We start from the raw sequence: 54,089 nt of genomic DNA, 5'->3' as shown, positions 1-54,089 counted from the left end.
TTAGAGGGGATAATAATCTCTATGGGGATTGGACCACCCACAATAAAAGTATCGGGGCTAGTATCATGCATTACCTGCATGCAAAAAAGCTGATGTGTTACATCAATTGCAGAACTAGAAAATTAATGTCAAATAAACCTTGCACACATTTTGTATTGAATTGAGATTCTACGAATCACTAAATATAGTTAACATATGATACTACTACGCATCATGAAGATAGTATCATAATGCTTGATACTATCATATAATACTACCTACTTCTTGTTGTGACTAGTCTAAGCAGAAACCACAACACTCATCCAATCACCTTAAGTCCCATAAAAGCCCAATCCACTAAGCAGGGGTAGTGCATTAAGGATTATGAGAAATACACTAAAGAAGTAGAAAAAGTGAAGATTAAACAAACCAATACACTAGAACCAAACACACTTTTACTAATAAGTGAAAATTTGGGGTTTGGTGGGAATATCCTCCAAAAATTATAGCATCAAACAAGGCCTAATAAAGATAGTGCTCCGATAAATTTACTCATGCATTGCTTTGGTCAATAAACCTTTTGATGCTACTTTGTCAATTGGTCTATGCACCTAGAAGCCGAATTAAATTTCTGATACCGCTATAAAAAGCTTTCTTCAAAAAGAACATAAACACTGTACAACAAGCAAAAAAAGTGGGTTGTGCAAAGCCATTGACGCGGCAATAAAAATATATTTGGCAAAACTAGAAGCGAGTCAATGCAACATAAAAATTACTTTTTTAACAAGAAAAGGGGTCTAGAAGGAGCCCGATATATTCAGATCAACACACAGGCGGCAAGAACATTTCGCAGAAAGGCCTAGGCATCACTAGCCCTACAGAACCAACTATTTGAAGATAGGGCCTTTCAAATTGTAACAAAACACCTAAAAAGGAAAAATAAAAAGCAATTCAGTCCACTGGTGTCTCAGCCACCGGTCACCGGGGTCCTCAAGGTGTCGCCGCCGAGGATCCAAAGCAGTATGCTCGAAAGCCCCATTTTCGACGAAGAATCGAAGCCGTTGGTCACCTTCAGTCCACCGGGGATGCACCACTTGATGAAGAGAAGGCGCCGAGCTCCAGCATCCGATTCGAAGAAGGCCTCCACAACGGAGGTTGAGGATTCACCGCCCTGCTGGCAGAAGCCCTGCCACGACTCTTGCGTGGTTGATCTCGTTGACATAGCGCCACTTAGGCAACGACCAACACCGTCTGAAGGTCACCGCATTATCGTCTCCTCTCCCAACACCTCCACGACCAGACAGAGAGGAAGAGAACCTGCAAATCAACCCCAACCGACATTACTCGCCGATGAACCTGGATCTCGTCGGAGCAGAGAGCAGCCAGCTACTTCCATACCCCCCCTCGCCACCAAGGCCGACCGGGAGAAGGAAAGCAGCCATGCTCACCAAGACTTCTCTGTTCTCCTCCTCGCCGCCACGGCCGACCGGAGAACGTCCTCTTCTTGGCCTCCAGGCCACCCGAAGAGATCCGTCGCCACCAAGTTATTGAAGAAGGTGGCGCTGCTCCTCCTCCCACTCAGCTCCAACCAGAGGAGCCCGAGCAGAAACAACAACAGCCGTACAAAGCCATGGATCTGGCGGCGATCGAGGGCACCACCTCCACTATAGGGCATACGCCCAAAACTCGGCATGGAGACGAAAACCAACAAAGAAACTACTAGATCTAAACCTAAACTACTCCAGCGTCCATCCAAGACCAACCCTAGCCAGCTATTCCAGCGGAGTGGCACTCGGAGGCCAGGTCAACGGCTGGAAACCCTCAAGGGTATTGTACACGAGGGAGAGCTGAGGAGGGGGAAAGTAGCTTGTGTTTGTGCAAAAAATTAATTACTACAATGCCGAGAGAAGCTAAACTATATGGCATCTAAATAGGGCGTAACACAAAATCGTTTGGACCAATGTGTTACTTTCAAGAAAATCCTGAAAACAAGACCCCACTACTACTATAGAGTGTGATAACGAAACAAAAGGCCCAACCCTGCGCTCACACACGACAGGACGGGACTCCACTCTATAGTGGAACAGGAATCATGTGCAGAAATCAGATAGCACACCTTTTTTATTGTCAAAAGCGCGGTCGCGGCAAGGTAAAAGTGAAATCACAGAGGATGCATGAATACATTGATTCAAATGAACGAAATGCATTTCTAGCAGAACCTCTATCTACCTGTAAAACGAAATAGTACTACCGTTCAAGTTCCCTTGTGATTCATGCTTGGCCTCTCGGGGTCCGCTCGTTTGATTTATCGGGCCTCTCGTCATGTATGGCTTGTTTCACATCCACATAGCAAGCCGTTGATATTCATAGGAAACCATAATAAAAAATTTGTAACTTTTTTACCATCCGAGTTTAACTGTAGCTTGATTGAAAAACATTGAAATTATCCAAATATCTATGGCATCTATGAAGAATGTTTCTAAAATAAAGATTTCATAAATCAAATAGAATTCAAAGATATGTCATATCAATATGAAATAAACAAAATATGAGGAGGGACGTAACCATGATTTATTTTAAGAAACACAGTACAAATGTAAACGCTCACATACACGCGCATACACTCATCCCTATGAAATACACACAAGCACACATTACTCCTATGAGTACCTCTAAAAAACTGAGCCGACAGATGAGATCTTGAAATTGACGAAGTCATCACAGACGCCTCACTGTCGATGAAAACGCCACCTCTCACTGAATGAATATTGCGTCTTTATGAGAATTCACCTTATACAAATGTATGGCTCATAGGACTAGTTTCTGAGCTGATCTCACATGGGCACACTCACGGCGTCCATGAACTCCTCATCGGCGATAAGCCTCTCAAGCGCTTCCGGCGCGATGCAAACCTCCATGGACATGCTCCCTCCCCGCTCGGGTCCCTCAAACACCGTCAGCTTCCCGTCCACCTTGTTGCCGGGGCCGCTTCTCACGGCAACCGGCGCCCCCCAACCGAAGTTGTTCCCAAACACGTCGAAACGTGGTGAACTCCCAGTCACAACTGATGCCCCTCTCGACGATAGGTTCCCCACGTAGAGGAAATCCGGCTCCCGGGTCCAGCGATCCAGCCACTCCACCATGGCAGCCTCGTCGAATGACGCCACCACGTGGTTCAGCTGCAACGCCGTCCAGCCTAGCCCCTTGTCTAGGATCCCGCCGACGGTGGAGCTCGCCTTGGCGAGCACAACGGCGTTGCCCATGTAACCTCGTGTTATGCCCTTCACACGTCCCCGGCATCCGATCATCAGAGAATAAGACGTCTCCTGCTCCGGCGGGAGGCGCCGAGCGCGGGACACCGCCCGCCAAACGTGCGCCAGCAGGGCCTGGAGCGAGGAGATTGTGACGGTGGCGGCCGTTTCGCTGTTCGCCCTGGCCTTGAGCTTCTGGATGCTCGCTGCGGAGAAGGTGAAGAAGCATTCCTCCACCGGCCGGCGCTCGAACCGCCGGACGACGTCCCGCAGTTTGCTGAACGGCAGGCGGACCGGTACGGGGCAGGTATCGAGGAAAAACCTCTGGGGCACCGGTGCCGCCGTCGATAGCTCGCGCAGGTCAACGCCGGTAGCTCCACCTCGGTTGATCTCTGACCAGGTGTTGAAGAACTCCCAGAAGGCGGTGCCGTCGCCTGCGGAGTGGTTCATCGACATGCCGATGAAGACGCCGTCGGCGAGCTCGGTCACCTGCGCCGACAGCACAGGAAGCGACTCCGTGGCGGCGTCCGCACCGAGAACATAGTTGAGCGGGAAGAACGCCCAGACAACCGAGGGGATGTGTAATGACCCAACGATGTCCGCGACGGCGACACCGGGCGCCACCGCGTGGATGAACTCGGCGCCTTCTCCCGTGCACCGCAACAGTACGGCGACGGTCCCGCCGTCGTGAGGCTCCACGACGAGCCGGCCGGCGAAGGGGTAGAACTTGCACAGGGCGCGCTCAAAAGAGGACGCGAGGGTGTCGACGAGCCGCTCTCCAACTCCGCCGGCGGGAGGCTTGGGCAGGAGTATGCCCTTCTGGATGTAGTCAATGGTGATGAGGCGGAGGTCCCAGGGCGTGAGGTGGATGTTCACAGCCTCCCCCGAGTCCGACGGCGACGGCGGCGGCTTGATCATGCGCCGAGAGATGATCCGAACAGGGTCTGCGCCGCCTGCTCCCGTCTGCTCGCTGCCCATCTCGATCTGCTTTCTTGGGAGTTGTATGAGCAGAGCTGCTGCTCAAATGAACGCACTCGCTCATGTAGATCTTGCCATTTTTAATACTACCGTATACCCGCGTTATATGGGACAAAGTTTAGACTAAATGCATAGTATCATATACAAGAATCATGGGTATGATACTACTGCATGGTACTATCTTCATAATACATTATATTAATTAATTTGTATAATCTCAATGCAAATATATGTATAAGATTTACTTGATACTAATTTTTTTTAGTAGTATGTGCTATGATTTGGTATCTACCTATGATACTAGTATCATCTCTCTCGTCCTTAATTGCACAGCACATCAGCATTTTGCATGCATGATACTACCTCCATCTCAAAGCCTAAGATTTTTTTTAAAAGTCAAACCAAGTAAAGTTTGACCAAACTTTTAGAACAATCTATTAACAAATATAATATTTTGTAGATACCTCATACGAAAATGTATTTCATTATTTATTTAATGATATTAATTTTGTATTTTAGATGTCAATGATTTTGGTAAACTTAGTCAAATTTAACATAGTTTGACTTTCTAAAAATATTATAAGCCTTAAGCCATAGGATGAAGGTAGTACTACCTATGATACTCTTATTATGGGTAATCTTAGAATTGTCATTTTTTTGTACTAGCTAACTCGTGAATCGTGATTCATGCCCTTGTATATTTCTTTACATTATTCACCGTCCTGTATTTTTTTTATATACGCAAGTTGGGACAGATGGAGATGAAAAAAGGTGCTTACATCTTGCTCTACACCGTTTAGAAACTGACGCGCGATTTGTTTATTGGATTTGCTAACTTTCAATTGACTGGGAGTTGTTAAGTCTCGGTCAAACGTATAGCCATTAGACTTTATGCAGAGATTCACGCTGATCTCGTTGTTTTTGTCTATTTTTTGTTGGAAAAATCTATTTACCAGTTGGCGGTAGCAACAATCGGTTCTGGGTCGAGGATTTCTCTTTTCGTGGAAAGGATCGAGGAGAATACAGTGCGCCATTATGGTATTTAAAGTGCCTTGTGCCTTCGCTCCAACGGAGAGTAACTCTCGCAGAGGATTTGAACATTGAGATACATCGTCGTCTCCGCGTGTCTCGGTTATTTTTTAACCCCAGTTTCTTTACTTATGCACTTCACTTTGCTATATTTTTCGTTCTTGAAGTTCTATATCTTGCTATGGCCTTGTTGCTTGTCTTGTTTAGAATAAGTTATTGATGCACATAGGTGAACCTTCGTTTGTAGGTTTTGTGCTTATCAAGTTAAACATTAATTTTTCACCCATTTCAGCAATTGGTGCCAATGGGGGAGAAGTTTGAAGGGTTTAAGGGAATTTGGTCATGTCTTTGCTTTGTGCTTAAGCTTGTCTGCCTTTCGTGCATTGCATCTTGTTGCTTTACATAGTTGAATATTTAGAGAAAACTCTACTGGGCTTTGAATGCAAATGTATGCAATGAAATTCCAGTTCATTCACACGTGGATATATTATGGGGGAGTTTGCTCTATGTATTCAACTTGTTTGTTACTTAAATTCCTTATATAAACCCTCTTAAAGAGATTGTCATCAATTACCAAAATGGAGGAGATTGAAAGTGCATGGAGCCCCCATGTGTGGTTTTGGTAATTAATGACAATACCTATGGACTAATGTTTGCATTGAGTTATATTTGTAGGAGTTTTACATAGGCAATGCTTGAACCATATGTTGGCTTCAAGGTTACAATAAGAAGAAATTGATGAAGGATATCAAGTGTCAAGTATGTCTTGAAGATGAAGATGAAGTGATCCCTCAAGTTATTTCAAGACATCAACATGATGAAGAATGAAAAAATGAAGTGCAAGTTCAAGATGAGCCAAACTCTAAGAGATCATATGCTTGAAGCTTGCCATCTATATGGTGATCATGGATATGTGAAGATGCGCCGAAGAAGAAGCTTTCTCATAGTGGAGTATGGGGGAGCATTTCGCATGACTTCATCAAGCAAGCACAATCAAGAAAGGCGTTCCATCTTGTTGCGGTTAAGACCGTCATCATCAAGCTCAAGTGGAATGCGCAAGGTTAAGGTTTGATCTTGATAGGGTTTCTTTCTCACCGGTATCATGGTGTAGTTGGAGACCGATTTATAGTTTAGTTGCCATACTATCAAGAGGGCTCTCGAGTGAGTAACTCGATCGTATCCTTCGGAGAGCTCAAACCTTTGCATCCTTGCATCATCTTTCTTGGTTGTTATTTGGGTATTATCCATGTGATGTTTTAGAGCTTGTGCTTATTCTCATGACAAGCTCTAGTTCATCGAGAATGGTTTTTGCACGGGCAACTTGTTGCATTTTCAAGGTTGAAGGTTTTACCGGTATGTCTTTTTTAGATAGGTCAAACCTTTAATCATTTGTTTCTATCCTACATTGCTGGACTATGATGGTTCCCTGCATGATCTTGTAGAGCTTGTTACTAGCTTCGAAACAAGCCCAAGATCATCAAAATCGGAATCCGGATGCTCAAGTTATGATCATTCTCGTTTTGGTGTTTCTGCAGTTTTGGGGGGCGGATTATCCGGCCGAAACAAAATATCCGGCCAAATATCCGGCCCCCATCCAGGGGCACGTTTTTTCTGGTCCTTAGCCGTTTTTTGGGGGCCGAATTTTTGCAAATATCTGGCCCCGGATAATCCGGCCTGAGCCTACCCAAACGGTCATATTTCGATGGGAGGGGGTATTTAAGCCCCCTTCTTCCTCCTTGGGCTGCTACCTCTTTCCCCATCTGCTCTCCACCATTGTTGACCTTGAGAGCTTGCCATATCCCTCTACTCCTCCTATGCTTCTTGAATCTTTTTGAGGGAAAAGGAAGAGGAGATCTAGATCTACATTTCTACCAATCAAATCCCTCTCTTTGTGAGGAAAATCCACTAGATCTAGATCTTGGAGAAATTTGGTGTTCCTCCTCTTATTTGTTCTTCCTCTCTTATTCCCCCAATAGCTTTTGTAGCTTTGTTGGAATTTGAGAGAGGACTTGAGCATCTTTGTGGTGTTCTTGCCATTGCATTTGGTTCATCGGTTTGACTTCTCCGTGGTGATACGTGGAGGTGAAAGTTCGTGAGATATTCTCTTCGGGAGCTTGTTTCCGGAGCTTGTTACTCTTGGGTCTTTGGACCCTAGTCGGCTTAGTGGTCTTTGTGGTGTTCTTGGGGACTCCAATTAAGTTGTGGAGATTCTTCAAGGGTAAGGCCTTTGTGGCATCTTTGTGGTGTTCTTGGGGACTCCAATTAAGTTGTGGAGATTCTTCAAGGGCAAGGCCTTAGTGGCAATTTATTGGGAGCCTCCAATTAAGTTGTGGAGATAGCCCCAAGCTTTGTGCGGGTTCGGTGACCTCCCTAAGGTTCCATAGTGGATTGAGGACATCCCTTTTGGTGGAAATTCTCGAGGAGAATACGGTGGCCCTCGTGCATTTGGAGTGACTTGTCCTCCACACCGCTCCAACGGAGAGTAGCACTCGCAAGAGTGTGAGCTTCGGGATACATCGTTGTCTCTGCGTCACTTCGGTTATTCCTATACCCGAGCTCTTTACTTATGCACTTTACTATGTGATAGACATCGTGCTTGAAGTTATATATCTTTCTATAACCTAGTTGCTTATATTGCTTAGCATAAGTTGTTGGTGCACATAGGTGAACCATAGTATATAGGCTTTGGTCTTGACAAAGTAAACGCTAGTTTTATTCCGCATTTGTTAAGCCCATCTCGTAAAAGTTTTAAACCGCCTATTCACCCCCTCTAGGCGACACCCATTTCCTTTCAGTGCTCCACTGGACTCTTCATGGAGGATTGTGAAGAGGCCACAACTTTCCTCTTCATGGGATTTGTTAAGTGATTGTGGAGCCTGCCATCTCCGGAGTGAAAAAAAAGCTACCATAAGGAAAGGGACCTTATCTTCGTGAGGGGGCTTGGACAAAAAGGTGAGCCGTCGTGACATTCGGGGCTCCTTCGTGGTAACCTGTACTTATCTAAAGATGATTCGCTTACTTCATGTAAGTGAACATCAGGATACATCTTCGTCCCCATGTGCGTCGGTTATCTATATACCCAATTTTAATTTCTTACGATAGACTTTGTGTTTGAAGTACTTATATCTTATTTGTCATTTGTGATGTATATCTTGTGCTATCTTGCTTAGCTTAAGTTGTTGTTGGTGAACTTAGTTGATCCCAACTTATTTAGGTTTTGTGTCTATATAATAAACATTAGTTTAATTCTGCATTTTTACAAGGCTAATCCATAATTGTTTTCAAAATGCCTATTCCCCCTTCCAGGTGATATCTCGTTCTTTCACACTTGTATTCTCTGCATGTAACAGACTATATAGTTCAGATGATGGATCTAGAACTTCACAAGTCACTCTCTCTCTCACTCACTCACTCACTCACTCACTCACTCACTCCCTCTCTCTCTCTCCATTTGCCATATTCCTTTTCATGTGATTCTTCCACACTTCCCCATCCTGGCGACCCTTGCACGACTGATACGTCTCCAACGTATCGATAATTTCTTATGTTCCATGCCACATTATTGATGTTATCTACATGTTTTATGCACACTTTATGTCATATTCGTGCATTTTCTGGAACTAACCTATTAACAAGATGCCGAAGTGCCAGTTCCTGTTTTCTGCTGTTTTTGGTTTCAGAAATCCTAGTAAAGAAATATTCTCGGAATCGGACGAAATCAACGCCCAGGTTCCTATTTTCACCGGAAGCATCCAGAACACCCGAGAGCCGCCAGAGGGAAGCCCTGGGGGCCCCACACCACACCCTGGCGCGGCCAGAGGGGGGGCCGCACCGCCCTATGGTGTGGTGGCCCCAGGCCCCCTCCGAGGCTGCCCTTCCGCCTATTTAAAGCCTCCGTCGCGAAAACCCTATGACGTTCGACGAAACCCACAGAAACCTTCCAGAGCCGCCGCCATCGCGAAGCCAAGATCTGGGGGACAGGAGTCTCTGTTCCGGCACGCCGCCGGAACGGGGAAGTGCCCCCGGAAGGCTTCTCCATCGACACCGCTGCCATCTCCACCGCCATCTTCATCACCGCTGCTGCTCCCATGAGGAGGGAGTAGTTCTCCATCGAGGCTCGGGGCTGTACCGGTAGCTATGTGGTTCATCTCTCTTCCTATATACTTCAATACAATAATCTCATGAGCTGCCTTACATGATTGAGATTCATATGATGATGCTTGTAATCTAGATGTCGTTATGCTAGTCAAGTGAGTTTTACTTATGCGATCTCCGGAGACTCCTTGTCCCACGTGTGTAAAGGTGACAGTGTGTGCACCGTGTGGGTCTCTTAGGCTATATTTCACAGAATACTTATTCACTGTTATGAATGGCATAGTGAAGTGCTTATTTATATCTCTTTATGATTGCAATGTGTTTTGTATCACAATTTATCTATGTGCTACTCTAGTGATGTTATTAAAGTAGTTTTATTCCTCCTGCACGGTGTAATGGTGACAGTGTGTGCATCCGTGTTAGTACTTGGCGTATGCTATGATTATGATCTCTTGTAGATTATGAAGTTAATTATTGCTATGATGGTATTGATGTGATCTATTCCTCCTACATAGTGTGAAGGTGACAGTGTGCATACTATGTTAGTACTTGGTTTAGTCGAATTGATCTTTCATGCACTCTAAGGTTATTTAAATATGAACATTGAATTGTGGAGCTTGTTAACTCCGGCATTGAGGATTCGTGTAATCCTACGCAATGTGTTCATCATCCAACAAGAGTGTAGAGTATGCATTTATCTATTCTGTTATGTGATCAAAGTTGAGAGTGTCCACTAGTGAAAGTCTAATCCCTAGGCCTTGTTCCTAAATACTGCTATCGCTGCTTGTTTACTGTTTTACTGCGTTACTACTGCTGCAATACTACCACCATCAACTACACGCCAGCAAGCTATTTTCTGGCACCGTTGCTACTGCTCATACTTATTCATACCACCTGTATTTCACTATCTCTTCACCGAACTAGTGCACCTATTAGGTGTGTTGGGGACACAAGAGACTTCTTGCTTTGTGGTTGCAGGGTTGCATGAGAGGGATATCTTTGACCTCTTCCTCCCTGAGTTCGATAAACCTTGGGTGATCCACTTAAGGGAAAACTTGCTGCTGTTCTACAAACCTCTGCTCTTGGAGGCCCAACACTGTCTACAGGAAAAGAAGGGGGTGTAGACATCAAGCTATTTTCTGGCGCCGTTGCCGGGGAGGAAAGGTAAAAGGTACTCACACTCCGGATCTCGGCTACTAAGCTATTTTCGCCGTTGTAAGTACTCGAAGCTATTTCCTTTAGATCCTGCAATTGCATCTTTTTGTCTCTTGTTTACACTAGTTTGGCATAATGGACAAGAATGATCTTCTTATTCTATTTCCTGATTTAAAACATGGATTGTTTGATGCGAAAATTAAAAAACCTATGGAATCTTATTTGCATGCTGGTAGTAATATTAGTATGAATGCTTTGAACACCATTGTTGATAATGATATAGAAAGTTCTAAGCTTGGGGAAGCTGGTTTTCATGATCTTTTTAGTCCCCCAAGCATTGAGGAGAAAATTTACTTTGATGATACTTTGCCTCCTATTTATGATAATGATAGTAGTCTTTTGTTACCACCTGTTATGGAGGAGAAATTTGATTATGATTACAATATGCCTCCTATATATGATAGCTACTTTGTTGAATTTGCTCCCACTACAACTAATAAAATTGATTATGCTTATGTGGAGAGTAATAATTTTATGCATGAGACTCATGATAAGAATGCTTTATGTGATAGTTATATTGTTGAGTTTGCTCATGATGCTACTGAAAGCTATTATGAGAGAGGAAAATATGGTTGTAGAAATTTTCATGTTACTAAAATGCCTCTCTATGTGCTGAAATTTTTGAAGCTACACTTGTTTTATCTTCCTGATCTTGTCATTTTGCTATTCATGAATTTATTTGTGTATAAGGTTCCTTTTCATAGGAAGCATGTTAGACTTAAATATGTTTTGGATTTGCTTCTTGATGCTCTCTTTTGCTTCAAATACTATTTCTTGCAAGTGCATCATTAAAACTGCTGAGCCCATCTTAATGGCTATAAAGAAAGAACTTCTTGGGAGATAACCCATGTGTTATTTTGCTACAGTACTTTGTTTTATATTTGTGTCTTGGAAGTTGTTTACTACTGTAGCAACCTCTCCTTATCTTAGTTTTGTGTTTTGTTGTGCCAAGTAAAGTCTTTGATAGTAAAGTGAATACTAGATTTGGATTACTGCGCAGAAACTGTTTTCTTTGCTGTCACGAATCTGGGCAAAATTCTCTGTAGGTAACTCAGAAAATTATGCCAATTTACGTGAGTGATCCTCAGATATGTACGCAACTTTCATTCAATTTGAGCATTTTCATTTGAGCAAGTCTGGTGCCTTGATAAAATTCGTCAATACGAACTGTTCTGTTTTGACAGATTCTGTCTTTTATTTCGCATTGCCTCTTTTGCTATGTTGGATGAATTTCTTTGTTCCATTACCTTCCAGTAGCTTTGGGCAATGTCCAGAAGTGTTAAGAATGATTGTGTCACCTCTGAACATGTGAATTTTTATTATGCACTAACCCTCTAATGAGTTTGTTTCGAGTTTGGTGTGGAGGAAGTTTTCAAGGGTCAAGAGAGGAGGATGATATACTATGATCAAGAAGAGTGAAGAGTCTAAGCTTGGGGATGCCCCGGTGGTTCACCCCTGCATATTTCAAGAAGACTCAAGCATCTAAGCTTGGGGATGCCCAAGGCATCCCCTTCTTCATCGACAACATTATCAGGTTCCTCCCCTGAAACTATATTTTTATTCGGTCACATCTTATGTACTTTACTTGGAGCGTCTGTGTGCTTTTGTTTTTGTTTGTGTTTGAATAAATTGGATTACATCATGCTTGTGTGGGAGAGAGACAAGCTCCGCTGGTTCGTATGAACACATGTGTTCTTAGCTCATAATATTCATGGCGAAGTTTCCTCTTCGTTAAATTATTATATGGTTGGAATTGGAAAATGCTACATGTAGTAATTGCTATAATGTCTTGGGTAATGTGATACTTGGCAATTGTTGTGCTCATGTTTAAGCTCTTGCATCATATACTTTGCACCTATTAGTGAAGAAATACATAGAGCATGCTAAAATTTGGTTTGCATAATTGGTCTCTCTAAGGTCTAGATAATTTCTAGTATTGAGTTTTGAACAACAAGGAAGACGGTGTAGGGTCTTATAATGTTTACAATATGTCTTTTATGTGAGTTTTGCTGCGCCGTTCATCCTTGTGTTTGTTTCAAATAACCTTGCTAGCCTAAACCTTGTATCGAGAGGGAATACTTCTCATGCATCCAAAATACTTGAGCCAACCACTATGCCATTTGTGTCCACCATACCTACCTACTACATGGTATTTCCTGCCATTCCAAAGTAAATTGCTTGAGTGCTACCTTTAAACAATTCAAAATTTATCACCTCTGATTTGTGTCAATGTTTTATAGCTCATGAGGAAGTATGTGGTGTTTATCTTTCAATCTTGTTGGGCAACTTTCACCAATGGACTAGTGGCTTCATCCGCTTATCCAATAATTTTGCAAAAAGAGCTGGCAATGGGATTCACAGTCCCAAATTAATTAACAAAAATAGACACTCCTCCATGGTATGTGATTGTTGGACGGCACCCGAAGGATTCGGTTAGCCATGGCTTGTGTAAGCAAAGGTTGGGAGGAGTGTCATCATAATAAAACTAAAATAAAAAGGTACTCCTTCATGGTATGAGATTGTTGGCAGGCACCCGAGGATTCGGTTAGCCATGGTTTGTGAAAGAAAGGTTGGAAGGAGTGCCACACAAAAATAAAATAAAATGGGAGCCGCTCTTTGAAGGTTTGTCTGGCAAGGGGGTTAGAGTACCCGTTACCATTCGTTGACAACAACATACACCTCTCAAAACTTTATTTTTATGCTCTCTTTATATTTTCAAAATAAAAGCTCTAGCACAAATATAGCAATCGATGCTTTTCCTCTATGGATGACCATTCTTTTACTTTCATTGTTGAGTCAGTTCACCTATTTCTCTCCACCTCAAGAAGCAAACACTTGTGTGAACTGTGCATTGATTCTTACATACTTGCATATTGCACTTGTTATATTACTCTATGTTGACAATATCCATGAGATATACATGTTACAAGTTGAAAGCAACCGCTGAAACTTAATCTTCTTTTGTGTTGCTTCGATACCTTTACTTTGAATTATTGCTTTATGAGTTAACTCTTATGCAAGACTTATTGATGCTTGTCTTGAAGTGCTATTCATGAAAAGTCTTTGCTATATGATTCACTTGTTTACTCATGTCATATACATTGTTTTGATCGCTGCATTCACTACATATGCTTTACAAATAGTATGATCAAGGTTATGATGGCATGTCACTCCAGAAATTATCTTTGTTATCGTTTTACCTGCTCGGGACGAGCAGAACTAAGCTTGGGGATGCTGATACGTCTCCAACGTATCGATAATTTCTTATGTTCCATGCCACATTATTGATGTTATCTACATGTTTTATGCACACTTTATGTCATATTCGTGCATTTTCTGGAACTAACCTATTAACAAGATGCCGAAGTGCCAGTTCCTGTTTTCTGCTGTTTTTGGTTTCAGAAATCCTAGTAAAGAAATATTCTCGGAATCGGACGAAATCAACGCCCAGGTTCCTATTTTCACCGGAAGCATCCAGAACACCCGAGAGCCGCGGAGGAAGCCACAGGGGCCCCACACCACTGCAGCGCGGCCGGAGGGGGCCGCGCCGCCCTATGGTGTGGTGGCCCCAGCCCCTCCGAGGCTGCCCTTCCGCCTATTTAAAGCCTCCGTCGCGAAAACCCTATGACGTTCGACGAAACCCACGTAAACCTTCGAGCCGCCGCCATCGCGAAGCCAAGATCTGGGGGACAGGAGTCTCTGTTCCGGCACGCCACCGGAACGGGGAAGTGCCCCCGGAAGGCTTCTCCATCGACACCGCTGCCATCTCCACCGCCATCTTCATCACCGCTGCTGCTCCCATGAGGAGGGAGTAGTTCTCCATCGAGGCTCGGGGCTGTACCGGTAGCTATGTGGTTCATCTCTCTTCCTATGTACTTCAATACAATAATCTCATGAGCTGCCTTACATGATTGAGATTCATATGATGATGCTTGTAATCTAGATGTCGTTATGCTAGTCAAGTGAGTTTTACTTATGCGATCTCCGGAGACTCCTTGTCCCACGTGTGTAAAGGTGACAGTGTGTGCACCGTGTGGGTCTCTTAGGCTATATTTCACAGAATACTTATTCACTGTTATGAATGGCATAGTGAAGTGCTTATTTATATCTCTTTATGATTGCAATGTGTTTTGTATCACAATTTATCTATGTGCTACTCTAGTGATGTTATTAAAGTAGTTTTATTCCTCCTGCACGGTGTAATGGTGACAGTGTGTGCATCCGTGTTAGTACTTGGCGTATGCTATGATTATGATCTCTTGTAGATTATGAAGTTAATTATTGCTATGATGGTATTGATGTGATCTATTCCTCCTACATAGTGTGAAGGTGACAGTGTGCATACTATGTTAGTACTTGGTTTAGTCGAATTGATCTTTCATGCACTCTAAGGTTATTTAAATATGAACATTGAATTGTGGAGCTTGTTAACTCCGGCATTGAGGGTTCGTGTAATCCTACGCAATGTGTTCATCATCCAACAAGAGTGTAGAGTATGCATTTATCTAATCTGTTATGTGATCAAAGTTGAGAGTGTCCACTAGTGAAAGTCTAATCCCTAGGCCTTGTTCCTAAATACTGCTATCGCTGCTTGTTTACTGTTTTCTTTGCGTTACTCTTTGCTGCAATACTACCACCATCAACTACACGCCAGCAAGCTATTTTCTGGCACCGTTGCTACTGCTCATACTTATTCATACCACCTGTATTTCACTATCTCTTCGCCGAACTAGTGCACCTATTAGGTGTGTTGGGGACACAAGAGACTTCTTGCTTTGTGGTTGCAGGGTTGCATGAGAGGGATATCTTTGACCTCTTCCTCCCTGAGTTCGATAAACCTTGGGTGATCCACTTAAGGGAAAACTTGCTGCTGTTCTACAAACCTCTGCTCTTGGAGGCCCAACACTGTCTACAGGAAAAGGAGGGGGCGTAGACATCAACGACCATCTAAAACCCCGCCCCTTGATATCCCGCATTGAGTTTTTTTTGCTACCATCTCGGCATGACTTCTTGGTTTTGTTTGACTACATTTGCACCAACTACATGATTACTTCGTCTATGAATCTGACATTTGGATACAACCTCTTCACCAACATGGCCGATAACGACAACGGTGATGTTGTGGTGGTGGTATTCATGGACAACACATATGTGCTTCTCATTTGTTTGTTTGCATTAGTATTTGGTCCATATGTAGATCTTCTAGATATTCCTAGTTTATTATATGTGATTAGATTTACTAGTGGATATGTGGATTCGTGTTCGCTAATTCCACTCACATGGAAATTGTTTAATATTCCAACAATCCAATACCTTATTTCTTTAAGATTTTTGTTGTTGTTTGGATAAAATGGTGCTATGAAACTGAGCTTGTTTACGGGTGCTCACTTTAAGAGATATAAGGCCAAAACCATCATGTAGTTCATGGCTACGAACATGCACTCGGTCGCAAATGTCACTTCCAGAGGTCCACTTACTCATGAACATGGTAACATGTTTATGTAGGCTAATATAGTCGTTGTGGGTGTTGTTATAAGCGTGCTTGGAGACATTTTGGTTGATGTGTATATGCATATTTGCGATTCCAAAGAACTATTTGATGCACTAGACTCCTAGTTTGGTTCCTATGAGAAGTTGATGGACTACAAGATTGTTGTCAATCTAGTTGTGGTACAAAAGCTTCATGAGATATAGATTATGGCTAAGTAACTCAACAGTTTCTTAAGTGTGTACCGCCGATCAAGTTTTTTCATGGGATGCATTATGACCAAGCTTCCTTCTACATGTATGAACTTTTTATTTACTTCTCTGAAATACATGAGGCATGAGTTATCTGTTGAGAGTCTAATTGGATCTCTAGACATTGAAAAGAAGGCATGCGAAGAAGATAACACACTATAGGACCAAGGGAAATTCAGCCTCCAACATGGTGCAAAAATTTCCACAAGTTCGAGGGAAATAAAAATGCTCCCAAGCTACCAACATTAAGAAAAAAACGGAAGAATAGGGGAACAAGGATACTTTCTAGGTGTGCGGTGCGTCCGACCATGTGAGTTTGAGAGACTTGTAGACCTGCATTTATACGAGTATGTGTTTCTTTCGATACTACGAAAGCCAGCGCGGCCGAAAATTCTGAGCCTTCATAAAATGCTAGGAGGGAAGGTTTCTATATAGGGGTCGGGACCTCAAGGTCATTCTCACCGGCACCTCTCCTTCATAAAATGCCAGAAGGGAAGGTTTCTATATAGGGGTCGGGACCTCAAGGTCATTCTCATCCGCACCTCTGAATAGGAACTTAGCATTTTCTCCAAACTCATTTTTGAGAGTGTTTTATACGATCATTATTGAGTTCAAGTTTGAGAATGTGTATTATAGCATGAGGTAGTTATTCAGGAATATTTGAATCAAAGACTTAGGTTTTTGATTCAAATAATTTTAATCAAAGTTGACCAAGGTCAAACCTCAATTTTTAATTCAAAAACTTAGAAAGTGTGTTGATTTGGGTTAAGGTTATTATCACAGAAAGTTTTCACACTGAAAACAAAAATTTAGGTTCTCAAGTTTTAATTTACCCACAATTTAGGTCAAACCTATATCTCTTAAAAAGCAAAACCCCACTGGAGGGTTATTTAAGTTATCTATCTCAACATGTAAGCTATCCACATCATCCATTCTATTAGCCATCCAATTGTCCATGTCACCCCTCACTAACATTCACTAATACTCTACATGCAAGCCACATCATCGATTTTTTAAGCCATCTAATTATCCATATTATCAGTTTTTAGTAGCCAACTACATAACCATTTCAAGTCAGTTTTTTAAGTTAGCCTCTTGACTATTTACGCCAATTGAATCCTGCATGTTCCTACAGGTAACATCCTATTCCAATCAACTTTTATCCTTTTGTTTTTTTACAAAATAGAGTTATGAAAGAAATTCCCGATGTAACGCACGAGGTATCCTTCTAGTTTTAGAAAATCTGAGGTCGTTTTCTCAAGTGTGAGAGGTGTCTTGCATGTAGGCAGTGTAACCACCTTGGTCACCATCAGCGACCGCAGCATGTAGTGTTATTTCGGAGTGTCGGCGTGGTGCCTGGCTTCGTGGATGGTGGTGTGGGAGCATATTGTGGTAGGTTGGAGGTGAGTGATAAGATCACCATGTGGAAAAGAGGTGATGATAAAGCTGAGCTCGTATGCAACCAAACATATGATTGCCGCATAATAATAATGAGTAAGTACCAAAGAGTAAGGGCGCGTTTGGTTGCCTGGACCGAATTCCTGCATGCCTGCGCCAGCGAGATGGGAGGCATTGCGCGTCGTGAACGGGCCATGTTCCACTTTTGGCGGGTCGTTTGGTAGCCTGTGCGGCCTTTTGCGCGCCGGAGAAGGAACCCATGCCCCATCGTCTGGTTGCCCGTTTCCAGCCCATTCTTCCCAGGTCGTGCAACCCATAGCCTGTTTGGTTGCAGATAGCTCAGTGACATGGTAACCCCTTCACTTAGAGTGGTGAGGTTACCCAGTACTGAATAACATCACACATGAGATTCAGTTCATCAGAAAAGATGCTGGTAATACACAACAACTAGTACTTAGTGGGCGATGCATCACGAACGAAGCAACTACTTCATCATGCATCACAGGTTCGTCACGAGGGGTTAGTATATACCACCTCAAACAAGTTCATCATTACAAACTGGGGATCAGGTTGTAGCAAGTCCTAGCTAATGGAGGGATACACGATCACCTCCCAAAATCAGCGGATCATGAGAAGGAAGGAGAAGCACTAGGCAGAAAACTAGTTGCGGAGCCAGGTCCTAAGCCAACTCCTCCTCTCCAGTGGCTGCAGCTTACGGTAGACGGCATACTCGGCTTCATTGTCTGCAATGAAGTCGATAGCCCTGACCAGCAAGTTAGGCTGGAACAGCTACGCCTTGCAGACGAACCGGGGAGTGAAGATCGTCTTCATCTGAGCGTAGTTGGTGATCGGGGTGCGGACGTACTGACGGTGCTTCGGGTACCGCTGCACAATCGGCAAGGAACACATGTTAGTGCGGACGACATTGACATGTATATACTTTCAGATCAATGCAGGAGCTCAATGAGGATTCGTACCATGATGTACTCGTCCGCCGCCCCTTCATCACCGCCGTAGAAGCAGCAACCATCTTCGCTCCAGTCCAGAATGCGATCGGATTTCATCTTCATGATCACGCTCCACTTCGTCTTCCAGTTTCTGATGTGCTTGTACAGCTGAAGAGTGGTGACATGTACGCCGGCGAATGCAAGAACATCCGCGGCTACCTTCTTCATCTGCTGCTCTTTGATTCCCATGTTGAAGCAGACGCCGCAACGGACGAGCTGAACCAACCGGTTCAGCACAAACTCTGATAGCTCAGGTTTCCAAACCATGCCTGGTTTGCTTGCTATCAGAGATGACTATCATTCACAGTTGGTGCAAACAGATCAGGGGTGCCCAAAGGTATGATGGCCTACATGACAAACACTAGCAGATCAATGAACTACCACATGGACATCCTTAAGCACTAGCAGATCTATGAACTACCAGTACCACATCAAAGAACATCGAGGTAGGTAAGATCGGTCTTACAGTCAAAGGAACCACATGCAGCACCGATGTAGGGGAAGCAGGGGACCCTGGCGAAGATGCAGGCAGCACCACCGTCCCAGTGGAAGATGCAGGCAGCACCACCGTCCCCATCGTAGAGTCAGATGGAACCTGGAAAACCTCCACAATCTCCACCAGCGACGAAGGAATGTCCTACAATGGATTCGTTCAGACCCCGGTTGTGTACCCATAAGATGTAGATCTAAGGCTAGGGTTTGCAGAAGCTTACCACAACCGAAGTCATCAACGCAGATGAACAAGACGACCATCCTCCGCGGCCAGTAGCCGCCGCCACAGCCGCCGTCGCCGCCGCAAGCCTCGCCGACCGTGCGGGTGAGGTAGAGCCGGCCATATCGCTAGATCGGGGATGGTGGATGAGCTCAAAATGGGTGGAAATATGGGATTTGGATTTGCCGGTGAGAGAGCCACCCCTATATACGGTGGCGAAAATTCAAGCGCGGTGACCGAATTCATGGCGCCAAGATTTTGCCGTCCCGCGCGAGCTCCCGCCATCTCCCGCGGTGGCTCTGCGAGGACGGCGCGTTCTCCAATTTCTACGGAAATGGGGGTGGCCCGCTAGAAACGGCCGAACCGGGCGTTCCTCCAGAGCCTGGCCCGAGGGTGCTTTGAGAACCGGTTCCTACAAGAACGCGGCGTCGACTAGGTAACCAAACGGGCCAAAAAAAGCTGGACCGATGCAAGGAACATGCAGCCTACCAAACACGCCCTAAGGATACGAGGATAGCCCAAGCCTTCCACAAGTTCCTCGCTAAACAGTGTCTCATCCAAGCGACACCTGGATACCCGCCGATGCAAGCCAGCCAGACAAACAAAGTGAAGAATATGACTCAAATCACATTTCTCGGTGGACACGCCCCCATTCCATCACTTGCCCCTAGGAATTTCGAAGTTGGGCGAGGCAACCAATCATGCTCTATATGTGCCGTTAAGTTACATATCAAGTTACAATTTTTGAAACTTAATTGCATAGTCTGAGATTGTATTCTTATCTTTTCTATATAGACCAGACATACTCATATTTAAGCATCAAAATTCGTGCACACGTACCTTTTTTTTTACGAAACAATTCGTGTACACATAGCTGCATCTATTACTATATGCAATGTTTTTTCGGAACAACAGAAAATAAAAATTCGGAATTTTTAAAATTCACAGAAAACATTTTTCGTGCGTCGTAAAATAGTGCACCTTTTCTAGGGAAAGTCGATCCATGACTAAAAATATCGCTTATGATGAGCTGACCACATACGGCATGCTCACGGTCACAACGTCCATGAACTCCTCGTCGACGAGAAGCCTCTGCAGCGCATCCGGCGCGATGCACACCTCCAGCGACATGCTCCCTCCATGCTCACCCCCCTCAAACACTGTCACCTTCCCGTCCGTCTTGTTGCCGGGGCCGCTCCTCACGGCAACCGGCTTTCCCCATCCGAAGTCGTTCCCAAACACGTCGAAACGCGGTGAGCTCCTAGTCGCGACGGCAGCACCTGCACCTCCGACCGACTTATCCCCCGCGTAGACGAAATTCGGCTCCCGGGTCCAGCGATCCACCCAGTCCGCCATGGCAGCCTCGTCGAACGACGCCACCACGCGACTCAGCTGCCACGCCGTCCAGCCTAGCCCCTTGTCTAGGATCTCGCCGACGGTGGAGCTCGCCTTGCCGAACACCGCTGCGTTGCCCAAGTAACCCTCTGGTATGCCCTTCACACGTCCCCGGCATCCGATGAGCAGAGAGTGAGACGTCTCCTGCCCCGGTGGGAGGCGCCGAGCACGGGACACCGCCCGCCAGACGTGCGCGAGCAGGGCATGGAGCGAGGAGATTGCGACGACGGTGGCGTCCGTCTCGCTGTTCGCCCTGGCCTTGAGCTTCTGGATGCTCGCAGAGGAGAAGGTGAAGAAGCATTCTTGTACCGTCGGGCGCTCGAACCGCCGGACGACGTCCTGCAGCTTGCTGACCGGCAGGCGGATCGGCACGGGGCTGGTGTCGATGAAAAACCGCTGGTGCGCCGGTGCCGGCGTACGTACCTCTTGCAGATCGACGCCGCCTCGGTTGATCTCTGACCAGGTGTTGAAGAACTCCCAGAAGGCGGTGCCGTCGCCTACGGAGTGGTTCATCGACATGCTGATGAAGACGCCGTCGGCGAGCTCGGTGACCTGCGCTGATAGCACAGGAAGCGACTCCGTCGCGGCGTCCGCACTGAGCACATGGTTGAGCGGGAAGAGTTCGCAGACCACAAAAGAGATGTGTAACGAGCCGATGATGTCCGCGACGGCGACGCGGGGCGCCACCGCGTGGATGAACTCAGCGCCTTCTCCCGTGCACCGCAACAGCACACCGACAGTCCCGCCGTCGTGAGGCTCCGCGACTAGCCGGCCGGCGAAGGGGTAGAACTTGCCCAGGGCGCGCGCGAAAGAGGACGCGAGGGTGTCGACGAGACGCTCCCCGGCTGCGCCGGCGGGCGGCTTGGGCAGGAGTATACCCTTCTGAACATAGTCTATGGTGAGGAGGCAGAGGTCCCAGGGCGTGAGGTGGATGTTCACAGCCTCCTCCGAGTCCGACGGCGGCTTGATCATGCGCCGAGATATGATCCGGACATGGTCCGCGGCGACTCTTCCCGTCTGCTCGTTGCTGCCCATATCTCGATATGCTTTCTTGGAAGTTGTATGAAGTACTATGAGGTATGAGCAGAGGAGCTGCTGCTTAAATGAACACTCAGACCTTGTTTGGCACAAGTGTAATTTAAGCTCTCAGCGGATTGTGAATTATTGGAGACTTTTATATCATATACTCCGTACTTCATTAGCACCAGAAATCGGATTTTTATATACTAAGCGAGCAGGTCATGGCCATGCTATTGATGGAGCAGTACCAACCAACAACTACATGATCAAAATGGGTAAGGTAGCATCACATATAAACAACATAAAACTCGTTTTCTTTATGTACATGACATATTTGAACCCATGTGCATATGCTCCTGCCATACGCCAACAAACAATATAGATTACCGAAATGCACTTTTAAGCCCATGTGCATATGCTTCTGCCACCACAAAAAATATTTTAAAATGTGAAAAATGTTTCAAACGAAAAGTTTGCATTCTATGTGCACACATCAAGTTTTGCGGACAATCAATTTGTTTTGTGTCCAATGCAAAAAATACATAAATAAATATCTCACGAAGAGTCTTTTTTACGTATGACATAAAGATATCATTTTTTCGTGATCAACTTTGAACATCAAGATGTACATGCTACATATTTTATCAAATCTTTTTAACCTCTTAAAATATGTTTAGAATGCATTAAAAAAATTAGGAGCATATGTTCCTGAGTGCAAAAGCACCATATCTGAATGATGAAGGCGTCATAAAATTATGTATTGCTAGACTGTCTGGAGCCGATGGAGACTACTTATATTGCTGGACCATCTCAGATTCTCACTAATACAGATGGGTTCTTACAGTAAAAAAATCTTCATAAAAGTGTACATTCAAGAAATGTTATTTAGTTCGAAACTTGCGACATATCACAGTATATGGCTGTTTGATTACTTGAGTGAACAACCTGATAATCCTCCCGAGAACTCTGCAATTAAGTCCACATGTATCACTAGTAGAAAAAGGGCAACCGTGTAAGCCTTTAATACCGGTTCCCTCAGGCAGGCGAGGAGCATTCGTACCGGTTCGTGTTAGGAACCGGTACGAAAGGTCTTCGGCCGAATTTCAGGCGCGGGGTGGGGCTAATGACCTTTGGTACCGGTTCATCTAACAAACCGGTACCAAAGGTCGCCTCTATATGAGTCGACAATGGATGTACGGTGACCGGTGCCATCCCGACTTCATTAATGGCATGCATTATTTTCTCAACGTGGCTGGGGCAAACAGGCGGTCGAATGGTTTCATCTATTGTCCATGTAGTTCCTGTAAGAATATGAAGGATTACTCTACCTCAAAGACCCTTCACGTCCACCTGCTGGAGAATGGTTTCATGCCCAGCTATAATTGTTGGACCAAGCACGGAGAAAGAGGGGTTATATTGGAAGACAACGAAGAAGAAGAGGATAGTGGCAACTATCCTATGTTCACTGAAGACGGTGATAGTAGAATGGGGGAAGACGAAGCTGAAGAAGAGCCCATTTTTGATGAGCCGATTTTTGATGACCCCGATGATGATTTGGATCGGGCCATTCGTGATGCGAAGATAAACTGCGGAAGTGAAAAGGAGAGGTTAAAGTTGGAGAAAATGTTAGAGGATCACAACAAACTATTGTACCCAAATTGTGAAGATGGCTAGAAAAAGCTGGGTACCACGCTGGAATTGCTGCAATGGAATGCAGATAATGGTACGTCTGACAAGAGATTTGAAAAGTTGCTGAAAATAATAAAGAAGATGCTTCTAGGGGAGAACGTATTGCCCTGTAGTACGTACGAAGTAAAGAAGGTTGTCTGCCCTCTAGGATTAGAGGTGCAGAAGATACATGCATGCATCAATGACTGCATCCTCTACCGCGAGGAGTACGAGAATTTGAATGCATGACCGGTATGTAGTGCATTGAGGTATAAGATCAGGCGAGATGACCCTGGCGATGTTGAGGGCGAGTCCACCCCCCAGGAAGAAGGTTCCTACGAAGGTGATGTGGTATGCTCCTATAATACCACGGTTGAAACGTTTGTTCCAAAACAAAGAGCATACCAAGTTGTTGCGATGGCACAAAGAGGACCGTAAGAAAGATGTGATGCTGAGACACCCCGCTGACGGGTCGCAGTGGAGAAAAATCGATAGAGAGTTCAAGTCATTTTCAGATGACGCAAGGAATTTAAGATTTGGTCTAAGTACAGATGTCTTTAATCCTTCCGGGGAGCAGAGCTTCAGTCATAGCACCTGGCCAGTGACTCTATGTATCTATAACATTCCTCCTTGGTTGTGCATGGAGCGGATGTTCATTATGATGCCAGTGCTCATCCAGGGCCCGAGGCAACCCGACAGTGACATTGATGTGTACCTGAGGCCATTGGTTGAAGAACTTTTACAGTTGTGGCGTGACGAAGGTGTACCTGTGTGGGATGAGCACGAACAAAAGGAATTTAACCTACGAGCGTTGTTGTTTGTAACCATCAATGATTGGCCTGCTCTTAGTATCATTGCAGGGCAGTCAAACAAGGAATACAATGCATGCACACACTGTTTAGGTGAGACTCACAGTATATATTTGGGAAACAAGAATGTGTACGTGGGGCATCGTCGATTTCTTCCAAAACAACATCACGTAAGAAAGAGAGGAACGCATTTCAGAGGTGAGGTAGATAACTGAACGAAGCCTACCCGCCCTACTGGGGATGTTATATATGATATGGTCAAGGATTTAAAAGTGATCTTTGGAAAGGGTCATGGCGGACAATCTGTTCCGCATGATGTTGACGGACACGTACCCATGTGGAAGAAGAAGTCTATATTTTGGGAGCTACCCTACTGGAAATTCCTAGAGGTTCACTCTGCAATCGACGTGATGCACGCGCCAAAAAATCTTTGTGTGAACCTGCTAAACTTCTTGGGCGTGTATGGAAAGACAAAAGATACACCGGATGCACGGCAGGACCAGCAGAGTATCCACGAAGGAAACAACCTGAAAGTATCAAGGTCCTGCCGGCTACGCTCTTACCAAAGAAGAGAAGGAGATCTTTTTTGAAGTCCTGAGTAGCATCAAGGTCCCGTCTAGCTTCTCATCGAATATAAAGGGAATAATAAACATGTCAGAGAAAAAGTTTCAAAACCTAAAGTCTCATGACTGTCACGTGATTATGACACAATTACTTCCGGTTGCATTGAGGGGACTTCTGCCGGAAAATGTTCGAGTACCCATTGTGAAGCTATGTGCGTTCCTCAATGCAGTTTCTCAGAAGGTGATCAATCCACTAACTCTACAAAATTTACAGAAGGATGTGGTGCAATGTCTAATCAGCTTCGAGTTGGTGTTCCCACCATCCTTCTTCAATATTATGACACATCTCCTAGTTCACCTGGTCGAAGAGATTGACGTTCTCGGTCCTGTATTTCTACACAACATGTTCCCCTTTGAGAGATTCATGGGAGTCTTAAAGAAGTACGTTCATAACCGTGCTAGGCCAGAAGGAAGCATCTCCAAGGGCTATGGAACAGAGGAGGTCATTGAGTTTTGTGTTGACTTTATTCCAGACCTTAAGCCGATCGGTGTTCCTGAATCGCGCTATGAGGGGAGACTGCGTGGAAAAGGCAAGCTAGGAAATAAAGCAACAATGTGTATGAACGGACATTTTTTCACTCAAGCACACTACACAGTTCTACATAATTCCATCTTTGTGGCTCCATACAAAGAGGAACACAAGGATATCTTACGCTCTGAATACCCGGAGCAACGTGAAGATTGGGTTGATGGAGAACACATGAAGACTTTTGGCGGTTGGTTGCAAACACGTCTCATGAATGTCACCGATGACGAGCAGCTATACTTCTTGGCCAAGCAACCATCTTCGACTATATCGACTTTTCAAGGGTACGAGATTAATGGGAATACATTTTACACGTTCGCCCAAGATAAAAAGAGCACCAACCAAAACAGTGGTGTCCGCTTTGATGCACCAGATGACAATGGGAAGAAGGTCACATATTATGGGTACATAGAGGAGATATGAGAACTTGACTATGGACCTAATTTCAAGGTCCCTTTGTCCCGGTGCAAATGGTTCAACCTGAAAGACGGGGTACAGGTAGACCCGCAGTACGGAATGACTACGATGAGCCAAAGCGCCACATAGTTCTTTCAGGAAAAAGAAACATCGTTGGAGTAGAGGACAAGACAGACATGCCAGAAGATTATAATAAGTTTGATGATATTCCACCCTTCAAGGTAAAAACTGACCCAAGCATCATCTTAAATAATGAAGATTGTCCATGGTTGCGTCGCAATCAGAAGAAAGGGAAACACACGAAGAAAACTCAGAAGACTAGATAGGGATCATAACTTGTGTATCTCAATATGGAAATCACTTCTGTGTAATGATGTTATTGTATGTAAGATATTAACAATGGAGATGGACTCTTTCACGGGCTTGTAGGGAAATTTTTCCGAGGCGCAGTGATGACCCACAAGTATAGGGGATCGCAACAGTCTTCGAGGGAAGTAAAACCCAATTTATTGATTCGACACAAGGGGAGACAAAGAACACTTGGAAGCCTTAACAACGGAGTTGTCAATTCAGTTGCACCTGGAAACAGACTTGCTCGCAAGGGTTTATCAGTAGTAACAGGTTTATAGCGATAGCGATAGTGAAATAACAGCAGCAGAGTAACAGAGACAGCAGTAGTGATTTTAGTAAACAGCAGGATTAAAATACTGTAGGCACGGGGACGGATGACGGGCGTTGCATGGATGAGAGAAACTCATGTAACAATCATAGCAGGGCATTTGCAGATAATAATAAAACGGTGTCCAAGTACAAAGCAATCAATAGGCATGTGTTCCATATATAGTCGTGCGTGCTCGCAATGAGAAACTTGCACAACATCTTTTGTCCTACCAGCCGGTGGCAGCCGGGCCTCAAGGGAAACTACTGGATATTAAGGTACTCCTTTTAATAGAGTACCGGAGCAAAGCATTAACACTCCGTGAACACATGTGATCCTCACATCGCTACCATTCCCTCCGGTTGTCCCGATTTCTGTCACTTCGGGGCCATCGGTTTCGGACAGCGACATGTGTATACAACTTATAGGTAAGACCATAAACAATGATTATCTTGATGAAACAATAACATGTTCAGATCTGAGATCATGGCACTCGGGCCCTAGTGACAAGCATTAAGCATAACAAGTTGCAACAATATCATCAAAGTACCAACTACGGACACTAGGCACTATGCCCTAACAATCTTATGCTATTACATGACCAATCTCATCCAATCCCTACCATCCCCTTCGGCCTACAGCGGGGGAATTACTCACACATGGATGGGGGAAACATGGCTGGTTGATGTAGAGGCGTTGGCGGTGATGGCGGCGATGATCTCCTCCAATTCCCCGTCCGGCGGAGTGCCGAACGGAGACTTCGGCTCCCGCGACGGAGTTTCGCGATGTGGCGGCGTTACGGAGGGTTTCGGCGACTTCGACTTCTCCCGTGCGTTTTTAGGTCGAGGCCGATAAATAGTCCGAAGGAGGGCGTCGGAGGCCGGCCGAGGGGGCCACACCACAGGCCGCGCGGGCCCCCCCGGGCCGCGCCGCCCTATGGTGTGGGGCCCTCGGGCCTCCACTTCAATTGCCCTTACGGCTCCGTTAGTTTCCTGGGAAAATAGGGCCTTCGCATAAATTCCGAGGTTTTTCCCGAAAGTTGGATTTCTGCACAAAAACGAGACACCAGAGCAGTTCTGCTGAAAACAGCGTTAGTCCGTGTTAGTTGCATCCAAAACACACAAATTAGAGGCAAAACAATAGCAAAAGTGTTCGGGAAAGTAGATACGTTTTGGACGTATCAACTCCCCCCAAGCTTAGCTTATTGCTTGTCCTCAAGCAATTCGATTAACAACTGAGCGATAAAAGAACTTTCACGAACACATTTGCTCATATGATGTATATATTCTCATGCTATGGCTAATACTCGAGCAGTTCATAATGAGATATATGCAAATAAGATCATCTAACAGCTATGTCAATCATGGAGAGGTACCAACAATTAATAAGAAGCATCATGAATCATGTGTATAAGCAAGATTGCAATGTTCATAAGAGAGTATGATAAAGTGGTATCTCGCTGGCCTGTATTTGGTTGGCAAAACATAAATGCCCGGGCACCTCTGGAGTTCATAGAAAGACTAGAAGTAGTGATTGTCAAAAGATAAATGCATCAAAGTTATACCACAATCAATCATATTTTGAGACAAGCATATTGTACTAAGAATGACAGTTGTGCTCTCAAGATAGTGCTCAAAGAAATAATGGAGACACAACATAAAAGTAAAAGATTGACCCTTCGCAGAGGGAAGCGAGGATTAACATGCGCTAGAGCTTTTCATTTTTATAAAGACAGGAGTAAAATTATTTTGAGAGGTGTTTGTTGTTGTCAACGAATGGTAATGGGTACACTAACTACCTCGCCAACCGGACTTTCAAGAGCGGCTCCCATGAATTATTGCATATTTATTTGGCACTCCTTCCAACCTTTCTTTCACAAACCATGGCTAACCGAATCCTCGGGTGCACTGCCAACAATCTCATACCATGAAGGAGTGCCTTTTTTATTTTGGTTTTATTATGATGATGACACTCCCCCCAACCTTTGCTTACACAAGCCATGGCTAACCGAATCCTTCGGGTGCCGTCCAACAATCACAAACCATGGAGGAGTGTCTAATTAAGTTAATTAATTCGGGACTGGGAATCCCATTGCCAGCTCTTTTTGCAAAATTATTGGATAAGCGGATGTGCCACTAGTCCATATGAGAGTCCGTCAAAAGTAAATGACAAGGTTGAAAGCTAAACACCACATACTTCCTCATGAGCTATGAAACATAAACACAAATTGAGAAGCATTTTGAAGGTTTTAAAGGTAGCGCATGAGAATTTACTTGGAATGGTTTGAAATGCCATGCATAGGTATTTATGGTGGACACTTTTGGAACAACTTGGTTTTCAGGTGTTTGGAAGCACGAGCAGCGTTCCCGCTCAGTACAAGTGAAGGCTAGCAATAGACTAGGGAGCGACAAATCAAGAGAGCGAATCTGTCATAATCATGCTTGCGGCAAAATAAATTAACGGAGGCATAAAAGTGATACAAGAACTCTGAAGCAATATAAATCATCGAGGCTTAATTGACTTTTTGTTCAGTCATATGCATGCGTGAGCATGTGCCAAGTCGATATAAATGAATTATTCAGAGGAGGATACCACAATGCCATACTTACTTATGAATAAAACAATGCAAACAAACATACATGACATGCTACTCATATTAATAAATTGGAGCTAAACATGAGAGGTCATGAACTACTAGACTTTCCCAAATAACATATACCTCACATGAACCAACTAAGCATGCTCACATGGATGAGTATATGTACAAAAATGAAAACAAATAGAGTTCATACCAGCCTCTCACCACAATCAGATTGTCGTAGATCGTCATTATTGCCTTTTCACTTGTGCAGCTTGGATAATATGAAATGAAAACCACGCTCCAGCCACCGAAGACCATTGAACTCATAAAGAACTTTACAAACCAGAGAAGAACAGCAAATATTTTTGGTGTTTTCAAATTGCAAATAAGAACAAGAGGAAACAAACAAACAAAGCAAAATCTTTTGGGTTTTCTTATAGCAAACTAGCAATAGCAAATAAAGTGAAACAAATGCAAGAAACTAAAGCAAACAAATGGTGAAGAGAAATAACAGAAATATTTTTGGTATTTTTGTGTTTTGGGAAGGAAACAAAGCGAAATCAAGAAATAGCAAACTAAAAGAAACACAGAAAAGCGAAATGGCAGAAATCTGCCAAAACCTGACAGCAGTACAGAAATCGATTTTAACAAAAATCTTACGTTGCTCAGATCGAAAAGTGTTCAACTAATGAAAGTTAGATAACAACCTGGGGAACCTACACAAAAATTTGCAGCTCAAAATGACGCTCTGGCTATTTTTGACGATTTTTACGGTAACGTTCCAGAATCTGTTTTCAGGCAGCACTTCCCCAAATATCATCTTCCTCTCATTAGAAAACCACTCAATCGAACAAAACAAGTATGTACAAGTATCCAGCAACCATAATATGCAAAGAATGAGTGATGCTGGTATACCTCCCCCCAAGCTTAGGCTTTTGGCCTAAGTGGAGTTCAATCCCATCGATCCCATGAAGTAGTGTCTCCGTAATATGAAGATGGGTCGTATTCCGGGTATGTGCTAGAAGAAGCACCCGGATATGTGACGGTGTGGTCGTAGGAGGTCCCGACGTCCTCGGAGTCATGTTGCTGGTGGAAGTCTCTTATCTTCAAATGTTCATCCACCTCCTCCTTAGTACACGACCATGACTGCCTGTCAATACTCAACAAACTAGGTTGGGGAAGAGGGATTTCCTTCTCCTCCCCGTCAGAAAACAACATTCTATACACCATACTATCTAAAGTAGAGTCAGTAGTAACAAAATGATGACTCTTCATAGCAGTAATATCAAGTCTCCTAGGGGCCAATGGCACATCATTAGGATCAATAGGAAGATTAAGATATGTTAAAACGCGCATTGCAATGGTTCCTCCAAAAATAGGCCCCCTGGTATTCAGGCGGCGAGCAATAAGAGCACCAAGGTGATAGGAGGTTTGACCAGTAAGTGTAATATTCAGGAAAGCAAGATGGTAGCTAGAGATATTACTAGTGTTCTCCCTACCAAGAATGCTAGTAGCAATGTAGTATGCAAAATATTTAATGGTGGGGAGTTGAATGTTCCTTATCTTGCCCCGCTGAATGGTGCGACAATCATCGTCGGTGATCCCACGGTAGAGCTCCAGCAAGTCCCGGGGGTTGTCATCAATCCTACTTGCTGTACCTACAGGGGCAATATCCAAGGCACAACAAAAATCCTTCAATGGCATAGTTACAGTATTACCATAAATCCTGAACGCAACTGTTGGCTCATAGTGTTTGTTGTTGAACTGGAAACTCTCGACGAAGATTTTGGTGAGCAAGTAGTATTGCTCCCTTTCATCGCCCATATAAGTGGTTAACCCTGCCCTGTTGACAAGGGTTAAGAAATCCTCCAGTATCCCTGCATTCCTTAGAAAATCATAACATGGAAAAGTAGAAGCATTAGGAGGACCGTTGTCCTCTTCAGGCGCGAAGCTAGGCGCGAGGATATCTTCATTATATGATTGCCTAATCCGGGTGGCGGCCCTAGAAGGCCTCCCGGTGCTGGTTGTCCCCTTCTTGAACAACTCTCCAAAGCTAAACTTCTTCATAGCTTCTCTGAAATTTTCAACAAATGACATAAAAATTTGATTTGGTGACATATAATTGAGGGAAACTACCATAGGAACTTGCTAGAGTACTAATCATGCATCAAAACTAGTTTCTACCACTTAGAACAAGCATGCAAGCTCACTAAACATGTTACCTACAGCAGCAAAATATTCAAGATGTACTCAACCAAACGAAATTCCACTTGGATGGGTGGAGGAGTCACATACCGAAGAGCAAATGTGCCAAATTTCAGACAGAAATCTGGGCTGAGCAAAGAGATCGAAAAATCCGGAGCTCTGGAGCAAAAACGCGAGTGAGAGGAACTTGGTACGAGTTTTTCGGGAGAGAGACTGTTCTGGGCGAAAGAGATGACAAAGTGGGGCAGAGGGGGGCCCACACCACATGGTGGCGCGGCCACCTCCTTGGCCGTGCCGGCCTGTGGTCTGGCGCCCTCTGGTGCCCCACAGGTCATCCTCTGGTGTTCCTGTGTGCCTCGTCGAAAAATAGGACCAACGGTATAATTTTTGTGAATTTTTGAAAACTTTGAAAAACGCACATTTCTGGGTATTTAGTTTATTATTACTGGCCAGGAAAAATTTCGAAATCTTCAAATAACTAAAGAACTTTGCAAATTAAAAGTGCTACAGCAACTAGAGCAAGTGGAGGAAGAAAGATATGTTGTTTACCTCCTCTATGCATATAAAAAGTATCCGATTAACAAGGTTGATCAAGTCTTGTCACCAAATAAATTTTACATAGCATAAGAAGAAATAAACCTCAAATCAATCATGTTACCTTGAATTGTATTGATATGGATCCAATCACGAGAATTTGATATTCTTCCTTAGGCTCATATATAGGACAATCAATAGTTCCCACTTTGATAGTTCTCACATTAGAAATAGTATTAACTCCACACGCTTTCTCAATCTTCTTAGGAAAATAAACGGTATGCTCCCTATCATCAACATTGAAAGTAACCTTTCCTTTATTGCAAGCAATAACAGCCTCATGGTGTTAAGAAAAGGTCTCCCAAGAATAATAGACATATTATCATCTTCGAGCATTTCCAACACAACAAAATCAGTTAATATTAAGCAGTTAGTAGTAACTTGAACAGGAACATTCTCACATATACCAACAGGAATAGCAGTAGATTTATCAGCCATTTGCAAAGATATATCAGTAGGTATCAACTTATCTAAGTAAAGTCTCTTATAAAGAGAAAAAGGCATAACACTAACACCGGCTCCCAAGTCACATAGAGCAGTTTTAACATAATTATTCTTAATAGAACAAGGAATAGTAGGTATACAGGTCGCCCAACTTCTTTGGAATTTTGCCATTGAAAGAGTAATTAGCAAGCATAGTGGAAATTTCCTCATTGGGGATTTTCCTTTTGTTAGTAACAATATCTTTCATATACTTTGAATAAGGTGGCAATTTAATAGCATCGACCAAAGGGATTTGCAAGAATAAAGGTTTCATCCAATCGCAAAATTTATTATAGTGTTCTTCTTCCTTTGATTTTAATTTCTTAGCAGGAAAAGGCATTTGCTTCTGCACCCAAGGTTCTCTTTCATTACCATGTTTCTCAGCAATAAAATCTTCTTTAGTGTACTTTTTATTTTTAGCATGCTTTTCAGTTCTTCTTCAACCTCTTCTTTATCGGAGTATCATTCTTATCATTATCATTATCATTATCATGTTCATTACCACTTTCGGTTCAGCATCGAAATAGAAATACTATTAGGATCATTAACAGGTTCAGAGGATTCTACAACATTTTTATGTTTCTTCTTCTTTTTCTTCCTAGAATGAGCACTAGGTTCAATGCGTTGAGAATCTTGTTCAACTCTTTTGGGATGCCCTTCAGGATATAGAGGATCCTGGGTAGAGACACCACCTCTAGTTGTTACTTCATAAGCATGTTTCTCTTTAGAATTATTCCCTAACAAGTCATTTTGCACTTTAGTGAGTTGATCAATTTGAGTTTGAATCATTTGAAAATGTTTAACAAGCATCTTAACATCATTGGAGGTTCTCTCCACAATATCATGCAATTCACTAATAGCTTGAGAATTTTCCATTAAATGATTCTCTACTCTCATATTAAAATTTTCTTGCTTAACAATATAATTATCAAACTCATCTAAGCATTGTGCAGGAGGTTTCAAATACGGAATATCTTCCCTAGTAAAGCGTTGAAGGGAGTTTACCTCAATCATGGATGAAGGGGGAATTATCTCACATATATTTTCAATAGGAGGTAGATTCTTCACATCTTCAGATTTAATACCTTTCTCCTTGAGAGACTTCTTGGCTTCCCTCATATCTTCATCATTCAATTTAATTAAACCCCGCTTCTTCAATGTTGGAGTCGGTTCAGGCGTAGTCCAATCATCATGATTCCGGCTTATTTTAGCCAATAATTCTTCAGCGTGCCCTGGAGTTCTTTTCTGAAAACACAACCAGCACAACTATCCAGGTATGCCCTAGACTCAATGGTTAGTCCACTATAAAATATATCAAGTAAATCATGCTTTTCCAAATCATGCTCAGGTCGAGCTCTAATAAGAGAGCGAGAATCTCGACCAAGCCTCGTGCAATTTCTCTTCATCTCCACGATTAAAATTATAAATTCTCTGCAAAGCAATATGTTGAGCACTAGCAGGAAAGTATTTGCGGAAGAAAACATCAAGCAATTCTTTCGGACTTTTAATAGAATTAGGTGGCAAATTATTATACCAAGTTTTAGCGTCATCCTTTAATGAGAATGGAAATATTTTAGCAACAAAGTAAGTACGCATCTTAACATCATCAGAAAACAAGCTACTAAGAGTAGATAGCTCAGTCATGTGTTCAACAACACTTTCTTTTTCAGTACCACAAAAGGGTGTTTTCTCAACAATAGCTATATGAGATAGATCAAGAGAAAAATCATAATCTTTATCCCTAATGTTTATAGGAGATGTGGCAAACTTAGGATCAGGAGACGGTTTATATCTAACGGCATGTTACGCAAGCAACTTTTTAATTTTTCTTGCATCAGTAGTAGCATTGCATTTTTCAATAAAATCATCATTAAGCTCCACATAATCTTCCTCAGGATCATCACTAAAATAACCAAGTTCAGGTGAACTAACAGGTGTAGTAGCATTAGGAGTTTCAGTATTTTCAATTTGTCTAGACCTAGCAATTGTAGCATCTAGAAAAGATCCCAATGAACCAGTATCATCAAGCACAGCAGAAACATTATCAATATTATGAGAGTGTTCAGATTCAGCAGATGTACCCGCATGCGAAGCATGTGGCGGTGAAACAAGTTTATCAATCACAGATGGTGAATCAAGAGCAGCAGAGGTATTCAGAATTGTACCTTTTCTTGTAGTAGATGGCAATATGGCGATCTTAGTATCGCGAGGTTTACCCATGATGGAGAATTTGCAGCGAACAATATTAATCCAAGTGAACTTCCAAATAAAGCTATGCTCCCCGGCAACGGCGCCAGAAAATAGTCTTGATGACCCACAAGTATAGGGGATCGCAACAGTCTTCGAGGGAAGTAAAACCCAATTTATTGATTCGACACAAGGGGAGACAAAGAACACTTGGAAGCCTTAACAACGGAGTTGTCAATTCAGTTGCACCTGGAAACAGACTTGCTCGCAAGGGTTTATCAAGTAGTAATGTGTTTATAGCGATAGCGATAGTGAAATAACAAATAACAGAGTAACAGAGACAGCAGTAGTGATTTTAGTAAACAGCAGGATTAAAATACTGTAGGCACGGGGACGGATGACGGGCGTTGCATGGATGAGAGAAACTCATGTAACAATCATAGCAGGGCATTTGCAGATAATAATAAAACGGTGTCCAAGTACAAAGCAATCAATAGGCATGTGTTCCATATATAGTCGTGCGTGCTCGCAATGAGAAACTTGCACAACATCTTTTGTCCTACCAGCCGGTGGCAGCCGGGCCTCAAGGGAAACTATTGGATATTAAGGTACTCCTTTTAATAGAGTACCGGAGCAAAGCATTAACACTCCGTGAACACATGTGATCCTCACATCGCTACCATTCCCTCCGGTTGTCCCGATTTCTGTCACTTCGGGGCCATCGGTTCCGGACAGCGACATGTGTATACAACTTATAGGTAAGACCATAAACAATGATTATCTTGATGAAACAATAACATGTTCAGATCTGAGATCATGGCACTCGGGCCCTAGTGACAAGCATTAAGCATAACAAGTTGCAACAATATCATCAAAGTACCAACTACGGACACTAGGCACTATGCCCTAACAATCTTATGCTATTACATGACCAATCTCATCCAATCCCTACCATCCCCTTCGGCCTACAGCGGGGGAATTACTCACACATGGATGGGGGAAACATGGCTGGTTGATGTAGAGGCATTGGCGGTGATGGCGGCGATGATCTCCTCCAATTCCCCGTCCGGCGGAGTGCCGAACGGAGACTTCTCGGCTCCCGCGACGGAGTTTCGCGATGTGGCGGCGTTACGGAGGGTTTCGCGACTTCGACTTCTCCCCGTGCGTTTTTAGGTCGAGGCCGATAAATAGTCCGAAGGAGGGCGTCGGAGGCCGGCCGAGGGGCCACACCACAGGCCGCGCGGCCCCCCCTGGGCCGCGCCGCCCTATGGTGTGGGGCCCTCGGGCCTCCACTTCAATTGCCCTTCTGGCTCCGTTAGTTTCCTGGGAAAATAGGGCCTTCTGCATAAATTCCGAGGTTTTTCCCGAAAGTTGGATTTCTGCACAAAAACGAGACACCAGAGCAGTTCTGCTGAAAACAGCGTTAGTCCGTGTTAGTTGCATCCAAAACACACAAATTAGAGGCAAAACAATAGCAAAAGTGTTCGGGAAAGTAGATACGTTTTGGACGTATCACGCAGCTTCCGAAGATGCCGTAGGGCGTGTGCACCAACGACATCTTCGAGAAACTGCGCCACGGGAGATTTCCCAACCCTTTCCCCATTACTGTTAGAGTAGATGGAGTCTTTCACGGGCTTGCAGGGAAATTTTTCCGAGGCGCAGCTGACATAGGCATCCCCAATGGGCCTGCCGATGATGGTACCCGGGGTTTACTGAAGGCCCACTACTCGAAGAATAAGAAGGTTCGGAAGCCCAAGATATTGTTAAGGAAAGCTAGAGTTGTAATAGGAAGCATTATTTGTAATCTTGCGGGAGGAGTTAGAAACCTACCCGGACTCTGTAACTTGTACGATACGAAACCCTCGGCTCCGCCTCCTATATAAGGGGGAGTCGAGGGACGCAGAAAGCATCGAATCATTGTTTAACAAACCCTAGTTTTCATATTCGTCGAGTACTTTTCGGCTGAAACCTTCGAGATCTACTTGCCCTCTACATCCAACTAAACCCTAGTCTACAATCTGTAGGCATTGACAAGTTAATACCTTGTCAATTGGCGCCGTCTGTGGGATCTAGAGGCGACAAGGAGCTGATCTCGATGGCACGTTCAAGATCATCGACTTCATCAGTAGCAAGCAACATCATGGAGAGAGGTAAACAGATCGAAACTGGTCTCGTTGATTTTATTCCTCACCCGCCCTCCCGTTTGGATGCATATGCGTATCTGGAGGAGCCCATGAAGATGACGTTTGGAAAATTCCACTTCCACGTCGAGAAAGAAGGATCGTATCGTCTCGAAGTTCCGATTTCGTCGGGATTATCGGCGGATGGTTTTGACCTCTCAAACTCAGTATCATCCGTCGAGTCAAGCGACAAGGAGATTTCGTTGCCACGCTTCATCGGCAGCAGGGCAAGTGAAAAACTCGCCAAAATCTTCAGCGACATGTCCTTCGAGTCATCGGTGGACTCCTATATAAGCGATGATTCAAGCGACACCGATAGCTTCGACTTCATCGACAAATCCATCTCTATTGGGAAGGTCTTCACCAATCTCTATGATGGTGTCACCGAACCAGGCAAAGCGAAAACTCCAAAATATCACCAAGTTTATGCCATCGGAGAAGCAAGTCGCGATCAAGAGGAAACATCAGAGGCTTTCGACGATTTGGGAAACCCCTATGTCGATCCCTCAGATCTAAGGAGAGGTTTGGGCACTAAATATGTCGGGCCCACACCGCGTGCTAGAGTTCAACTTCCACAAGCAGCCTGGGATAGAGCTGCGAAAGCTTTGGATGGCTCTGAACCAATGGAGACAACTGCTACAGTCGAAGAACTGCAAGCTTATCAATATAGACTCGCCAGAGCTGGAAGAGAGTTAGAAAAACAGACAGCTGCTTTGAACAGAAGAAGGGAGGCAGCTTCTGCATCAAGCAGGCGATGAGCGGAATTAAGTCGACATTCAGAAACTTCGGGAGATAGTCATAGAGAAGCTCGGAGGAGAGCAAGATCTCGGTTGCAAAATATACCGGAAGCTGAAAGAGAAACTCTAATCCAAAACCTCGACATGTCCTTTATGTCAATCGACACAAGGGGGAATATTATCCCAAAAACACCGGAAGCAGGGTACATGGCGACACAAGCCTTCATCTTAGCGTCCAGGCCACCTCCCGGAGATCCAATGGAAGCGCTGTACAACATGGCCATGGCAGGATGTGGAGCCATGGGAGCAGCATTCACAGCCACACCTCCCGAAGGAACCGCAAGGCAAAATAGTCCGAGACCTACCGCAGCAGTGCAAGATCCACCAAGAGCAAGTGGAGCCAGGGACACAACAACTCAAGCCAGAGTTGATAGTGCGCGACAAGAAAGAAGGGAACGTCGGCATTCACCAGAACTTGCTGAAGAGGACATGTGTGGACTCCCATGCTTCACACGACGGGTCCGAAAAACTCGAGTTCCATCAGGATTCAAGCTACCCGATAGTTTCAAGAAATTCGATGGCCTGCAAGACCCTGAGGATTGGCTTGTGGATTATCTCAAGACAGTAAAATTGATAGGCGGGACCAGAGCAACAGCCATGCAGAGCATCCAGATACATCTAAGCGGAGCAGCCAGATCATGGATAAAAAAGCTTCCCCCAGGTTCCATCGACAGCTGGGAAAGTTTCGAGGACGTGTTTATCAAGAATTTCCGATCAACCTGCAAGAAACCTGCAACACTAGAGGAGTTGAGGTCATGTCGATAAAAGCATGATGAATCAATGAGGAAGTACATTAAAAGGTGGAACATCATCAAAAACTTGGCAGAAAATATATCTGACGAAAGAGCGATAGATGCATTTGTTGCAGGAGTTCGACGAGGAGATTTCGTAGAGGACTTGGGGGGGACAAACCCAAGAACAGTATCAGCTTTAATGGAGATAGCAAACAGATGGGCAGATGGCGAAGATGCGGTACATAACAAACGACATAGGTCCCCAGAGGAAGATCGCAGTCGAAATTTTCAAAATAGACGTCGATTCCCTCGTCAATTTTCAAGTTACGATGCACCTGGCCAAATATCGGCTGGCTTTCGGGGAAACAATGGAGGAAACAGTAGAGATGACTACCAGAGAAGTAATGCACATCAAGGCGACAATAGAGATAACAGGCAAAATAGCGGGCCAAGGTTCCAGAGACCTTTTGTGTCTCCCGAAGAGATGATGAACGGGCCGTGTCAGATGCATTTCTTTCTCGATAGCAATGAAAAAAGACAGTCAGGACACTTGCAAAAGGATTGCCGAAATTTCCAGGCAATGTTAAGATGGGCAGGACATGCAAATGCTCAGGCAGCACACAGAAATCCTCAAGGACCTAGGAGCGAGATTCACTTGCCACCTCCTCCCGCGGTTACGGATGAAAATCGACATCAGCTCAGAATAGCGGCAGCACCTGCTCCACCACCCTACGTCGATCCTAACTCTAACGGAGCGGTCTCGATGATTCAGAAAGGCAGGCCATCCAATAGAGCTCAGAAAGTAATCTCGCGACAGGTGTTTATGGCAGAAAAGATGCCACCACCAACAGTCGAGTACCTTAACTGGTCAGGGCAAGATATTGGCTTCACAATAGCTGATCATCCACAGCAAGTTCCTCGACCAGGGTAGTTGCTGTCCACAACTGGCGCGTAGTTGACGTGGGAGGTTTAATGGCAGTTGACGGGCTTGGTGGAGTGTCTTGATTCGTTCCCCGGCAACGGCGCCAGAAAATAGCTTGAGGTCTACGCCCCCTCCTTTTCCTGTAGACAGTGTTGGGCCTCCAAGAGCAGAGGTTTGTAGAACAGCAGCAAGTTTTCCCTTAAGTGGATCACCCAAGGTTTATCGAACTCAGGGAGGAAGAGGTCAAAGATATCCCTCTCATGCAACCCTGCAACCACAAAGCAAGAAGTCTCTTGTGTCCCCAACACACCTAATAGGTGCACTAGTTCGGCGAAGAGATAGTGAAATACAGGTGGTATGAATATATATGAGCAGTGGCAACGGCACCAGAAAAGTGCTTTGCCCAGGACAGTAAACAAGCAGTAGTAACGCAGCAGTAGTAATGCAAGAAAACAAGAAACAAGCGGCGATAGCGATTTAGGAACAAGGCCTAGGGATTAGACTTTCACTAGTGGACACTCTCAACTTTGATCACATAACAGAATAGATAAATGCATACTCTACACTCTTGTTGGATGATGAACACCATTGCGTAGGATTACACGAACCCTCAATGCCGGAGTTAACAAGCTCCACAATTCAATGTTCATATTTAAATAACCTTAGAGTGCATGAAAGATCAATTCGACTAAACCAAGTACTAACATAGTATGCACACTGTCACCTTCACACTATGTAGGAGGAATAGATCACATCAATACCATCATAGCAATAGTTAACTTCATAATCTACAAGAGATCATAATCATAGCATACGCCAAGTACTAACACGGATGCACACACTGTCACCATTACACCGTGCAGGAGGAATAAACTACTTTAATAACATCACTAGAGTAGCACATAGATAAATTGTGATACAAAACACATTGCAATCATAAAGAGATATAAATAAGCACTTCACTATGCCATTCATAACAGTGAATAAGTATTCTGTGAAATATAGCCTAAGAGACCCACACGGTGCACACACTGTCACCTTTACACACGTGGGACAAGGAGTCTCCGGAAATCACATAAGTAAAACTCACTTGACTAGCATAATGACATCTAGATTACAAGCATCATCATATGAACCTCAATCATGTAAGGCAGCTCATGAGATTATTGTATTGAAGTACATAGGAGAGAGATGAACCACATAGCTACCGGTACAGCCCCGAGCCTCGATGGAGAACTACTCCCTCCTCATGGGAGACAGCAGCGTTGATGGAGATGGCGGTGGTGTCGATGGAGGAGCCTTCCGGGGGCACTTCCCCGTCCCGGCGGCGTGCCGGAACAGAGACTCCTGTCCCCCAGATCTTGGCTTCGCGATGGCGGTGGCTCTGGAAGGTTTTCTCTGGTTTCGTCGAACGTATCAGGGTTTTCGCGACGGAGGCTTTAAATAGGCGGAAGGGCAAGGTCGGTGGACTTCTGGGGGGCCCACACTATAGGGGGGTGCGCCCCCCCTTGGCCGCGCCGGCCTAGGGTTTGGTGGCCCTGTGCCCCCTCTCTGGCGGTTCTCGTGTGTTCTGGATGCTTCCGGGCAAAATAGGAACCTGGGCGTTGATTTCGTCCAATTCCGAGAATATTTCTTTACTAGGATTTCTGAAACCAAAAACAGCAGAAAACAGGAACTGGCACTTCAGCATCTTGTTAATAGGTTAGTTCCAGAAAATGCACGAATATGACATAAAGTGTGCATAAAACATGTAGATATCATCAATAATGTGGCATGGAACACAAGAAATTATCGATACGTCGGAGACGTATCAGCATCCCCAAGCTTAGTTCTGCTCGTCCCGAGCAGGTAAAATGATAACAAAGATAATTTCTGGAGTGACATGCCATCATAACCTTGATCATACTATTTGTAAACATATGTAATGAATGCAGCGATCAAAACAATGGTAATGACATGAGTAAACAAGTGAATCATAAAGCAAAGACTTTTCATGAATAGCACTTCAAGACAAGCATCAATAAGTCTTGCATAAGAGTTAACTCATAAAGCAATAAATCAAAGTAAAGGTATTGAAGCAACACAAAGGAAGATTACGTTTCAGCGGTTGCTTTCAACTTATAACATGTATATCTCATGGATAATTGTCAACATAGAGTAATATAATAAGTGCAATATGCAAGTATGTTGGAATCAATGCACAGTTCACACAAGTGTTTGCTTCTTGAGGTGGAGAGAAATAGGTGAACTGACTCAACATAAAAGTAAAAAAATGGTCCTTCAAAGAGGAAAGCATCGATTGCTATATTTGTGCTAGAGCTTTGATTTTGAAAACAAGAAACAATTTTATCAACGGTAGTAATAAAGCATATGAGTTATGTAAATTATATCTTACAAGTTGCAAGCCTCATGCATAGTATACTAATAGTGCCCGCACCTTGTCCTAATTAGCTTGGACTACCGGATCATCGCAATGCACATGTTTTAACCAAGTGTCACAATGGGGTACCTCCATGCCGCCTGTACAAAGGTCCAAGGAGAAAGCTCGCATTTTGGATTTCTCGCTTTTGATTATTCTCAACTTAGACATCCATACCGGGACAACATGGACAACAGATAATGGACTCCTCTTTTATGCATAAGCATGTAACAACAATTAATTTTCTCATATGAGATTGAGGATATATGTCCAAAACTGAAACTTCCACCATGAATCATGGCTTTAGTTAGCGGCCCAATGTTCTTCTCTAACAATATGCATGCTTAACCATAAGGTGGTAGATCTCTCTTACTTCAGACAAGACGGACATGCATAGCAACTCACATGATATTCAACAAAGAATAGTTGATGGCGTCCCCAGTGAACATGGTTATCGCACAACAAGCAACTTAATAAGAGATAAAGTGCATAAGTACATATTCAATACCACAATAGTTTTTAAACTATTTGTCCCATGAGCTATATATTGCAAAGGTGAATGATGGAATTTAAAGGTAGCACTCAAGCAATTTACTTTGGAATGGCGGAGAAATACCATGTAGTAGGTAGGTATGGTGGACACAAATGGCATAGTGGTTGGCTCAAGTATTTTGGATGCATGAGAAGTAATCCCTCTCGATACAAGGTTTAGGCTAGCAAGGCTATTTGAAACAAACACAAGGATGAACCGGTGCAGCAAAACTCACATAAAAGACATATTGTAAACATTATAAGAATCTACACCGGCTTCCTTGTTGTTCAAAACTCAATACTAGATATTATCTAGACTTTAGAGAGACCAAATATGCAAACCAAATTTTAGCATGCTCTATGTATTTCTTCATTAATGGGTGCAAAGTATATGATGCAAGAGCTTAAACATGAGCACAACAATTGCCAAGTATCACATTATCCAAGACATTATAGCAATTACTACATGTATCATTTTCCAATTCCAACCATATAACAATTTAACGAAGAAGAAACTTCGCCATGAATACTATGAGTAAAGCCTAAGGACATATTTGTCCATATGCTACAGCGGAGCGTGTCTCTCTCCCACAAAGTGAATGCTAGGATCCATTTATTCAAACAAAAACAAAAACAAAAACAAACCGACGCTCCAAGAAAAGCACATAAGATGTGATGGAATAAAAATATAGTTTCAGGGGAGGAACCTGATAATGTTGTCGATGAAGAAGGGGATACCTTGGGCATCCCCAAGCTTAGATGCTTGAGTCTTCTTGAAATATGCAGGGATGAACCATGGGGGCATCCCCAAGCTTAGACTTTTCACTCTTCTTGATCATAGTATATCATCCTCCTCTCTTGACCCTTGAAAACTTCCTCCACACCAAACTTAGAACAACTCATTAGAGGGTTAGTGCATAATCAAAATTTCACATGTTCAGAGGTGACACAATCATTCTTAACACTTCTGGACATTGCACAAAGCTTCTGAAAGTTAATGGAACAAAGAAATCCATCAAACATAGCAAAAGAGGCTATGCGAAATAAAAGGCAGAATCTGTCAAAACAGAACAGTCCGTAAAGACGAATTTTAAAATGGCACCAGACTTGCTCAGATGAAAATGCCCAAATTGAATGAAAGTTGCGTACATATCTGAGGATCACTCACGTAAATTGGCATATTTTTCTGAGTTACCTACAGAAAATTTTGCCCAGATTCGTGACAGCAAAGAAATCTGTTTCTGCGCAGTAATCCAAATCTAGTATGAACCTTACTATCAACGACTTTACTTGGCACAACAAAGCACTAAACTAAGATAAGGAGAGGTTGCTACAGTAGTAAACAACTTCCAAGACACAAATATAAAACAAAGTACTGTAGCAAAATAACACATGGGTTATCTCCCAAGAAGTTCTTTCTTTATAGCCATTAAGATGGGCTCAGCAGTTTTAATGATGCACTCGCAAGAAATAGTAGTTGAAGCAAAAGAGAGCATCAAGAGGCAAATTCAAAACACATTTAAGTCTAACATGCTTCCTATGCAAAGGAATCTTGTAAATAAACAAGTTCATGAAGAGCAAAGTGACAAGCATAGGAAGATAAAACAAGTGTAGCTTCAAAAATTTCAGCACATAGAGAGGCATTTTAGTAACATGAAAATTTCTACAACCATATTTTCCTCTCTCATAATAACTTTCAGTAGCATCATGAGCAAATGCAACAATATAACTATCACATAAAGCATTCTTATCATGAGTCTCATGCATAAAATTATTACTCTCCACATAAGCATAATCAATTTTATTAGTTGTAGTGGGAGAAAATTCAACAAAGTAGCTATCATTATTATTCTCATCATCAAATATAGGAGGCATATTGTAATCATAAGAAAATGTACTCTCCATAGTAGGTGGCACCAAAAGATCACTATCATTATAATCATCATAAATAGGAGGTAAAGTATCATCAAAGTAAATTTTCTCCTTAATGCTTGGGGGACTAAAAAGATCATGCTCATCATAACCAGCTTCCCCAAGCTTAGAATTTTCCATAGCATTAGCAACAATAGTGTTCAAAGCATTCATATTAATAACATTCCCATTAGCATGCATATAAAGTTCCATGGGTTTTTTAATTCTCTCTTCAAACACATCATGTCCTAATTCAAGATAAAGTTCATAAAGATCTCTCATATTTTTGTTGTTTTCCATTATGCCTAACTAGTGTAAACAAGAAACAAAAAGTTGCAATTGCGGGATCTAAAGGAAATAGCTTTGAGTACTTACGGCGCTGGAAAATAGCTTAGTAGCCGAGATCCGGAGTGTGAGTACCTTTTACCTTTCCTCCCCGGCAACGGCGCCAGAAATTAGCTTGCTGTCCACAACTGGCGCGTAGTTGACGTGGGAGGTTTAATGGCGGTTGACGGGCTTGGTGGAGTGTCTTGATTCGTTCCCCGGCAATGGCGCCAGAAAATAGCTTGATGTCTACGCCCCCTCCTTTTCCTGTAGACAGTGTTGGGCCTCCAAGAGCAGAGGTTTGTAGAACAGCAGCAAGTTTTCCCTTAAGTGGATCACCCAAGGTTTATCGAACTCAGGGAGGAAGAGGTCAAAGATATCCCTCTCATGCAACCCTGCAACCACAAAGCAAGAAGTCTCTTGTGTCCCCAACACACCTAATAGGTGCACTAGTTCGGCGAAGAGATAGTGAAATACAGGTGGTATGAATATATATGAGCAAAGTGGCAACGGCACTTAAAAGTGCTTTGCCCAGGACAAGAAACAAGCGTAGTAACGCAGCAGTAGTAACGCAGTAAAAAACAAGAAACAAGCAGCGATAGCAGTATTTAGGAACAAGGCCTAGGGATTAGACTTTCACTAGTGGACACTCTCAACTTTGATCACATAACAGAATAGATAAATGCATACTCTACACTCTTGTTGGATGATGAACACCATTGCGTAGGATTACACGAACCCTCAATGCCGGAGTTAACAAGCTCCACAATTCAATGTTCATATTTAAATAACCTTAGAGTGCATGAAAGATCAATTCGACTAAACCAAGTACTAACATAGTATGCACACTGTCACCTTCACACTATGTAGGATGAATAGATCACATAAATACCATCATAGCAATAGTTAACTTCATAATCTACAAGAGATCATAATCATAGCATACGCCAAGTACTAACACGGATGCACACACTGTCACCATTACACCGTGCAGGAGGAATAAACTACTTTAATAACATCACTAGAGTAGCACATAGATAAATTGTGATACAAAACACATTGCAATCATAAAGAGATATAAATAAGCACTTCACTATGCCATTCATAACAGTGAATAAGTATTCTGTGAAATATAGCCTAAGAGACCCACACGGTGCACACACTGTCACCTTTACACACGTGGGACAAGGAGTCTCCGGAAATCACATAAGTAAAACTCACTTGACTAGCATAATGACATCTAGATTACAAGCATCATCATATGAATCTCAATCATGTAAGGCAGCTCATGAGATTATTGTATTGAAGTACATAGGAGAGAGATGAACCACATAGCTACCGGTACAGCCCCGAGCCTCGATGGAGAACTACTCCCTCCTCATGGGAGACAGCAGCGTTGATGGAGATGGCGGTGGTGTCGATGGAGGAGCCTTCCGGGGGCACTTCCCCGTCCCGGCGGCGTGCCGGAACAGAGACTCGTGTCCCCCAGATCTTGGTTTCGCGATGGCGGCGGCTCTGGAAGGTTTTCTCTGGTTTCGTCGAACGTATCAGGGTTTTCGCGACGGAGGCTTTAAATAGGCGGAAGGGCAAGGTCGGTGGACTTCTGGGGGGCCCACACTATAGGGGGGCGCGGCCCCCCCTTGGCCGCGCCGGCCTAGGGTTTGGTGGCCCTGTGCCCCCTCTCTGGCGGTTCTCGTGTGTTCTGGATGCTTCCGGGCAAAATAGGAACCTGGGCGTTGATTTCGTCCAATTCCGAGAATATTTCTTTACTAGGATTTCTGAAACCAAAAACAGCAGAAAACAGGAACTGGCACTTCGGCATCTTGTTAATAGGTTAGTTCCAGAAAATGCACGAATATGACATAAAGTGTGCATAAAACATGTAGATATCATCAATAATGTGGCATGGAACACAAGAAATTATCGATACGTCGGAGACGTATCAGCAGTCAGCACTGATCTTACCAGCAGTAATTGCAGGATTCGATGTATCTCGAGTATTCATAGATGGCGGCAGCAGTCTAAACCTTATGTACGCAGACACGCTAAGAAAGATGAATATTTCCCTCGCAAATTTGAAACCAACCGACACACGTTTCCACGGCATCATACCAGAGAAGCCAAGTTACCCACTGGGGAAGATCAATCTCGACGTTCAGTTTGGGACCCGAGAAAACTACAGGATAGAGAGGTTGGAATTCGAAGTTGTAGATTTCCCGTCGCAATATCACGCTTTGTTGGGGCGACCAGCATACGCCAGATTTATGGTAGTACCACATTACACGTACTTGCTTTGGAGGTTACTTGGACCCAAGGGACCAATCACAGTCAAAGGAAGCTTCGCGCTAGCCGATAAATGCGACAAAGATTTCCATCGACTATCAGAAACTTTCGGGATGCAGGCAGAGTACGCAGCGTCAAGGCTCATGACTGATTATGATGTGCTGCCAGACGTAGGGAGGCCCAACAAGGAATCAACTTTCAATACAGCAAAAGATTCTAAGGAAGTGCAGATTCACCCGACAGATCCGAAGAAAACGACGTCCATCGCAACGAACATGGACCTCGCATAGGAAAGCGCGCTCGTTGAGTTCCTCAGTGAGCACTGGAAAATCTTCGCATGGTGTCCAGCAGACATGCCAGGAGTACCCAGGGAACTTGCCGAGCACCACCTAAATTTGGATCCTATTGCGAGACCAATCAAGCAACCTTTGCGGCGTTTTTCGGAACCAAACCGCAAAGCCATGCTGTCAGAGATTGATTGACTTAGAGAAGCTGGTTTCATCAAAGAGATTTCTACTGAGGCCACTTGGGTAGCTAACCCAGTGATGGTGCCGAAGAAAAACACGAAAGTCCTTCGCATGTGTGTCAACTTTACGTGCCTCAATAAACATTGTCCAAAGGATCACTTTCCCCTCCCAAGGATCGATCAGATTATCGACTCCACGGCAGGATGTGAACGTCTTTCCTTCTTGGACGCATATTCTGGTTACAATCATATCAGATTAAAAGAAGACGACGAAGCTAAAACAGCGTTCATCACACCGTACGGCGTATTTTGTTACAAAACAATGCCCTTCGGGTTGAAAAACGCGGGAGCAACATATCAACGGATGATGCAGAAGTGCCTAGCAACACAGATCGGGAAAAATGTACAAGTGTACATCGACGACGTCGTCATCACATCAAAAAAGGGGGCAACATTAATCGAGGACTTGAAGGAAACTTTCGACAACCTCGACAAATTTTGCCTCAAGTTGAACCCGACGAAATGTTCTTTTGGCGTCCCTGCAGGAGAACTTCTCGGTTTCCTAGTTTCAGCGAGGGGAATTGAAGCAAATCCTGAAAAAATCCAAGCTATCGTAACAATGAGGAAGCCAACAAAGTTGAAGGAAATACAGCAGCTAACTGGGCGAGTCGCAGCTTTAAGCAGATTCGTCGCCAGGCTGGGAGAAAAGGCGTTACCATTCTACGCCTTAATCAAACAAGGAGAGAAGTTCCAATGGAACGAAGATGCAGATAGGGCCTTCGAGGACCTCAAGCGGAAAATTTCGACACCACCAATTCTAGTAGCGCCAAAAGAGAAAGAACCGCTCCTGTTATATATTGCGGCTACACCTCAGGTGGTCAGCACAGCGCTAGTTGTCGAAAGAGAAGAAAAAGGGAAACTCCATGGAGTGCAGAGGCCAGTATATTTCATCAGCGAAGTATTATCGCCTTCAAAACAGAGGTACCCGCAGTACCAAAAGCTAGCATATGGAGTATTCACAACCGCAAGAAAGTTGCGCCACTATTTTTCGGCGCATCCGATAATAGTGGTCAATGAGGCGCCTTTATCCAACATACTCAACAATCCAGAAGCCACAGGCCGTGTCTCCCTTCGGGGAATAGAACTTTCTCCTCGGGACATCACGTATGAAAAAAGAAAGGCAATAAAGTCACAAATTCTACCAGACTTCATCGCAGAGTGGATGGAGTTGCAAAATACAGGACCTCCGGATTTATCGAGAACCTGGACTATGAACTTCGACGGGTCCAAAAGGTTAGAAGGAGCTGGAGCAGGGGTAATACTCATATCACCTGAAGGCGACAAATTGAAGTACGTCCTGCGGATGACGTTCCCAAACGCATCTAATAATGAGGCAGAATATGAAGCCCTCATACACGGGATGAAGATGGCCAAAGCCTGCGGCGCAACTCGACTAAAAATATTTGGCCACTCACAATTGGTAGCTCAGCAAGTCATGAACCAATGCGATGCGGTCAATGATAGCATGGTGGCGTACAAAGAGATGTATAATGAGCTGGAGAAACTATTTGATGGATGCGAGGTAAACCATATCAGCAGGTTGAGCAATGATGAAGCCGACGTTCTCGCAAACATCGGGTCGCAGTGCCTCGCAATTCCCCCAGGTGTGTTCTGGGAAGAAATAACAGAGAGGTCCACGAAGCCGAAGAAACCAACAAAGAAGGAGAAGAGCGAGAAACCCTCGGGGGCTGTGAAAGAAGCATTGGAAGAAGAAGGCGAGGAACAGGATCTAGTACTGATGGTACAAATCCCATGGATGCAAGCGTACATATCATACATCCTAAGAAAGATAATAACCGATGATCCAGTTGAAGCAAGGCGAATTATCAGGCGATCCAAAGCTTTCACGGTGGTCAAAGGAGAGTTGTACAAACGCAGTATCTCGGGTGTGTTACAACGATGCGTCACACCCGAAGAAGGAAGGATAATTCTGAAGGACGTACACGAAGGAGTATGTGGCCACCACGCGAGCAGTCGCGCTATTGCAGCCAAAGTTTTTCGAGCAGGATTCTACTGGTTGACAGCAATTGAGGATGCGAAGGAGATAGTACGAACTTGTGACGCATGTCAGAGATTTGCCTCAAAACCTCACTCTCCGGCAGCAGAATTAATGCCAATACCCTTATCTTGGCCTTTCGCTCAATGGGGGCTCGATATGGTGGGAAAATTACACAAAGCTTCGCCAGGAGGATACGAGTACATGTTGGTTGCTGTCGACAAATTCACCAAGTGGATAGAAGCAAAGCCGATAAATTCACCAGATGCAGCATCAGCAATAAAATTCGTGAAGGACATCATTTTTCGATTTGGAGTACCTCATAGCATCGTCACAGACAATGGCAGCAACTTTACGTCAAAGGAGTTCAAGGCGTACTGTGCAGAGGTAGGCATCAAACTGCACTTCGCGTCAGTTGCACATCCTCAAACCAATGGTCAAGTCGAGAAAGCCAATGGCATCATCTGCAATGGCATCAAGAAACGCTTGTTAGGACCACTGGAAAAAGCTCGACACACCTGGCCAGAAGAATTACCAAGTGTGTTATGGAGCATCCGAACAACACCAAATACAGCGACACAGGAGACCCCGTTCTTCCTTGTCCATGGAGCAGAGGCAGTACTGCAGATAGAAATAGAGCACGATGATGTCTACGTTCCCCCTCCTTTCCTGTAGACAGTGTTAGGCCTCCAAGAGCAGAGGTTTGTAGAACAGCAGCAAGTTTTCCCTTAAGTGGATCACCCAAGGTTTATCGAACTCAGGGAGGAAGAGGTCAAAGATATCCCTCTCATGCAACCCTGCAACCACAAAGCAAAAAGTCTCTTGTGTCCCCAACACACCTAATAGGTGCACTAGTTCGGCGAAGAGATAGTGAAATACAGGTGGTATGAATATATATGAGCAGTAGCAACGGTGCCAGAAAATAGCTTGCTGGCGTGTAGTTGATGGTGGTAGTATTGCAGCAGTAGTAACGCAGTAAAACAGTAAACAAGCAGCGATAGCAGTATTTAGGAACAAGGCCTAGGGATTAGACTTTCACTAGTGGACACTCTCAACATTGATCACGTAACAGAATAGATAAATGCATACTCTACACTTTTGTTGGATGATGAACACATTGCGTAGGATTACACGAACCCTCAATGCCGGAGTTAACAAGCTCCACAATAATGCTCATATTTTAGTAACCTTTAGTGTAAGATAGATCAACAGATTAAACCAAGTACTAGCATAGCATGCACACTGTCACCTTCATGCATATGTAGGAGGAATAGATCACATCAATATTATCATAGCAATAGTTAACTTCGCAATCTACAAGAGATCATGATCATAGCATAAACCAAGTACTAACACGGTGCACACACTGTCACCTTTACACACGTGCAGGAGGAATAGAACTACTTTAATAACATTGCTAGAGTAGCACATAGATAAATTGTGATACAAACTCATATGAATCTCAATCATGTAAAGCAGCTCATGAGATTATTGTATTGAGGTACATGGGAGAGAGATGAACCACATAGCTACAGCGGAGCCCTCAGCCTCGGGGGTGGATTACTCCCTCCTCATCATGGAGGCAGCGATGGCGGTGAAGATGGCGGTGAAGATGGCGGTGAAGACGGCGGTGGAGATGGCTCCGGGGGCAATTCCCCGTCCGGCAGGGTGCCGGAACAGAGAGTTCTGTCCCCCGAATTGGAGTTTCGCGATGGCGGCGGCGCCCCTGGAGTCTTTCTGGAGTTTCGTCAATTGGTACTGCGTTTTTAGGTCGAAAGGGCTTTTATAGGCGAAGAGGCGGCGCAGGGGGGCACCTGGGGGCGCCACACCCAAGGCCGGCGCGGCCTAGGCCTGGCCCGCGCCGCCATGTGGTGTGGTGGCCCCCTGGCCCCTCTCCGACTCTTCTTCGGTGTTCTGGACGCTTCCGGGAAAAATAGGAGGTTTGGCGTTGATTTCGTCCAATTCTGAGAATATTGCCCGAACAGCCTTTACGGAACCAAAAACAGCAGAAAACAGAACTGGCACTGTGGCATCTTGTTAATAGGTTAGTTCCGGAAAATGCATGAAAATGATATAAAGTGTGAACAAAACATGTTGGTATTGTCATAAAACAAGCATGGAACATCGGAAATTATAGATACGTTGGAGACGTATCAGCATCCCCAAGCTTAGTTCCTACTCGTCCTCGAGTAGGTAAACGATAAAAGATAATTTCTGAGGTGACATGCTACCAACATAATCTTAATCATACCATTGTAAAGCATATGAGATGAATGCAGCGATTCGAAACAATGTAAATGCAATGAGTAAACAAGTGAATCATATAGCAAAGACTTTTCATGAATAGTACTTTCGAGACAAGCATCAATAAGTCTTGCATAAGAGTTACTCATAAAGCAATAAATTCATAGTAGAGACATTGAAGCAACACAATGGAAGATTAAGTTTCAGCGGTTGCTTTCAACTTGTAACATGTATATCTCATGGATAGTTGTCAATGCAAAGCAATATAACAAATGCAATAAGCAAGTATATAAGAATCAATGCACAGTTCACACAAATGTTTGCTTCTTGAGGTGGAGAAAGATAGGTGAACTGACTCAACAATAAAAGTAAAAGAATGGTCCTTCAAAGAGGAAAGCATCGATTGCTATATTTGTGCTAGAGCTTTTATTTTGAAAACATGAAACAATTTTGTCAACGGTAGTAATAAAGCATATGTATCATGTAAATTATATCTTACAAGTTGCAAGCCTCATGCATAGTATACTAATAGTGCCCGCACCTTGTCCTAATTAGCTTGGACTACCGGATCATCACAATGCACATGTTTTAACCAAGTGTCACAAAGGGGTACCTCTATGCCGCCTGTACAAAGGTCTAAGGAGAAAGCTCGCATTGGATTTCTCGCTATTGATTATTCTCAACTTAGACATCCATACCGGGACAACATAGACAACAGATAATGGACTCCTCTTTTATGCATAAGCATGTAACAACAATTAATAATTTTCTCATATGAGATTGAGGATATATGTCCAAAACTGAAACTTCCACCATGGATCATGGCTTTAGTTAGCGGCCCAATGTTCTTCTCTAACAATATGCATGCTTAACCATAGGGTGGTAGATCTCTCTTACTTCAGATAAGACGGACATGCATAGCAACTCACATGAAATTCAACAATGAATAGTTGATGGCGTCCCCAGTGAACATGGTTATCGCACAACAAGCAACTTAATAAGAGATAAAGTGCATAATTACATATTCAATACCACAATAGTTTTTAAGCTATTTGTCCCATGAGCTATATATTGCAAAGGTGAATGATGGAATTTTAAAGGTAGCACTCAAGCAATTTACTTTGGAATGGCGGAAAATACCATGTAGTAGGTAGGTATGGTGGACACAAATGGCATAGTGGTTGGCTCAAGTATTTTGGATGCATGAGAAGTATTCCCTCTCGATACAAGGTTTAGGCTAGCAAGGCTTATTTGAAACAAACACAAGGATGAACCGGTGCAGCAAAACTCACATAAATGACATATTGTAAACATTATAAGACTCTACACCGTCTTCCTTGTTGTTCAAACTCAATACTAGAAATTATCTAGACCTTAGAGAGACCAAATATGCAAACCAAATTTTAGCATGCTCTATGTATTTCTTCATTAATGGGTGCAAAGCATATGATGCAAGAGCTTAATCATGAGCACAACAATTGCCAAGTATCACATTACCCAAGACATTAATAGCAATTACTACATGTATCATTTTCCAAATCCAACCATATAATAATTTAACGAAGCAGTTTCAACCTTCGCCATGAATATTATGAGCTAAGAACACATGTGTTCATACGAACCAGCGGAGCGTGTCTCTCTCCCACACAAGCATTTATTCAAACACAAACAAAAACAAAAGCATACAGACGCTCCAAGTAAAGTGCATAAGATGTGACCGAATAAAAATATAGTTTCAAGAGAAGGAACCTGATAATTTGTCGATGAAGAAGGGGATGCCTTGGGCATCCCCAAGCTTAGACGCTTGAGTCTTCTTGAAATATGCAGGGGTGAACCACCGGGGCATCCCCAAGCTTAGAGCTTTCACTCTTCTTGATCATAGTATATCATCCTCCTTTCTTGACCCTTGAAAACTTCCTCCACACCAAACTCGAAACAACTCATTAGAGGGTTAGTGCACAATAAAATTAACATATTCGGAGATGACACAATCATTCTTAACACTTCTGGACATTGCATAATGCTACTGGACATTAATGGATCAAAGAAATTCATCCAACATAGCAAAAGAGGCAATGCGAAATAAAAGGCAGAATCTGTCAAAACAGAACAGTTCGTATTGACGAATTTTAAAATGGCACAAGACTTGCTCAAATGAAAATGCTCAAATTGAATGAAAGTTGCGTACATATCTGAGGATCATGCACGTAAATTGGCTTAATTTTCTGAGCTACCTACAGGGAGGTGGACCCAGATTCGTGACAGCAAAGAAATCTGGAACTGCGCAGTAATCCAAATCTAGTACTTACTTTTCTATCAACGGCTTTACTTGGCACAACAAAACACAAAACTAAGATAAGGAGAGGTTGCTACAGTAGTAAACAACTTCCAAGACACAAATATAAAACAAAGTACTGTAGCAAATAACACATGGGTTATCTCCCAAGAAGTTCTTTTCTTTATAGCCATTAAGATGGGCTCAGCAGTTTTAATGATGCACTCGCAAGAAATAGTATTTGAAGCAAAAGAGAGCATCAAGAGGCAAATACAAAACACATTTAAGTCTAACATGCTTCCTATGCATAGGAATCTTGTAAATAAACAAGTTCATGAAGAGCAAAGTAACAAGCATAGGAAGATAGAACAAGTGTAG

The 54,089-nt window shown here is 43.7% G+C and overlaps 2 protein-coding genes across 2 annotated transcripts; both read right to left on the bottom strand.

Annotated features, from left to right (window-relative positions):
- Positions 1 to 2,528: 2,528 nt before the first annotated feature.
- Positions 2,529 to 4,260, bottom strand: LOC127334311 (uncharacterized acetyltransferase At3g50280-like). Its single transcript, XM_051360733.2, has one exon. The coding sequence runs from the start codon at positions 4,206 to 4,208 to the stop codon at positions 2,814 to 2,816; it is 1,395 nt and encodes a 464-aa protein (XP_051216693.1). The 5' UTR covers positions 4,209 to 4,260; the 3' UTR covers positions 2,529 to 2,813.
- Positions 4,261 to 20,398: 16,138 nt separating this feature from the next.
- On the bottom strand, positions 20,399 to 21,848 carry LOC127330347 (uncharacterized acetyltransferase At3g50280-like). The gene has a single exon (XM_051356593.2). The coding sequence runs from the start codon at positions 21,831 to 21,833 to the stop codon at positions 20,424 to 20,426; it is 1,410 nt and encodes a 469-aa protein (XP_051212553.1). The 5' UTR covers positions 21,834 to 21,848; the 3' UTR covers positions 20,399 to 20,423.
- Between the last annotated feature and the right edge of the window lie 32,241 nt (positions 21,849 to 54,089).

The sequence above is a fragment of the Lolium perenne genome, chromosome 2 (genome assembly GCF_019359855.2).
Source record: "Lolium perenne isolate Kyuss_39 chromosome 2, Kyuss_2.0, whole genome shotgun sequence".
Lineage (NCBI taxonomy): Eukaryota > Viridiplantae > Streptophyta > Magnoliopsida > Poales > Poaceae > Lolium > Lolium perenne.
This window is presented reverse-complemented; position numbering and strand designations above follow the sequence as displayed.

What these genes read in the sequence shown, in the direction of transcription:
- LOC127334311 (XM_051360733.2), bottom strand. Translation starts at nt 4,208, where the DNA reads ATGGGCAGCGAGCAGACGGGAGCAGGCGGCGCAGACCCTGTTCGGATC.
- LOC127330347 (XM_051356593.2), bottom strand. Translation starts at nt 21,833, where the DNA reads ATGGGCAGCAACGAGCAGACGGGAAGAGTCGCCGCGGACCATGTCCGG.